At 56.4% G+C, this 69,239-nt stretch overlaps 7 protein-coding genes across 7 annotated transcripts in view; 5 read left to right on the forward strand and 2 right to left on the reverse strand.

Moving 5' to 3' along the window:
- Positions 1-411: 411 nt before the first annotated feature.
- Positions 412-9,229, forward strand: VOLCADRAFT_104636 (uncharacterized protein; the record flags this gene model as incomplete). The annotated part of the gene is made up of 7 exons (XM_002950211.1): positions 412-804; positions 5,123-5,159; positions 5,276-5,588; positions 5,773-5,865; positions 6,228-6,423; positions 6,987-7,121; positions 8,896-9,229. The coding sequence occupies 7 exons, from the start codon at positions 412-414 to the stop codon at positions 8,953-8,955; spliced, it is 1,227 nt and encodes a 408-aa protein (XP_002950257.1). The 3' UTR covers positions 8,956-9,229.
- A 1,151-nt stretch (positions 9,230-10,380) lies between these two features.
- VOLCADRAFT_109754 (uncharacterized protein) lies at positions 10,381-11,721 on the forward strand. Its single transcript, XM_002950212.1, has 6 exons — positions 10,381-10,546; positions 10,616-10,678; positions 10,787-10,977; positions 11,065-11,127; positions 11,198-11,300; positions 11,501-11,721. The coding sequence occupies exons 1-6, from the start codon at positions 10,433-10,435 to the stop codon at positions 11,567-11,569; spliced, it is 603 nt and encodes a 200-aa protein (XP_002950258.1). The 5' UTR covers positions 10,381-10,432; the 3' UTR covers positions 11,570-11,721.
- A 1,280-nt stretch (positions 11,722-13,001) lies between these two features.
- On the reverse strand, positions 13,002-20,963 carry VOLCADRAFT_117504 (uncharacterized protein; the record flags this gene model as incomplete). Its single annotated transcript, XM_002950331.1, has 10 exons — positions 13,002-13,111; positions 13,599-13,842; positions 14,179-15,783; positions 16,017-16,718; positions 17,056-17,065; positions 18,098-18,258; positions 18,542-18,589; positions 18,845-19,017; positions 19,561-19,797; positions 20,315-20,963. 10 exons carry the CDS (start codon positions 20,961-20,963, stop codon positions 13,002-13,004), a joined length of 3,939 nt encoding a protein of 1,312 aa, XP_002950377.1.
- A 1,766-nt stretch (positions 20,964-22,729) lies between these two features.
- VOLCADRAFT_60309 (uncharacterized protein) lies at positions 22,730-24,327 on the forward strand (the record flags this gene model as incomplete). The annotated part of the gene is made up of 4 exons (XM_002950213.1): positions 22,730-22,813; positions 23,283-23,327; positions 23,703-23,804; positions 24,223-24,327. The coding sequence occupies 4 exons, from the start codon at positions 22,730-22,732 to the stop codon at positions 24,325-24,327; spliced, it is 336 nt and encodes a 111-aa protein (XP_002950259.1).
- A 1,376-nt stretch (positions 24,328-25,703) lies between these two features.
- Positions 25,704-35,119, forward strand: VOLCADRAFT_104639 (uncharacterized protein; the record flags this gene model as incomplete). Its single annotated transcript, XM_002950214.1, has 10 exons — positions 25,704-25,719; positions 26,049-26,965; positions 27,289-27,547; positions 28,681-28,717; positions 30,245-30,379; positions 31,323-31,810; positions 32,427-32,606; positions 33,064-33,136; positions 33,179-33,454; positions 34,098-35,119. The coding sequence occupies exons 6-10, from the start codon at positions 31,547-31,549 to the stop codon at positions 35,117-35,119; spliced, it is 1,815 nt and encodes a 604-aa protein (XP_002950260.1). The 5' UTR covers positions 25,704-25,719; positions 26,049-26,965; positions 27,289-27,547; positions 28,681-28,717; positions 30,245-30,379; positions 31,323-31,546.
- Positions 35,120-61,872: 26,753 nt separating this feature from the next.
- On the reverse strand, positions 61,873-63,560 carry VOLCADRAFT_117506 (uncharacterized protein; the record flags this gene model as incomplete). The annotated part of the gene is made up of 5 exons (XM_002950332.1): positions 61,873-62,048; positions 62,469-62,565; positions 62,815-62,925; positions 63,350-63,443; positions 63,490-63,560. Coding segments are annotated over 5 exons (549 nt in total), but the record flags the coding sequence as incomplete, so codon positions are not given.
- A 244-nt stretch (positions 63,561-63,804) lies between these two features.
- The window catches only part of VOLCADRAFT_104641 (uncharacterized protein), a gene marked incomplete at its 3' end in the record, with an annotated part of 28,342 nt that continues 22,907 nt past the window's right edge, over positions 63,805-69,239 (forward strand). Inside the window, exons 1-9 of the mRNA XM_002950215.1 lie at positions 63,805-64,108; positions 64,175-64,234; positions 64,317-64,458; positions 64,554-64,598; positions 64,685-64,797; positions 64,882-64,939; positions 65,224-65,541; positions 65,776-67,383; positions 67,627-68,324. Coding sequence (XP_002950261.1) covers positions 63,996-64,108; positions 64,175-64,234; positions 64,317-64,458; positions 64,554-64,598; positions 64,685-64,797; positions 64,882-64,939; positions 65,224-65,541; positions 65,776-67,383; positions 67,627-68,324 — 3,155 coding nt within the window. The 5' untranslated portion in view covers positions 63,805-63,995. The remainder of the gene's footprint in view (positions 64,109-64,174; positions 64,235-64,316; positions 64,459-64,553; positions 64,599-64,684; positions 64,798-64,881; positions 64,940-65,223; positions 65,542-65,775; positions 67,384-67,626; positions 68,325-69,239) is intronic.

A 69,239-nucleotide genomic window follows, 5' to 3' on the forward strand; every position in this document is an offset into this window, starting at 1 on the left:
GAAACATGTAGGTGCCTAGTGAAACGTTGGCAACCTTAATTTAATTGAAAACCACCAGCTAGCGTTCTCGATCGGCGAAGCAGGGCGCGCCCTGGACGTGCTGCACGCGCGCGCGTTTTTGGAAGGGCGGACTGTAGGAATCAGTGAGGATATGGCCCAGTTCAAAACCAGCCTGGAAGCCTCCGCTCTGGCAAACAAAAGAACCGAAGAAAGCCTAGAGCGTGTGCAGCAGCAGCAGGAGGACTTCACACGACGGCAGGAGGCCATTGCGAAACGGGACGTGGTGATCAAGGCACGAATTGATAGTCTCGAAGGGTATAATGCAACACTGCACTGTGCATCGAGTATGCTGTTACGGACATCGTGGATGACTTGGTGCAAGAGGAGCTCGGGTACTGCTTATTGGACCGAATGCAACGCATCCGATTGTACGACCAGCACGGCAATAACATCGGTGAGGTTGACGGGCTGCTGGTGTATTCTGTGACTGGAAGTGATGACAAGATATGTGTGGCGGTGGAGGCCAAGAGCAACATGACACCGCAAGAATTTAGCAAGGTCCACGCCAACATCCGGTACCTTAAGAGTGCCATCGCGACGGGCATGGATGCACGTGGAGCTTACAAGTACAAAAAGTTGTGTCACTCCCTCGTCACTCTGAAGGATGCCCAGCTGTTCGTGGCTGTGGGGGCACCAGTTGTGCCTGCCGAAATCGCATCTTCGGCTGCCGACCTTGGGTACCTGGTGGTGGAGGGTATTAGGGATGGGCATTATAAGGCTTTAGGGCCCTCACAGGAGCAATGGGTCAGTCGCGTGCGTGGTGAATGATGGGTGTCAACATCTGAAGGTCCTTTGGCAGTGTAGTAGCCGGCCGCTGAAAAGGCCTCTCGAAATGCTGGTGGAGCACTCAGTGTGTATTTGTAGTTGTTCATGGTGCCGAACAGTGTACTGGCTGCCCTAAACCCTAAACAGGCAGCCCGTTGCAACAGGCTGCCAAAGGACGAGCTGGCTGGGTGGGGGCGGCTGCTGAGTATTGAGGATGGCGACTTTGTGCCCAGTTGCTTGCCTTCTGTATTTTACCTGGACAGTGTGTAGGTGATTTATTCTGGAATCTAGGTGAACGGTATATAGGCTATTTAGCTCTCTACCTATTATCCAAGACTTAAACACTCGTTCCTAAAGAGGTGCTTGTGTACATTGTGGCCTAATACAGGACCTAGTATAGGCTTAGTATTATGAGTATTTTTTTACGTTGTAGCCTATAGCATAGGATGTTTAGGCTATGCGGTATTCATGTTCATGTATTTAATGCTGCAAGCAACATTAACTATGTAGGTGCATGTGCACATGATTGCCTATAGCGGGACCTGTACAAAGATCTCATAATAGGTGATGTTGTGTACATGACAACCTATACAATACCTTGTTTAGGCCATGAGCTATACATGTTATGTATAGCCGTACGTATACACTTTTTTTGCCTCGGTGAGGTGGTGTTGGCAGCCTTCGATAGGTGTACTTGCTAGTGGTAGTTACACAGCTGACCTTCAGGGACCAGTATGTGAGTGCTTGCTTTGTGTTTGTTTTCTTTGTACAACCGCGTATCGGCCTTTGTGGTGTAGCGACTCAGACCTGTGCTTCTCCGTGTATGTCTATGCCGGCTGTGTGGGTGCTCTTGACTAGGAGAGTCTTTGAGAGGCCATGTCTTGTGTGGGTAGGCCTGCCCTTGCCTCGTTTTTCTTAGTGTGTAGTGGAGCCCCCTGTGTAGAGTCTCTGCCCCCAGTAGCATTTTCTGTTTGTCTGTTTTGTTGGTCTAAAGGAGAGAGCTCGCGGCTAGGCAGGCCAGGGGCAGGTAGGGGCTGGGAGAGTGCCTCGGCGGGCGTGAGTGAGGGAGTGAGGTGTGTGTGGAGGAACAGACAGTTGGAGCTGTGTTTCGGCTGTTCAGTGAGCCATCCACAGTGTAACATCCCACCAACTTGACGTTGCTTACGGTACACTGAATGTTGGTGCAAGTGTACGTTATTGCCTATTACAAGACCTGCACATGTCATATGCATTCGATCTTATAATGCATGCCGAAGCTTTTTGAGATGTTCTGTGTTTTACAAAACTTTAACACACCCTGTATTCAGGGTCGCGCGAGCTCAATTCTGCATTAAGCACTTTTAAAAATCATTTAGGTATAATCAAATTGTGATAACATCGATGCTTTACTCAGTTTGTTTCGTTCGGTGCACGGTGAACTTGCCACCTGAGAGACCTGAGGTGGTAAGTTCGCAATCTAGTTATCTATTTAACAATTCAGGATAATAGCCCTTTAGCAAATAATGCGTTTGCCGCTTTACGTATCTGCGAAAATGCAACGCTTGCAGAGAATTGTATTCATATCGGATTCTTGTATTGCGAGCTTGCGATAAGTAAGCTGGGTTAGTTGGGGAGTAAGGCCCAGTGCGTAACTGTTAGACTAACCGTTTCTCAACGGCCCGTGTCCTCAGGGCCGTCATGTATTGCGCGCTGATAAGCTGATAAGCGCTGATAAGCTGTTGTTCAGCGAGCGCTGATCAACGAAACGGATCCCGCGCCAGAGAAGCTGGAGGAGAAGCGTGCCTCTGTTACGAAACCGCTGTGCCTTCGGCTCTTCAGCGAGAGCTAACGGGTAGAGTGCAGTAAGGTCTAATTACTAGCACCAGGAAAGTAGTAATTTCAATGGAACGAGGTCACGATGGCGGCAATATTTCCAGTTGCTCTGGGGATGATGCCGCCGGCGGACCCGGGTACCATCTACACTACACAGCTGATGGGAGTGTCGCATCCTGGGCTTCCTCCCGGTCATTCTGCCCCGCAATACTTCAGCGCCGGTACGGGTCAACAACTCCCAACCACCACCCCGGACCCGACGGCGTTCCTTGTTCAAATGGCAACAGCAGATAACTTCTTTGACGGCACAGCTTAACCACGCTACGCTCCAAGGTGGGAACGGCCGGACTCGGGGGAATATGCCACCCTGACTCAAATTTATGCGAATCCGAGAATGCAGCGCTCGCCCGTCGATTCGTGTTTTCCGTTTCCTCCGTGGATTTTGAGTCGGCTGCCGGAGGTCATGGATGTAGAACACCTGTTGTTGCATGACTTCCGCGCCATGCCCGAATGGCGGGAATTAGAGCAATCGCAGTGCAGCCACCTGGATCATGCCGGTCCGCTCCTTTATGAGTTTGGCATTATCGTTACGGTGTTGGCTATTTCTGAGTTGGTCTGTGTAGGAATGGAAGCGTTGGCGAAGGCGTTGCTGTACGGCGGCATGCAAGATACTTGGTCACGTGCCAAAATGCGCTCGCTACGCTATGCAGTGGCAATCATCTATCTTGTCGGCGCATCTGAATTGCTTGACGACTTTCCCTAAGGCTGATCCCGTTACGAAGGAATTTGATGAGGAGCTGGCCCAAGCAAAACAGAAAGTGTCGGTTAAGCAGCTCACGGAGCGAGAGTTTAGAAGTCGCAATGCTCCAGTGGGGCCTTTCCAGCAGAATAACTTCTGCCCGCACCGTGGACACGTTGGTGTTTCCATTGGCGCTTCATCGCGCCCCCTTCCGTGCTGCGGCAGGATCTTCCATCCGGGGCGCGGCCTCCCCGGGGCAGCGTGAATAGTCCGCCATGTCTAGCACCGCCATTCCCCGGCATGCTAGGGCATCGATGTGGCTGGCCGCCTGGGAGGCAATTGGAGCAGATGTGTGCATGTTGCAGTCTTGAAGCATGGTGTGCCAGCTGAATTTTGAGGTGGCTGCCCACTGCCTGTGTTTGGCCTGCCGAGTTTTCCTGCCACAGACGAACAGAGCCGTTGGTGGACCCTTCCCGTGCGTTGATCAAGTGGTCAATGTGTTTTGTGTCCCTAAGCCCGACAGTGGTCCATGGTATTTGGTAGTCAATCTAAAGCAGATGAATATCGCCCAGAAGGCATATAGGTTTCGGTACGAAACCCGCCGCACCCTGCGGTGTATGTGCCTCGAGGGCTCTTGGATGGTGAACCCTAACCAAAGGACCCTAACTGGCTAATGTAAGCCGTAACATAGCGGCCGTCTTGAATGCATTCTATCATTTACTCAACTTCTCTCCACTTGGGGCAGGGGGGCCATATGTACGTTTCTGGGTTGGTCACGCTAAATAATCAAGGCTTGACGTAAAACCCTGTGATCGTTACTACATCTTACGGCACCAAGAGGCTGCTGCCAACTTCGGTACACATTTACAATGTTACAGAATCCCTTAACCATTCCCGCTCTCCTTGGGTTAATTTGGCTGCAGACAAATGATCTTCCAACGTGCATGATTTACAGTTCCTGCAAAAATCGTTAGAACGGTTAAAGGTCAACTACTCCGCCAGATTGACTGGTTTTATGACTTCTGCATTGGAAGGGTGTTTCCTACTGAGCATATGTATTTCTGGTTATAAATGTGAAGCTCCGGCTCATACACGAGGGAAGCTGTCGGTAGCTCAAAGCTATGGTTGCACACATTCTGTATATAACGCACGTCCTGGCTCTGTACATTTATGACCGCATTAGATCATAAGGTTTGTGCCTATCTTCATGGCAAACCTTTTTCACGGACCGCGATTTCGGCGCAGGGCCCACGAGCTGATTTCGAAAGCTACGCGCAAACTCATCTGCCCTACACGGTTCCAAGATGTAACTTGCCAGATGAGCATGAAGTTATTTCCCTTGTGCAAACATATACACCGCTCCCGAGAAATCCACCATACCACTGACCTCCTCCAGAGAGGTGTTCAGGATAATTGATGCTTGTTAGAGTCGCCCATACTTCATATCTTTTACATTCTCTTCTACCACAGAAGCATCCTAAGCTCTGGTACGCGTTTCAGGGGCAAATACTTAAGGGAAACTGGCAAGAAAAAATGCACCGAGTCGGCAAATTCGCACCTCTTGTGTTTCTATCCATGCAAATGTACTGTAAGGAAATCTCAGGGGAAATTATACGCTGATGGCATGCGTAAAAGGCTCGGGGCCATTCTGCAGGTTGTAGCGGTTGGCCATGCAACTTGTTCCGCTTTGTCCCACACGGCTCATGCCATGTGTGGCTCTCGTCTGCTTCCTTCCGAAACCCTCAGGCAAGTGAAATGGAGGCAACTGTCATCCAATTGACAGGTGCATGCATGACGTTTCCGTTTGGCGCCGGCCATCCCTTCCTCGATTGAGCTGGGCATCTCCCGCACGATGCACATGCACCGACCAGATGCTTCAACGATTGGATTCTCTTACAGGGAAATTTCAACACCGCACCCGGGTGCCACGCGCGTTGCGCTCTGGCTTTGCGCGAGCAACCGCTGTTCACCATGGCTTTCTTGGCCACGGGCTGGTGCACGGGGCCTCCGACCGTCGCGCTTACCAGCATTCCGAAACAGAACGCAACGCGCCGATGTCGATACAACATCAGCTTCCCCAAAGCCAGTACTCCAGCAGCTCCGATCCCTCCATCCACAGCTTCGGTTTCAACCCGCCTGCTCACATGCCGAACGAGTGGATGAGCGACTCGCACACACGCCCCGCGAACAGTAGCCTGGCCGCACATGGCTGGTAAGTAACCAAGCGATACTAAGGTATTTTACAAAATCTGGGTCAGAACGGTAAAGTATCTTACCACCAGCATATAATACCCAGCGTCGTATGATTATGGCCCACTCATCAATCTATCACGAACGTTGCCTTTTGACTTTGGATCCCATCTGGCTTGCTTCCCGCCCTGTACACTACATTGAAGCTACCGGGTAGTGGGCCCTGCCCGCATCAGCAAGCGAGGCGACACGCTGGTGGCCCACCTATTTCGAGGCTCCCGAGTGGAACTGCTTGACAGGTGGGATGCCCAGATGCAGCTCAACGCTCTGCGTTCCCATGAAGCCTTGAAGGTTAATAACTTCGCCACTTCTGCCTGGCGTAGGCATATCCTGGTTGAGCTGTCTTTCGAATACCTATGCTCGCCTTGCCTTTGCGGTCCTAACAGCATAATAGACCGCTAGAAAAGTATTACACAGCAGTTATGGACATGGCCTATCCCCATTCGTTGCATTGTAACCTTCACGCGCTCTGAGGCCTAGAACGCGCTGCGGTGTGGGGGCGCCCTTGCCAGTCTATCCGTGTCCGTTGCCGTAGCTGCGGCCGCTGTCCTCCTTATGCGCCGTTATGGAGGCGGACATGTATACTTCTCTGTGCACACAGACACGGCAACCCCACGTCTTACGGGTCCTTGGAGTCCCTGAGTGAAGACGCTGACGTGGCAGCAACTTCAAGTGGGGAGAGCTTCTCTGGCGGCAGCGCCCTCGGAAGTCAAGCGGACAAGGAGGCCTGCGTGGCGGAGTGTGTGCTGGTGGGCGCTCACGTGGAGCTGTGTGGGAGCGCCTGCAGTGTCGACCTGGTGGGTGCGGGGGAGGATATCTCTTTGGTGTATTGACTGTTAACAGATTCGGGAACAGCCTGCTGCAGTGAAGTTTAATGGACTTTCGAGCCGCGAGATGGAGGACTGCTGACGATGGCACACTGGGGCAATTCTACCGAAGAAAGCAGGGTCAAGTCCAGGGCAAGATAGAAGTGGCAGCAATGGGTTTCGGCGCACACATGGCTGATCGACGCATACACGGCGCCCCTCCAGTGTTCCAAAGCGGATTTCGTGGCTGGTTTTAGCAATAAAATGTAAAACCCCAATGGCGCCCATTGGTGCTTGGCGAAGTTTTCGAATTTGATGTGGGTCGGGTCAAGGGCTGCCTCCCAGGTCGTTCTTGCGTGACTCAGCTTCATATGGGACCCGTGAGTCATTTGGTGCCATAGGGCCCACGGAAACTGGCCTCCGCAACATAAGGGTTTGCGGGACGTTCTTTCCCCCACCGATCAGGCGCCACTGGGATCTGAGCATGGATGAGTGCAACTCTGTAGGGCCGTGCCATGCTGAGCCAATGTTTTGCTCCTGCCGTCCCTGCCCAGGTTGACCTGTCCGTGCAACCTGCCGTACACCACCGCAACGGCCATACGTACCTCTCAGTGCGCCACCTGCCGCCAGAGGCGGTCATTGAGCTGGATGCGGATTCAGACCTGCGACACCCGATCAACATTACCCCGGTAACGCTGCTGCAGAGGGAACCGAACCGGGGTGCTAGTCCCACACGGGGGTAGCACATCTTAAGACCGAACCTGCTTCTGACTACAATACCCTTACTACGGAGATGTGCTTCGTGCGATGCAACGGCCCGCAGCCCCCATGCTTTAAGACCGCTTACCTGCACTGCCCTGCCGGCTCGGCTTCTCGGGCAGTGTGTGGAAGGGAGCGTGCGGTCTGACTTGGGAGTGAGCCACGTGCGGCGGGCAGGCGCGTGTGCTTGGCTGTTTTCATGCCCAGATGCACTCAGATTGCCATGCCTCGCGTGTTGGGAGCATCGCTGCGGTTTGTGCAACGTATGTCGTATATGCATATGCATGGCATGGTGGACGAGCTGCCGGCTGTGATCAAAATCAAGCCATCTGATGACTGTGGTCACTCTTAAGGTATGCATCCGCAATGTCTCCGTCGGTTCTTCAGTTCACACGAGTAAGAACATGTAGGGGCGTGATCGAGAAGTTTTAGTTTCGGCTTTCCCAGGTGGCTTTTCTCGGGGTACACCTAAACGTGAAAATTTCGTCTGGCGCGTTTCAGGTGCTTGTGTGGTGTCAATCTGTTTAGAGATGAAAAAATTACGCACACTGGAGCAACCTTGTGCTCCCTGCTCGTCCATTTGCTCGTGCATTTGCTTACCTTTGTCGAACATTTGCAAAAGGAAAGCATAAAACTTATAAATTCAAGTCGAAGAGTTCTTTTTCGGATGTTGTTGGTTAGCTGGTTGGTTGTTGTTGGCCAACAAGTTGATGTTGCCGTTGGGGTCGGCATCCCGCTACCCCCATTCCGTTCCCCGCCAGCAACTGCGTATGACACGTTTGGCTGGGCAAGTGCCTCGCTTCAGCCGTCCAGGGGCTACAGAGACAACCTTTTCTTCAGACAGACAGATGTATTGCTTGCATCGGCTCCCGTGCAATATCTCGTTAGCTATGATGCTATGAGATATGCTATGATGCTGCAGGTCGATGTAGGGGTACTTCGTTGCCCGCATTCGTTTTTTGCATCTCTCGTCTAGGCATGGCAGTTTTGAGCGGAGTTCGAACAATATTTCGGACTGCTGTTTGCAGTTGGCAATTATCTCTATTTGGTCCACACTAAGATTGCATGCAGCTTGCTGCATGGCAAATGAATAATAGTCCCGTACATGGTTCTGACGAGCAGATTCGTTTGTTGGAAGATTGTTCATCAATGCGTTTTTGCATGTCTGTGATCGAAATCCACTCATGAACATGTGCGTCCGAAACACCGGTGCAGAAGGGCTGTTGTTTGTTTCTGTACTTTTCCAGCTGTTGCTGCATCTCTGGTGCTTCTGTACGATTACTCCGTGGGGGGTTTAAAGATGACCGCCGAGTTATCTTTGTCTCTCGGAGTATTCGGAGGAAACATCGCTGTGTCTTTCCTCGACGATTTCCTAGTTGCAGGAGTGCGAATGCCCTGGGTGTGCATGCTTTCGTGCTCGGTACTTGCCATTGCACTTTCTTTTTCCAGGCATGGTCAGGCATGGTCAACCAATGGCGGCTTTCTTTTCTCGCTCTCACGGAGTTGTTGTTGTCGTTACAGGGTGGTAAAGCTTCACAGTTGTTGCTTATCTTGCAATGTGATAAGACTTTGTATGCCTGGAAAAAACTGATAAAGATCCTCTTACGGGGTTGCGTTAGCATCGGCACCCGACGGCCCCAGTGTACTTTGCGGTTAAGGCCATCCCTTGCCAAATGCATAGCCGCTCGATGCGGCTGCGCACAGGTGCTTATTGAGGTGCAGCAGCAGCACCACCACTACCGCATGACCACAAACCCGCTGTGAGGTACGATGTGGGCTTCCAGTTTTTTTCATTTACGTTTATGACGCCTCCCTCCGTGCACCGTTCACGAGGCGTTTGACGGAGTGAAGGAGGCAAATATGATTGATGCCTCCTTGACACTGCCTTCGTTGCTTGCATGTCGCGCGTGACGTGTCTCCGTTTCAGGCGCACTTTGCAAAATCGACATCAATCTTGGCCTTTCGGCTACAAGAGCGTGATAGTCCCCGATGCGCTTTTATGAGAGCTATCTACCTGGCAGCGCCACACCCTAGGTACCCTCATCCTGCAGGGATGACGGCTGGATGCGGCACGACCGCCCATGGAACTCGGCCCGGTCGGTGTGTGGTGTCTGACCTGGCCAGTGTCCCACGCCAGTGTGGGCACCATGGTGATGTGCACAGTAGATCGGCACGTCGATATAGGCCAGCGGGCCGTTTAAGGTTGGGAGGTGACGGCAGGTCTGCGCCGGGGACAAAGGGCTAGGACTCTGGGCCTTTGTAGTGGTGATCGTGAAGGAAGGCGTGTAAGGAAAGCGCTTAACCATGACGTTTCGGGGCAAAGCCATCCAAGGCACCCGAAAGTCCTTAGGGTAACGTTGGGCTAGAGAACGAATTGCGCGGCCTCTAGACATCCTCCTTGTTTACGAGGAGGTCGTTGAGGACTTGGGCGGGCTGTCAATTGGTTATGGGTCCTTATAACGGCTTGTTTTGCGTAAATGTATGTGTTACCCAGCGCCAGAGTCCGTGCCAGTTGTAGTCTCGGGATTTTGTGTGCGATGACAGCGAACGAGGTAAAACAATCCTGCACCTGTTTTTTACCGTGTGTGGGCCACAACAGCTCAACGGCGAAAGTCGAAGCGTGAAATCTGCAACACTGTAACAAAATTCCATTCCTCGGGCATCCGATTACCATGACGTTCTTGTACGCGTACGAACCGCCGTAGCACCTGTGCGAATACAAGTTAATCTGTCAGGCACTTACCTAAATGAAGTTTTGAAGTTATGCGGATGCATGAATAGCAGTTGCTGTTGTTGTGACGCTTCTCATGGCATGTAGCGGCATGGCTAAGTCATGGGTTTCGGTTGCCTCGGGTAACCTGAGAAGCACCCGTTCACGAACTTCACAGAGTTTATAAGCTATAGCTGCAGGCCCACCTAGCTGATGCATTATGGGATAGCCCTCTGGGTCCTTCTCCTGTACTCAAGCGTGCAGGCATGGTTCATGAGCGCAGCACGTTTCGCCTCAAGGCAACAAAAGTGTTCACCTGAAATTGAGTGATAAAATTACTTCGTGCATGGCATGCGTATGGTGGAAAGGGGTAGCTTCTCTGCTTTTCGTTTATTCGTTACAACGCGGTGTACGGCATGTTTGAAGTTAATCAATGACATGTATTCCACATACCATCGATATAGGAACACCTTGAAAGCGCTGGGACACGTATTTCACATTTAGTCATATTTTGCTTGTAAACTTTCCATCATGGCCCAGCCAGGCGTTGCCTCGCCTGCGAGTGTGGGCTCCCCTGTGCCAACGGCAATGCATATGGTTATAGTGACACGACTTAAAGATTATGTCTCAAGTATTGTAAAGCAGGTTAGCAGAGGCTTGAGAAGGCGAGGGAAGGTGCAGAAGTGTTCGCTGACAGCTCCTTAATACCTGTAGAGGAAACCCTGGAACGAGGTTGTGGACAGGACGGCTTTCTCGAAGCCAGGCAGCGTGGCCGAGGTACTGACCTGCTTGCAATTGGTCGAGTCGCTGTTGCTCCATGTAGACGGGCCGTGGACCGTTGGACCTTGCTTGCGAATGCTTTCATGATGGTCATTTGCATTGCAGGCCACGTCACGGTTGCGCAAGAATGCGGCCTATTTTAAGGTCAACTACTTGATCGTCATGGTGCTTACCACGGCTGCAACCTTCATCATGCATCCTGGCTCCCTATTAGTGCTGGGATTCATAGCGGCGGCCTGGGTGTACCTGTTTATGATCCGGACAGCACCGCTGCAGTTGGGCGGACGGACGATCAGGCAAGAAAAGTTGTTATGTCGCCAATTCTTCTGATGCACCTCGTAAAGATGACGTTCTCTGTGAAATTTGTTTAACTTGGTTTGCAGCGACCGAGAGAAGCTCATCGGTATGTCTGCCCTGACCTTCATTACTATTTTCTTCCTGACGAGGTGTGTTATGCACGGCTATTGATGTTTAAGCTTGCGGGCATCTTGACTGACTTCTCTGGGCCTTGCGCAGCGTGGGGACTGTCTTCTTCTCTGCACTCAGTCTTAGCCTGGCAGTCATCGCAGCTCACGGCGCGTTCCGTGAGCCGGATAACTTGTTCATTGATGACGGCGAGGTGAGGCGAAAGGGAACTGGGGAATCCACGTGGGAGCCCTGTCTCTTGCTTGCCCGTGCAGCCCTATTTGTGACCTAGGCCGAGTGACCATGGTAGATTACGGGAACATGCGGTGCTCACAAGGCGTGGCTAGCTTTCAGCGACATCGCCTATGGCAAAAGCAGCAATGTCCTCCCCCGCCCCTTGACCGTTTGCTGCAGACCCAGCAAGGCCTCTTCAACATGTTTACTGCACCAGCCGTGCCGACGACACTAGCAACGACGGTATAGAGCAATTCAGCCAATGGGTGCACGTGGGGGGGTGCGTGCAGCAGGATCCTTGACAGCAGCTAGAGGAAATTTCACGCTGCGTCATAGGTTAATCTTGGGAAAAGCTGCTGTGCAAGGGCTGGATACCCGCCTGCCTGCTCTGGACAGTGGGTCAGGCAGCTGCTGGTCCAGCCATGTGCGTCGGGTTAGCGCAGCGGTGGCCCTTTGTGGTGATGCATGAATGCGTGGCATTGCCGTCATTTTGATGGATTGGCGCCACCAGGGCGGCGGTTGCCCTCGAACTGTACTTGGGACATGGCGTATGGAGACTGTCCGCGGGCGCCATAGTGAGGAATTATCATTGCTGGCAGTCTACAAAATGCCTGCTCCCAGGGAAGCCTCCATTCCGCACGTTCAGCGCTTTGCGATATGCGTGGCGCCACTTGCGCCGTCCCAGGATGGCCATGCACGCACGGGGTAGCACGACGGGGGCAGCATGCCGGCAGGCGTCTACAGGGGAGCAGGTGTTTTGTCTGACATCATGCTCGGGGACAGAAGGCTAATTACATAATGCACTGGAGCTAAGTTAGGGATAGTAAAAATGGATCAGGCAAGGTACGAGGGCCCTAGGGCGCCGTTTTTTTGGATCGACGGCGGTGTGGTCTCGAGCAGAGTGCATCTTAGTGGCGCTCAGCTTAAACGGGGCGTTAGGACGTTTGTGTTGCAATTCGCCATTCCTGAACTGAATTGTGACTCTTTTAGTTTGGACAGTGCGCCGGTTCACGAACACCTTAATGCCTTCTTGGTAATGTCGTTAGTATGCAGACTTAGTGGCTGTCGGGCGATGTCTGATAGTGGACGCGTGATTTCCTATTCTGGAAGGTTTTGCCTGACGTATTCCCCGCGAATGACCTGACTTATTTGATCTTGACGGCCATTGATGTTCACTTACCTTGGGTTCTGTGTGACGGCCAAGTTTGGTAGGTCCGCAAAGCGTTAGCCTTCCGAATGAAGGGGGGTCGGGTCATGGCCGTGATAAGGCAACATGATACTGGAAGCCCCAGCGGGAGTGATGAGCGGGTTGTCCATCGTTGAAGGGACAAAGGCGTTGGGGGGAGTAGGTTTGCCCTTTAAAATTTATTGTCTATAGTGTGTTTGCCGACATGCTGCAAAAAGACTTATGAGCGAGTTTCGTGCACGTGCTATCCGAGAGCATGAGCAGGTTTGAGAGGTTTTGGGAAGGGGCTGGTGCCCCGCTGTTGCATACTTCGCGTTTTTATTACATAGCCTCCCTGTCCAGGTCGCCAGGTTAGGCAAGCACGAGGTTGCACAGTTTCAAGGTCTCAGCCTTGCCACATTGCGCCTGTGTTGGCATGAGACGTCCTTCGCGACCTATACGACGATATGCCCTCCATCCCATGCAAGGTTTTAGCCATGACGCCAAGGCTGCCAGTTACTCGTCGGGATGCGCCTTTGCGGCCAGCTGGAGATGCTGAGCCAAACTGCCCCACTCGTCGTCTGGCAGCTGTAGCACCGTTGCAAAGCTGACAGCGCCTTCCAAGCCTGGACCACGCGGGAAGGTGGAGGGAGGCCAAGAACACAAAAGGAAGCGCCCCAGAAGCGCAGTCAAATGTCAGGCTTTCACATGTTCGGATTCGGACAGGCTTGCATGCCAGACCGAAGAGACAGCACTGATGGTAAGGAGGGAAAGTACAGTAGCGCTTTTCGACGGGCGGCAGAGCTGCAAAGAAAGACGGAAGTCCGCCCGCACTGCCATTGACAGATGCCCAGCGATTTTGAAGCTTTCGTTCTTAAGTGATGCAGAAGAATGGTGGCGAGCTCATGCGAGCTCATCACGAGGAGCTACGGAAGCAGCACACACGAGCGCTACCTGGCGGTGCTCCAACAGCGTACTGCAGACGCCGCGAAAGTGGCCTTCCGTGCTCAATTAGTCCTTATTCCCATCGACCCCGGGGCCCAGCACGTGTGCACACCGACACCCTGACAAAGTGGCCAAACGGGACAACAACAACGTAAACCCCACACGGACCAACAGCTGCCACTCCCCAACCTGCCGCCACCAGAGCCTCAAGTCGCGACGCCCGCCGCCACTCCCTTAGCAAGCATAGCAACTCCCAAGCGGACGCGCTGACGGCCTTCAAGCTTTCATTGCCGCCCTGTTGCGCTTGCTCACTGATGCCTAAGGCGCCGCTGCCGTACGACGAGGTGTTGCCGTACAGGTAGCGCCGCAGCTCCCGCCGCCAAGCGTCCCCGCGGCGGACAGCTGATATCACCTGTGTGACCACAAGGGTGCCGCATGACAAGACAGAGCTCACTAGTCGATGTGGGTTTCTACCGCAATGAATCTTCGGAGGCCCCCAGACAGCGCGTCTTAAAAGATTAGCGCTGTAGCCGCGTGCTTGCCGTCTCCGCACCAGGCGCCATGGTCTCATGCAGTGCTTGCCGTCTCCGCACCAGGCGCCATGGTCTCATGCAGTGCTAAGTTATTGATGCACCCAATCGAGGCATTCACACACTCCCCCAGACCAGGATTGGAAGCCCTACCTTATCCGCATCCAACATCCTATCTCGGGCCCATGCATATGGCCGTGGTGACAGGGCCCACCTACCCTTTTCACGCTTGCAATCGCTGTGGACGACAGTCCCTCCACCAGCAGCGCTGCTGACCCCTGGGTCGCGAGCACCAGCGCCGCAGCCGCCAGCCGTCCCACGCCTAGCAGCTCGCTGATCCCCCTCACCGCTTGATACAATCGCGAGCCCCTCCGGCCCTTTCCATGAACAAGAGTGCCACCGCTGCTCTCGCGACCTACGGCGAAATGAGCGGAATCCCCGCCGCCAACTTCTTGTGCTGCTCCGCAACAAGGCCCATCGTTGAGCTCCGGCGCTGCCAGGGCTTCGACAGCTACATCAGCAGCCGGAGCCGTGTCCGCAGTATCAGCCGTGGGCGTTGCATCAAGTAACAGCTGTAGCACACCGCCGCTAAGGAGCTCCGAGGGGAACTGTAACAGCAAGGCAGCCGCAGCTGCCGGCATGGGCGGCGGCGGGATGGTGGGGTCTTGAGCCTGCCTGCCTTCGGCAGCTCCCGAGCCTAGGTCAGCACCGACCCACGGGTCTGCCTCATCCGAAGGAGGTGAGACGAGCACCCAGGCCGGCAGCCCGAACCCAGTGATTTCAAAGGCAGCAGCAGCCGGCGCCTGGACCACCATGTCGCCAGGCATGCTAGTGTCCGCATCCCCATCCCCGCTGCCGCCAGCATCCGTAATCCCATCGCATTCGTCGACTAGTGCGTGTAGAACGCGCGCGCACGTGTGCATCGCCACACTGTCGTACATAAGGCTCGGCAAGGCGCGCAGGACCTCGGCGACGTCGGCGGCGGTCGCGGCGGCAGCTCCACCCAGCCAGTCCCACACCAGGTAGCCGGCCCGCTGGAGGGTGTCCTGCCGCCGTGTCAGCAACGCGGCATGGCTACGCCGCGATCGCAAAGGCCCATGAGGGGATGCAAACTTTGCTGCCTCCGTCCCAGTCGCTATCACTGCCACCGCTTCTGAGGTTGAGGCAGGGGACGCGCCGCGGCCCCGCGGCTCCAGCTGCCGTACGGATGCCGTGGGCCCCAGTATGGAAGGGCCGCATGGAAACAAATAGTACGACAGTGCGTCCAGCGGCACCGCCAGCCACGCGCAAAGCGTTGTCGTCGTTGCGGCCAGTTGCGCCGGCGGCAGTAGCAGCAACCCTGGCTCGGCCGCAATCACTTCGCGCCACAGCCAACTGCGAGCGACGTCGAGGTTCCATCCAGAACCTTCGACAGCTAGCGACGTGCCATACGGCCTGTCGTATGGCGCGGCGCCGCTGGCTTGCAGAGCCGGAGGTTCTTGTCCCAAGGGCATGAGGAGCCCGGGGAGTATGATGCGCAGCAGCTCAGCCTCGCGCAAGCCGAGATCAACGGGAATTGTGCCGACCCCAGCTACAGCGGCCGCCGCCAGCAGCGCCGCCTCACCGCCGGCAGTAGCAGCAGCGTTGCCGCCAACAACTTCGGGTCTTGGAGCTCCCAACTCGTCGTCCAAGACCGACACGCTCGCAAGGCCCCCGTCGGCCGGCGCGACCGTCCCGGCGTCGTACTCGTACGGGAGACGGACGAGGGGCCGCGGCCAGTCGGCGCTGTCCAATGCCAGGGACGCCGCGTCGACACGTCGCTTCCGGTGCGCCTCCTCTATCGCCTGTACGGCATCAAAAAAGGCTCTGCTCAGGTCCTTTGGGTTCCCCGCCCGTGTCGCCCTCAGCCTAGCCTCGTGTGTGCGCAGAGAGGAGGGCCCCTCCAGTCCTCCAGGAAACTTTCCACATCTCCAGCCTCCCGTCGCAAATGCTGTACGGCTCAACCCCGTGCCGTACATACGCACCGAGGGTGAGACCCCCTATCGCCACCCCGGTTCCTAATCGCCCCTTTGCGCACCTTGACCAGGGATAGAATGGTGATCCTTCGATCACGAACCATCACACCGCTGCCGTCCTCGCGACCGCCATCATCGCTTTGGCGAATTGGTGGGATCAGTTGGCACAGCAGCAGCCGCGGCTCAACTCGCACCAGCTCCGCCGCCCGATCGCTACCTGGCACCGTCGCCGCCACCGCCGCCGCTGCTGTCTCGGCTGCCGCGTCCCGCAAAATGCGTGCTAGCACCCCCAGGGCTGATGCTGCCCGACTTGGTTCCAACAGCAGTATGTCGGGATACCGCTGGACCAGCAGCTGCACATGCAGCGGTGGAAGCTGCTGCTGCTGCTGCTGCGAAGGCGGAGGTTGAGGCGGCGGTATCGACAACAGCCGCCGTTGCTTACCCCCCGGCCGGCCCTGGCCCTGGCTCAGCCCATCCGGCGGCCGATGCTGATCGGCAGCGGCGGCGGCAGTAGCACCTACTCTTCTAGCTGTAACAGCCGTAGCAGGAGAACTAACAGCAGCAGAAAAGGTCATCGGCGGCGGCACGAGCCCAGGGCTGTGTGCGCCTGTGGGTGGCGGCACGTTGGCGGCTAAAAAGTCCACCGCCGCCGCTAGCTCTGCCGGTGGCAGTAGCGCCAGGGCCGGCTGCACGATCACCATCGCGGCGGCCGCGGGCGGCGACAAACCCAGCAGACGCTGTAGCAGCGTTACACTAGAGGCCAGCTGCGGCGGCAGGGGAGCAATCTGTTGGCAGTTGACCGGTTGGTTATTCCGTTGGTCACACGCATGGCTTGTGTGGGGAATTAGGAAGCGGAAAAAGGATCTCTGAGGGTGGATGCGGAGTGCTGCTTGGTGGCCCCTCCCCCCGGGGGACTAGGGAGGTTAGGGAGCTCCCCTAACCCCCAAAGCTGTTCCTCCCGGAACCTTCCTCACTGCCTTCATTGCTTCCCAACCATCCCGCGTCCCAACCCGCTTCCTCAAACACTTCACAATACACGTTTCAAAAGAAGACCCCGGGGGTCCTCTCTCCCTTCTGGGCTCTGTAGTAGAGAGTCTCTACCTGGGCCCCACTGCACAGGAGCAAGGAGGGGGGTGGAGGTGGGGGGGGAGCTGCTGATGGCGGAGGTTGCCACGGGGCCTCCCTGACGTGGGTTGCGGCGGGTGATGTGGTGGTGTCCGACGGCAGCGGCTCCGGCCCTCGATTTCCATGGGCCGTCGCTCGGCCGGCGGCCAGCTTCATCAGCCGCCGCGCGGATGCAACGCGCGTCGGAATGACCCGTGGGTCGAGCGCCATGAGCCGAGGCTGGCGTACGAGGTATTGCAGCGCTGCGATCCGGGACAGCCCCAATGCCTCACACAGCGCCTGGCACCTGCGGGGCCGATGCCGATTACTGGGTTAGGTCCCATCGCGCGACATTATGCGAGATTGTGGGTGGGGCGTGACGGAGCCAGAGGGAGACGGTGAGATGGCGGGAGAGAGTGAACACTTAGCGGGACTCCGGGGCCTACGGGGGCGTAAGTGGAAACAACAACAACTGAGATACGGGAGGAGGGGAGAGAGAGGCACTGCGACAGAGAGAAAACGCAGCAGAGGGAGCTGCGCACACGTGTTCTCCTCGGGAAGGAGCTTGTGTGGTCCTCCCCCCCAGCCCCAAGAGGAATTCGGAACCCTGGTGCTCAGGTGTGCCAAGAATTCCGCTGGATCGTGTGTTGTGTGCGTAAGTATGTATGTGCGTCCATTATGTCGGCGCCAACATTACCCCTTGGGCCAGGAAAAGGCCCTAGCGCCGGCCCCGGCAATGCTGGCCTCTAAAACGAAGGGCCAGCCGAAACATGTGTCATAAAGACACATCATGAAGACTATTTTCCTAATTAACATAACTGTCCTAATCTGGATTTACCTGACAAGCACTTGTTTGCACGGTAAGGAACAAGTTCCCGACAGGGGCACTTGGGGCCACAGGACTATCACAGCATGGCGAGGTCCCAAAACAGGGAGCCGCACGCCGCACGCCGCACACACACACACACGGACTAGGTGAGTTCAATGTTCCCGCACTCCGCACGTGTCCATACATACCATGCCGTACACCATGCCGTACCTGGAAATGAGCGCCATGGATCCCTCCGCTGCCAGGGAGGGCTCCTGTGCGAGCCGCTGCATCGCCAAGCTGAGCGGCAGTACACCGCCGCCGCCGCCGTCACCACCACCACCACCACCAGGGCTCCAGCCCACCCAGGTGGATATCTCCGCGGCGGTTGCCTGCGGTGTCGCGGGTGGATCAGGGCTGAGGGCGACCCGAGGGGGTGGACATGGTGGTGGTGATGGTGGTGGTGGTGAGATGTGAGATAACGCGAAGTTCATGTGGATTCGAACACAGTTGGTGGATCCGTACGAATACAGGTGGTAGAATGTGCACGTTTCTCCGAATAACTCTTAAGTGCTAGTAGCGGTGTGCAGGACAGCGGCCCCCCCCCACGCACACAGGCCCCCGGTTCCGGTCCGCCTGCCCGCCGCATCTGCCCCCTCCCCTTGCATTCTGCACCTCTAGTTGGTCCACTCGCAGCTGCGCCAGCAGGGGCCGGGAGGCGATCTGTGTACAGCAGCAGGAAGAGGAGGAAGAGGAGGAGGGAGACACGGTGGATAGGAGGGTGCTAAGGAGGGGACAACGGGATGTTGAGGGGGTGGTTTCGCGGTTAAGTGAGATTTTAAGAGAAGCGCCAGAGCTGGGGGAGGGGAGTTCGCAATCACCATCAGGAGGTAGCCGCGCTAAGCAGTAGTGGGGCAAAGGTATGGAGGCCGGGACCGGAACTAGCCACCCGGTCAGCCTGGGTCAGTCCGGACCCACCGCCGCCGCCGCCCCCTCCACGGAGCAGCCCAGACGAGCCGCCAGGGCCCGCAACCGCGCCGCCACGCCGTACGATATGTCGCACAACAGCCCCGGTGCCGCCACGTACATTCTCCTGGCGACCTGAGGCTGCAAGCCCACCTCCCGCTGCAATTCAGAGGCCCTCTCATCCACTAGTTGGGGGCGGGTGGCGAAGGGGGAAGGGACGGCCCCCGGGGAAGGGGGTGGGGGTGGTAAATGTAGGAGCATATTACGGAGACCGCGGGAAGCCGGGGTCGGTACGTTTGTGTATATATGACGAAGGCTCGGGCGGGTCGGTGATATCGACCGTCATAAGAGGAGCCATCCGAGCGGTACTGTGCGTGTGTGCGTGTGTGTGTGTGTGCACCCGGAAGAGCCGGTCGCAAACGAGGCCCCAAGTGTACATGCGGCTATGCACCGCTATGCACCGCTGGGGGCCACACAAGTGTTTCTGGATGCGGTTTGGTGGTAAAGGGCTGCAGCAGCAGCAGCAGGGCTCGAAATGGAACCGGCGCAAGGACCTCAGCAAGGGGCCCGGGGACGTCCAGCTGGGGACACGGCGGGACCCACGGGTAGTGAGAGCTGCTGGCGCCCTCAAGGCACCCTCCTGGGGGCGGGCCTGCGGGGAGGGGTTCACCCCACTCCCTCCCCCCCTACCCCCCCCCAATCCAACCGCCAGGGCTGGGGGCACCCACGTATGCTCCGCTGTGTTGCCGGCGGGAGCTTGTGCCAGGTGGAAGCCCGGGGCAGGGAGTCGTTGGGCGCGAAACGGCCCCGCCGCCGCAACTTCCCCGCCGCCGCCAGGTGCCGCCGCAGCGCCAGCAGCCGTACGTCAGCGTCGCGATGGCGCGGGCCGTACACCACCTCCCGCTCTGCCGCCCGCCTATCTAGCCACCTCTGGCGGCTGCGGTAGCTCGACCTGGTGCGATCGGCTGCGGGAGAGGACCCACAGATAAGGCCCATCAGCCAGGTTGCCGTGAAGGAATGTTAGGGGACCGGGTATCGCGAATGGCCGTCAGTTACAGCTACTGAGTTACAGCTACAGGATGGACTCCCAGAATGCGGGTGCCAGAACACACAACCCCCGGTGCGGAGGGAAAGCGGGAGGGGAGGGGATTGCGGGGAGTTGTATGTCAACGTCAGCGTCAAAGTGAAGATAGATCTGCCAGCGAAAGAAAGGTCGGCAACTGTCAATGTCTGTCTGTCTGTCCAGTCGGGAGGCCGGAGGGACGGCATGATGGGCACGGAGATGTTGGGGATTGGGATGGGGATAGGGGTGGGGATGGGAATGGGGATGGGGAGAAGGGAGGTAGTGGCCAGGTACGGGACGCCGCTCGGGAGGGCGGCGGGGGCACCACCACTGCAGGCAGTGCAGTGGCTCCACCCCCTGGTGTAGAAGAGCCGTGTGGAAGCGCCACGTGGCTCTCTGGCAACGACCCCAGCACCCACCGGCTCCGTACATCCGCTCCAGCTCTTGAAGCTCCTCCGCTAGGCTGCCCTGCAAAGGACCATCACCACCATCACCTCCACCGCCGCCGCTGCCGTCAACACTGCTATCGCCATTGCCGTCGACGTGGGTGTCGTACGTGTTGTACATATTGTCGACAAGATCGCCGTCAGCCCCATCGTCGCTGCGACTACGCACCGCATTCGCCCCGCCGTCGCCCCTGCCGCGGCTGTTGCTGCGTCGTCGCGAGTCGGTGCGGTCCTGACGGCGGGGTGTAACGAGTCGTTCGTACCCGGGCCGTACAGCTGCAGCGTCACCGCTACCAGGACGACCGCAGACGCCACCGTCGCTTTGGAACTCTCCGCTGCCGCTGCTGCGGTTGCCGTCGGCGCCAGGCCCGCTGGGGCCTCGCCTTCGCCTGGCGGCTTGTGCAGCCTGCTGTACAGAATTATTGAGCTGGCGATGCGGTCGAGGTGGAAGTTGAGACTGGGCTTGGTGCTGAGAACGAGGTAGCGCCGATGGAGGGGTTTGGTAGGGCCTCTTGGGCGGCATGGATTGACCGAGGGCAGGGAAGGGTAGGAACAACGCTTGCGACTTCGCGGATGGCAGCCAGCTGCCGCCAACCAGATCGGAGATGAAAGCGCGCGACATGGAAGTCGTAACTTTGGTATTTGGCTGGTATTTGGATTCACAGAGCAACACAAGGCATGAGGGTCGTTGCCGTCGTCAGGAAACGACCGTTAGCTGCTGCCCGGAATCGACCCCCCACTCCTCGACGCCGGAATTGAGGCATGCTGTTGGCCTGGTGTACGGAAAGTGTGGCATCCCGCGGGAATGGCCTGTGGGTTCGCGGGGTGGGAAGGGGTCACCCAGGGGTTTCAGATGTCATGGTGCTTTTCGGCTTGTTTGCCCTCGCAGGTGCTGCTGCATAAATGCACCTGTCATTACAGGACTGGTTGCTGAGCAGCCATATTTATCCCGTATACCCATGCGTACCTAGTCATCGGTTGAAACATGACTAAGTTCAACCTTTTAATGTAACACGGCGATTGCGTATAACGTGAAAAAACTGATTTGCCATACGTGATAGCATTTGCTCCAGGAATACACCGCGCATGTCGCGTAAGCTGCTGCTTTCTTGGTCATTATGCAGTCCTTGCTTATCGTACAGCATATGTTGGAACTATGGTCAAAGCTTGACATGTTAAACTGCCGATGTAGCTGATGCGGCGTATCACTTGCTCCTGATCTGGGGCTGCGTGCTTTGGTGCTGACCATTGGCAAGCTAGTTCTCGTGTATTTACGATCAAGGCCGCGATAAAATCATCGGATTATAGAGATCGCAAGATTGCTTAACGAATAATGCGTCTCGGCAGCTGTCAGATGCGGGTGAGCGTGGATGTTTCTCATGCACTTGCCAAATCATTGCGAATCCCGAATAGGCTCGTAGGAATCAGCTAAACAATATACATCAGTACTTGCTAAAATCCTAAGCTCTTACATTTCAACCGCTTTATGCAACCTCGCATCGCTTCGCACGCCCTGCCTTCGCCCGTCTGGACCCCTTTGAGCTTTTCCTTCTACGGCGTCCCTCAGGCCTGCAGTACCATAGGTCGCTCGTCTAGGCATCTCCTCCAGCCGCCCTCCCTGCTACCGCACAAAAGCACGGCCGGGGCCGCAACCGCCGGCCCCCCCACCATCTCCGGCACAAGCCGAGCCCTACCACGGGACTCACGCCGGGCGCCGCTTCTCCGCGCCCCTGCGGTGGCGTCAGGCACGGGCTCACTGGACTCCTCCCCCTCCTCTTCTTCCCTGGAGTCGACTGATTTCAGCACCGCCACTGGTGCGACTGACTGACATGCCGACCTTTCACACATACACACGCACACACACACACACACACACACACACACACAGCAGCAGCAGCAGCACACAACCGTTGGCACTGAGAGACCCGGCATGCGATGCATTGTGTTGTGTTGTGCTGCCCAGGTTTCCGTTGCTTGCTAACGTGATGGACTGAAATCAGGCAGCACAGCACGTGATGCTGCCCTCCGATTGCCAGTGCTAATGGCGTCACCTGTCTGGGGCTCCCATGTCCCGCTTTCCCTTCGTGCTGCCAAGGAGATCTGTGCAGCCGCCGGCAGCCCCCTTTCTTGTTGCCTTCTCTGCCCCTTTCCCAGGGGCCCCGCCTCCCTGTGTCCACCTTTCGCTTCCTCACCCACTCACTGTCTGCTCCTCTAGACGGCCTTCCTCTCCGGACTGGCCCTGCCACCGCCCCTGTCACTGCACAGCCATCACCGGCCCGAGACACCGTCCCTGCACTGCACCGCTCACCGGGCCCCCCACCCCGCCGCCGCTGCCCTCCCGCCCTCCCCGCCCGGCTAGGGCCCCTAGGCGAGGCGGCTATGCGCCGCATGGCCGCCAGTCTTCGTATCGACCGGCCGGGGCGGCACCTCTTCCTGTGCTCAGACCAAACAGTGCCCAAGTGCTGCAGCAAGGTGCGGGAATATGGGTGAGGGGCTGAGGAGGGGGCGATGTTGAGGCTGGGGAGTGATGAGGAGGCTGGGGGGTGATGAGGGGCAGTTGAGAAGTGGGTTACAGGGGGCCGGGGCGGGGCGCAGGCAGGGGAAGTGGCCAGTGATAGGGACGGGGTTGCAGACAGGCAGGGTAGGCGGTATGGTAGGGGAGGAACACCGCCGCTCTGCCCCATACCACGTTATCACGTTTTTGAGGCAGGCAAGCAGACAGACATGTATGCACTATTTACATATGTACAGAGAGAGACCACAAATTTGTGTGTCTCGCCTATTCTATATTTCCTCCTCCGCCTCCGGTCCATTTCCCCCCTCGTCCATCTTCCTCTTTTCTCCTCGGTATGGGCTCCTCTTGAAGTCCTCAACGCCTCGCCTCGCGAGCTGCTTCGATTGTCACTTTCCATCCATCCATCCCGCCTGCCCGCCCTCACAGGAGGAAGGTATCCGCAGCTGGAATTACCTGAAGAAGAGGTGCAAGGTGCGCGCGGGGCCCTCTGTGTTTGTATTGGGGGAGAGAAGGTGAACGGCGTCATGCAACCGTGCTGCCCAGCCACCAGTCCCCAACACGTGCCGCGCCACAACCCCCCCCTCACACACACACATCCTTACATTGTCCTCCGGGACAGCAAAGCAACTCGAGCTGTGGCGGCCGCCTAAGAGGGCGCCGGGGACTATGGCAAATTGTTGGTTGTGTGTCGGCGGGGAAAGAAGAGCGCTGCCTAAGGGGACAAACGACATCCGCACTCCTGGCATACGCACAGCCGCAGGCGACACAGCCATTTGGGCCTCTTTCCGAGGGTAATCAATGCCTTACTGAGTTCGTCGGGACGCTTCTCTCCACCCCGTCGCGCAGGAATTGGGGCTTGAGACGGCGGAGCTGCCGCTGTGGCGAACCAAGGCCAACTGCTTGCGGATCTGTGCTATGGGGCCCGTGGCGCTGGTGTATCCGGATCAGGTGGGTCGGTGGGCGGGTCAGATGATGGGCCGTTAGCGTGTGTCCGGTTCGCAGTGCCTTGGGTGTCTTGAGATACCTGTTGCCAGTTTGCTAAGCTTCTGCTCGAGATGACATGTTTTTGATCGGATACTCGTGAGGCACTGTTCTACGGGATTCTAACGTTGTACAGGGGGGGAGGGGGCAGAACCGTGTATAGTGGTATTCTGGTGCGTCTCTCCGGGTGGGAGGTTGGGTCGGCGGGTAAGACGCCGGTCAATGAGCAGGATGAGGCATTGCTGTAATGCGCGGTGTCAGGCTGCCAGGAAAGAAGACATGGCATGGCCGGGGGCACGCAGAGCTAACCTGTGCTTTCTAGCACGGGGGGAAGCGGACCGATGAGTTGTTTATGTGACCAAACGCGAATCCCCCCTCGCCCCAGGTGTACTACCACAGCTGTAGCCCGGAAGTCCTCGAGCGGATATTACAAGAGCATATCATCTGCGGAAGGACGGTGGAAGAATACCGTATTACTGTGCCGAAGTGAGCTCAGAGACCTGTGTACTGCGTCGGTGCCTACCGTACTGCCTAAAACGAATCGATGCTCCAAAATTTCGAGGCACCCCTGAAAAGTGTCCTGGCATTTTTTCATGATTTTTAAATACGGGTCCGGCAGGCAACAATTTGCAAGTATGGTACAAAAGTTCGGACCTGGTGTGATCCGGTCCGTCCGCCCGCCCGCTTCTGTGATTTACTTCACTCCGTCAAACTCTAAACACCTATGAACCTGGAATGGACTGCGGCCTGTCCGCGCTTCGCTATCTGTTCCGCCTGCTCACATGACGACGTTGTTCCTCTATTTCAGTCGCACGCCCGCGGCTCAGAACATGGCCTGGGGCCTTCAACTCCGGCCCGTTTTCGCCAGGCTGAAGTAACCGAGGGGCCGACCTCCCATGAGTAGATATTGTATAATTAAAAGAAGATGATGCAACCCTAATGTGTTCCTGCCTTCAATATGGCATTAGGAGGTCGCGACAATTGTCGTGGAGTGGTCTCGGAGCGCACATGAATTCGGGGTCGCCGCTCACTCGGCAAGCCTGTAATTATGCCAGAATATAGGGCTACCTCCCGAATTTATGGAACGCGATCCTTTTCTGATAGTACGGTAGCATTTCTCGTCCATAAGCTTGGCATACCCAAATGGTTTTGTTGTAGGCTAGGAGATTGGAAAGCTTAGGTCAGTGACGGATTAAGTGTTTTCGATGACTCCTGCGTGTGTTGGGTGAGGTCCAGCACTATTGGACTATTGCAATATTTGTGCAGGATGTTCGTTAGCGATTGATATTGAGCGTTGGACAATATTGTGGTCTTTGCCTCAACACATATCAATAAGCATCATCATCTTTTGAAACCACACCGAAACCAGGCGGAGCTTCTGGAGCCGGGGAGCTTCTTACCACCGTTTTGCCAGCGTCGAAGCTATGTGATAGCATTTAATAAAGCTAGGAATTTTTCTTTTGTTTTACTCTTTCCAAGGATGAATTTTCGCTTTCTTCCATTTGAAGACTAGGGTCTTGGCCATGAAGCCGTTTTGCAGAGTGATTGTCAGATTGGTCATTAGCTTTGCATGCCTTCCCTACAGCATAGTGGCAAGGGCCTTTTTGACACGATCAATCTTGCGTCATCGTGGAGTGTGTTATATTGCTCTGAATCGGCAGCATTCCCGTAAGCAAAGTTCAAAACCAGGCGCACCGGCAACAGAGCGCATATGGGCTCAGCTACACCCAGAACTTGCGGAGCTTATAGTTAGCTTCCTTCCTAGGAACGAGCTCGCGACCGTGCGCCTAGTCAACAAGGCTGCAGCGGTCCAATTCTCTAGACCTCAGCACAAAATTATTAGGCTATCACAACAGGTTCCAAGACATGTGTTCGTGCATCGGTGGGGTGTTGACAATGCGACCCGTCAGCTGACACTTGAGGAGCGCATCAAGCTGTTGTGTCTCACAGCCACGAGCGGCAGCTTGGAAAACCTTAAACTCTTGTATTCACGCCAGGAGTTTGCTGTGTGCACCACAGAAGTTTTTGCAGCCGCGGCCGAGGCCGGACGGTTGTGCATCTGCCGATGGCTCCGACGGGTTGACTGCCCCTGGGGAGAGGACGTCGCCGAGGCCGCCGCACGTGGGGGTCATCTCGCGGTTTGCAAATGGCTAATTAAGCAAGGCTGCCCGCACCAGCATCGACGGCTGCTGACTGTTGCCGCGGGCTCAGGTCATCACGACCTCTGCATGTGGCTGCAAGACGCAGGCGCACCCCTCGGCGGCCGTGGCCCTCGTGCAGCCGCGCGTGCCGGCCACACGACACTTATGGAACACCTTTTGAGGCCCCTTACCCGCGAGCAGGTCGGCGTGCCCAAGCTGCTCGCCGCCGTGGCGGAAGGCTGCGACCTAGCGACACTGCAGCGCGTGTACCGAACCTTTGTTGAGTCCGGCAGGGGTGAGGTTGTTGTTGGTATCGGGCGCCTGGGAGAGGCCGCAGCTGCACGGGTTATCGCGGCGGCCGCTGGAAGCCCCACGCCGGACTGGCAGGCCAAGGTGGAGTGGCTCCGGAGCCGCGGCTACCCCCGCGAGGCGAGCGCCTGCGAAAGCGCTTTAGAGGTGCGTCCTCCGGCCGCAGGCCCCGCGGGCAACGCAGACCTGCAGCTCGAGTCGCCATCCGATATGGGTCTTAAACGATTGATCTGGTTGCATCATCATCAAGGCTTTCCGGTGGGCCCATGGGTAGCCTGTGCAGCAGCACGGCGTGGTGACGTCGGTGCGTTGCGCCTGGTGCTAGACGCGGGCATTGAGCTGCAGGACGGACGCGCTGCCTATGCCGCGGCGGAGCGCGGACACGTGGCCGTGTTGCAGACGCTGCACGAATGCGGGTGTGCATTGGCTGCCAATGAGTTGTCTGAAGCGGCGGCGCGGGGGGCTCACGTGGACACGGTTGCATGGCTTGTGGACGTGCTGGCAGCGCCTCTGACGGGGCGGCTGTTCAGCGCCGCGGCGCAGAGTGGTAGCATGGAAATGATGGCATGGCTGCAGCGACGAGACTGCCCTGCGGAACCGAGCACGCTTGCGTGGTCGGCATGGGTGGGCTGCTCCGATCAGATCGAGTGGCTGGCAGCGAACGGCTGTCCCATGGGGGTAAGTGCGTGCTGGCACCACACCACACGACACGACACCACGAATCCTTCTCCTGTGCTGTGCTGTTTGGTTTGTTGTGCGCTGCCCGCTTGGATGGGATGGAATACAGACGTTCGTACTAGGTGGTCAAACCAATTTGCGCCTTGTGAGGCATTGCAATGCATATTCATGTATGCCGAGATTGCGGCTGCAATGTGCAGCGGGCTCCACCTCATCGCACAGAGACGCTATAATGCATGCATGAGCAACCGAACGGGCGCTCGCCGCTCCGTGCAACCCGTTGACCCACCACCCGCTCTCCTCCGCCATCGGTCCACTCACAGGACGACGGGGAGCCGTACCTGTGGGCGGGCTACAATGGCGATTACCCTGTGCTCGAGTGCCTGCGTCGCCTGAGTTGTCCTTGGAGCCCAGACGGCGCCACCTTTACACGCGCCGTCTGCCTGGCAGGTGATGAGGAGCCAGGCCACAGCGGCGACGTGGGGTGGTGCTGCAGCCTAGATGTGTTGCAGTGGCTGGTCGAACATGGCTGCCCCGTGGACTGGCCCGCGGCTGAGAAGGTTGCACGGATGCGCCGCGAAGGTGAGGACGAGCTGCTGGAGTGGATCTCGGAGCAACGCCGGAAGTGGGAGGCTGCGCGGGACGCGGGCACGAGTGCGACTGGTGGAGGGCGGCTGGCTGCAAGGGATCCGTCCGAAGAGGGAACCCCGGAGCCGGTGGCGGCTGCGGGAACCCAACCTCCGGCGTAAGAGCGTGGGTGGTCCGTGGGCAACGGATAAATCCCTGACGGGGATCAGGGGCCGCACTGTTGCAGCAATGTGTAGGGAAATGCGATGGATGTCGGTTTGGTGTGCGAGATCACCAGGTAAATGGACGACACTGGTTGGACGACGACGACGACCCTGTTCAGCTCGTGTGGTAGAACGAGCGCCTGTGTGTAGGTAGTGCTATATGCGCGACATGCATGTGTTAGTGAACCGTCATGTGTGTGTGTGTGTGCGCGTATTCCCGAACGGAAGATTCCGCAAGTGTCTGTGTAGTGAATGACAGAGGAGAGGGACTGAGCATTGGAGCCGTGTAGAGGGCTTGCAAGGCGAAAGGTGTCATGCAGGTAGCGTTGGGAGAAAGGCTATGCGCCGCCGCCGTGCAGCCGCGTCTTTTGCATTGCTGTGTTAAGTTGGAGGAGAGGAATGAACAACAGCAGGCGTAGCAGCATTTTTCATGTGCCCGCCGGGGATGCGGATCTGGAGCGCTGTGGAAGCTGGAGATGCGGACTTTTGAGGTGTGCCAAGGTACATGTAGGATGAAGCGGCACTGAGTGGCTATTATTTTTTCTATCTGCAGTGTCTGTGTTGTGGTTTTGTGCGACATCTTTGATTCAATTGGGGGAGACCCGTCCGGACGTCAAAACGTGAGTCGTCCCGGCGGCCTGGACGATTGGATCTGTGGCTTAGGATTCATAAGACATCGGGCATGCTGCGAGACGGAGTCCCGTCGACGTGTTTTCTGTTGTGTTTTTAGTTGCCTTCATCAAGGACAACAAGCTAGGCGAGTACAAATGGAACTGGAAAAACGGACCTAAGTATGCAGAGTTGTGGTTCGGCAGTGTTGTTGCGCTCAAGTTGTGTTTGGTCACGACGTTTTGTGTGTGCATGTGTGTGTGTGTGTGTGTGGCATGTGTGCGAAGTATCCGTCCCCTCGGCCCCTCCGCACAGGCAGCTCTGCTGGCGCGCGGGGCTGCGGCAGCGCCCCGTGTGTGCCGCGGCTGCGCCTGTGGAGGGGCGTTTTTGAACGGCGGACACAGTCCCCTCTGTATATTGACTGAGAGTTCCTGTAGCATATACTTCATCGGGAAAAGAGATAAGGCAGGCCGCAAGGCGGCACGCGTTCGTCGTCATGTGCCGACAAGCAGGAAAATACTTTAGGATTATGTCGCCATCCCTTGGCGTGTGCACATTGTTATAGCGATACTATTTTCTTGGTGTTGCACGATACTGTGTGTCGTCTTCTTGACGCGTTTGGGCCGATCGTGGCAACATGCTTTACACAAAACATGTGAGGGGTCAATCTCTTTATGTAGTTTAACCCTTCATGTTTTTTGCCAAATGGAGCATGAAGCGCCATGGCATAGCTCTGGTATGGTATGCCAACATGGTATTCCTTGTTTATGAAATGCAGTGGCGCCTGTGCCCCACTGTATATGCAGGCAGGCGTACGCAGCTGCATCATAACCCAGTCGGCGTTTGCTTTATCGAATGAACGACAGCGACCGGACTGTCGTGTGCATGCGTGTTGGTATTCAGGGCTGTTGCCGCAGAGTTCGCTGTGTTTCAAGTCGAATCGCTCCCTGGCGTGAGTGATGATTACCAAGAAAGCTAAGGTAGCGGCCAAAGGAAAGGGACTTAGAGCGGATTCCCAATTCACAATTTCAGGGAGCTGCCTGTTAGGAGAGGCGGCCCAAGAGCTGCAGTACCGTACAGGCCTAGCGAAGCGGTTTTGTTGGGCTTCGCGGGAAAATGAGGTTGAGGAAAGGAAGTGCCAAGTGGCACTTGACAGAGCTTTTTACACGAGCGTTCCAGCAGTGAAGGCATTGGTGAAGATTTACTTTTCCTGCGGTTTACGTGCTGCAGCTCCAAAAACCGTAAGACATGGATACCTTGAATATGCTTAGCGAAGATTTGGATGAGATCCGTCCGAGGAAATGGTCGCGTACTTCCTGGTGGTTGTCCTGTGAGATAACAGATTGTGCTTCTCTTGTACCGTGCAGGCAAGCGCAGGTCCCACTGGGGAGCAACCGTCGTAACTCATTTGGTGCGTGATAATCTCCCCTTCCCCCCCTCCCAACGTCGCGCCGGGGCCGGCCGCCGGCTTACGGTGCCACTTCCGTTGAGTCGAGTTGGGTCCATTTCAACGTCCAAATCGGCGACATTCCTTCATCTTCTTGAACGCTGATCGTTTGCGATCTAGGTGTCAGTTGGAAAGGGCCAGGGCAGGCTGACTGGCTGGCTGTTAGGGTTCGCGTACTCGTATCATGCTCGTAAGCGATTTGGAAAATTGTGTTTATAACGCAGGTAAGCCTCCGGGAAAGGCGTTAGCCTGGAAAAGGTGTCATGCTCAGCGAAGCGAAGGGTCCGAGTCGTTTTGTATGTGAGGTGGATGTCGGTCCTGGATGGAAAACAAAACATCACCCGAGGTCCAAGGCATAACCAGACAGAACATCTGTCTCCCTTGCCGCCACAGCCGCTGCTGCCTATCTGCACCTTTATTATCCGCCTGCAGGCCTGCTCAAGCAGCTGCCAAGGAGCAGCTGCCAGCGTTTACACGCAACACTGTGAAGGCCGACGATGCTGTAGAAAGCTGCCCGGTTGCGTTTGGATCCTGGATCCTTATCACGTGCTGCTATGTGCTGCGATGGTGGGCTCATACGTGTAAGTACGTTAGATGGCCCGTTTCGTCTTCCTGTCTCCCGTTCTTTTGCTGTAGTTTCTTTGCAACAAACTCATATTCATGGATCGATTTGGTAAATTTCTCTCGCTGGTAATATGTTCGTGCATTTGCCGTTGGGTTCAAGAATGTCCAGGTAGGAACTGAGGTAAGAATTTGATATGACCCTGACAGTCGTCCATGGCGAGCTCGGCCAGTGAAGCTAATGCAACAGCAAGCTTGCAACAACGGGGTAACCATGCGCGCACAGCATGCAGCGTGCATCCGTATTGGCGGCTGGAAGCATCGCTGCATCCACTAGCTGTCCAATGGACCTCGGCAGCAACCTTTATGGCAAGCGCCATGCAACAACAACAATCACGTGCACACAAATCCGCACAATGGACGCTAAACACAAGATGAAATACCGAAAAAAAATCTGTCCAAGCCTTACACGATAATTTGCAGTCATTTCAATGATGCCTCCTAGTCTTCCATTAAGTGTGCGGCAGCACCGTAGGTGGACGGAAGCGGCAGTAATTCCGTACAACCGCTACGTGGGGTCGCGCCCTCGACTTTTGCGCCATAGCGGTTTGAGCGCTAGGAATTCATACATACGAATTTATGCATTGTAGTTCGAGGCTTAGTACTGAGATGAACTTGCTTGAATATTTCTCGTACATTTTGCTCTCTGCCACCGTAGCAGTTGAGCGCGCGTCAAAAAGGTGTCCTGCCACAAAAAAACGGCTGTAATCCTTACATTGATTTCATTTAAATATTATCCTATCACACTTACAGTAACTGATATCACAAGTGTCGCAGTTTGGCCAATTCACAATACTACTTTCGCCTGCCTGCAGCACAGCCTTTACCTTGACAGGGCCAGGAGTCGATACTGTAGCGTATCCACATTATGTTAACACTCCTATCGCAGCGATAACCGGACTGCCCTCATGTTGGACGACACCTTACGTTTGCTCAGCATTCCAGTGAGGACACAGCTTCCAAGGAAATGCTGGCTGAAGTAGGTCCACCAAATCGATACAAACGTTATCGCTTATAAGGACTCAACAGGTGCAAGGTAGGGGACGCGCTGGACAGCTTGAAGATAGGGCTTCGACGTTTCCCCTGCGTTGGTTTCGAACGACGGCGGAAGCCATGACTCTTCCGAGCGACTCACGAGAGTTATCCTCAGCATCTGAATTAGAGGAAGCCAGCAAGGTGCCTTCGGTGCATGGCGACGGGTCTATTTCTCTCACGGACGATGAAGGCTGGCCTACATGCTCCTCAAGGAGCCGCTGCCGTCGCCCAAAGTGGACAAGAGAAGAAGAAATGGTTCTTGTGGAAGCTCACTGCACTTTGGGAAATGCTTGGGTCGCTATTGCAGAATGCCTTCCTGGCAGGACGCCTTCGGAGGTGAAGGTAAGTCAGTTGAGCGCTGGCCAGCAGCACAAGCCGACCGGTGAAACGACTATGACGTGGGCATCATATGCTCTGGGGTTATATATTTAGGCTCCTCGTTTTAAAACCATCGAATGCCGAATGCTATTCTGCCGCGTCAGCGGCAGCGAGCGAAGTCTTTTCGACCGGGCAGACTTCAGGCAACGGACTCGCAAGGAGCACAGAACTGTGCAATTCATTGTTATGCCGGGCGCGGTGGGGCACCCAGTGGCTTTTAGCCTCTTAAATTCGTTCAGGAGCAGCAAGTATTTTCCGAACTTTCACGAGACGCTGCTTCACACAACAGACCGTTCCTAGCTGCGTGTGTTGTGATCTTGTCGGCCAGTAGCCGTCAATGAAAGCAACGTGACACCCTGACAAGCAAAGCTGTCGACACATAATGCCCTCCTGCACACCTCCAGATCTGCCCTGCGTAAGGCTGTTTTTGGACAACAGAAATCAACTTACATCACGGTTGCAGACAATTTAGAAGATGTACTTTTCCTATGGCCGGGGTCAATGGCTTCATGTCTTGCTTGCTTAACTTGGCTATATCTGTGGGATGGGGATCCCGATCTACGCCTCCTTTCCAATGCAGAACATTTGGCACAGCACGCTGCGCGCACGCAAGCTGGAAACTCGCTCTATGCTTCGAGCCTATGTAACGGCACTCAAGGACAGGGCCGACAAGCCGGCAGCTCGGCAGCAGGCCATGCGAGCTGCACAAACGTGTTTGAGTGAGACCGCCGGCGGCGACGTCTTCCCTCCGGGCAAACGGGTAAGCTAGCAGTCCAGGGCACCCTGCTCCCAAGAGCATCCTTATTCCTACGTGAGTTGCCTAACTTGGCTTAGGAACATGGACATGTCGCCGGGTATGCCTGGCGGCAGGTGCTTGACGTAGATGTTATACTGCATGTATGGATGCTGGCTTCGCCATGTGCGCGGCTTGCCATAGGGCCTGATACGCACACACACATACACACATATACACATACACACACATACATACAGACAGCGGGAGGGAGGGAGAGGAGCAAAAGAAGACAGGAACGTCCGCCTCACGGACACGCAGCCCAGCCTTAGCAATGTCCGGCAGGGCCTTACCTCCCCCCGGCGGGCAACCTGCCACCCCACAGGACCCCACAGGATAATCCTCCGGGTGTACCGAGATTCACTTCCATCACCCGGCCCCACCGGCACGTTGGCTCGCCGCGCTATTTTTCCTTTTCTCGCAGACGCACAAGCGGTCAGCTGCACAACAACAGCAGCAGCACCAGCCGTCGCAAGTGCGGACGCGTGACACGTGCGGTCCGCCCCCTCCTGCCACCGCATCCACATCCGCACCTGCAGCGGGAGCTGGTGCGGGAGCTGGAGCTGGCCCCAAGCCAACTGAACAGGACGACGCTGGTGCGGCAGGGACCCAGGCGCTCCGTAGACCCAGCGCCGGCGCCGGCGCTGACGCAGCCGCCTTCACCTCCGTGGCGGCGTTCACCCTCTCAGCGGGGGCCACTCCCACAGCTGACACCAGGGCGGCCGCTGCTGCTGCTGCCGGAGCGGCTGCTGCTGCGGCACCCACTTCCGGTCACAGGTCCAGCCTTGGCAGCGAGTGGAGTACCGTTTCGTCCGGTGAGGCGGGTTCGTGTATATTATGTTGGGAGATGCCTGGGCGATATACGTGCGACAGCTTGCTATGACTCCTGCGTGGCGACCGTGTCACACTCGGCGACTCTTCGGGCGTTTCCTGGGCCATATGTCAACGTTTCTAAGGCGCGACTATTTCGGTCTCATCGATATAGCGTCTGTCTGGTGAATCCTGCCGCTGTGTAACATGGGGCACGTGTGTGGGTGGCCGGAACGAGCCGCGGTCGGTGTTACTGCGGTGTTACGCGGATGGGGGATGTCCTCGGGGGGGAAAGTCAGTCGAGGAGCGCGCCGCAAAAGCTGGCTTGCAGCTAGCCAGACGGCTCGTGCGGCCATTCCATCGCGGTGATACGCCGCTGTGCAGCTCTGATTACGGTAAATTGATACCCCCCGTGTTCCCAAGTTATCGCTGTCCACGCTCTCACGAAGCCCTCGAAAGGCCCAACAACTCCCGAAGGAGCGAGATGGCCCCCATGAACCCAATCCCGGTCTCACGTGCCCCGCTGCTGCCTTGGTTTCCTTCTCATCCTTCTTCTTGTTTCTCCATAGCCCGCGTCGCAGCAATTGTCTCCCCCCCCCCTTGTGGATTCCTCGCCCCAATCACCTCCTTAAACCTCGGCAAACACAGGAGCTCAGGAGCCGTGTCATCCATCTGCGGGAGGTCATTCCGCCACCGCCACCGCCACCGTGCATCTGCCATCCGGCCCCAGCAGCGGCGACTTCACGACAGCTACAGCGACCCCACCGCAGGTCCTGTCCTTCAGCCCCACCGTGAGCCCCGCGAGCTCCATCTACGCCCTCCAGCTGCCAGTACCGTCACCCGCTGCTGCGGCCGCCAACCCCAGCGGGCACCGAGCCAGCGCCGGGGCTCTGGTAACCCTGAGCACCACCGGCGGCCGCGTCGGCTCTCCAGCGGTGCAGCACTCGCACTCTCCAGCGGCGGCTGCGTCGGCCGCAGCCAATTTCAAGGCAACCCTGCCGCACAGCCTTGCCGCTATCACCAGCGGCAGCGGCTCCGCTGCCGCTGTTTCTACTGCCACTTGCGGTGGCGGCAGCGGCGGCGGCGAGGCTGCCAGTTCCCCCGGTTGGCTCGTACCTTACGTGACATCAACCCTGGCGGATGCGACGGACTCACAGCTGGTAATGAGGCAACAGCAGGCGACAGCACCGCATGGCTGGGGGCAAGGACACGGGCTCGCGTGTTCATCAGCGACGCAAATGACCTGGGAACCGGGTAGCGTTACACCGGCAACACCGCCGGGCGTTGCGGCCCACGCGGCCGACAGCTGCAGCGGTAGCGGCGGCGACACGCGCAGTCTCTGGGCCGGTGTTAGCGGGCGGGCGTTGATGAGCCCAACCGGGGCACATCCTGGCACGCAGGCGGCTCCCTTGGCGGTGGCCTCGTCCGGCGCCACCATTGCGGCGAGCGGCTGCCCTGCGGCGTCGAAGCAGCCCTTCGCTGTGTCCACGGAACACACAACCGCGATGAGCGGCTCGCAGTTCCGGGGAGCCGTACCGATCCCCTTTAGCGGGCTCGGCAACGGCCCCGCAGCCACCAACAGCGGCAGCGACGGCGCCGGTATCGGAATTGTTACGATGGGACTGTACGGCATCATGGACGAGGAGTTGCTGGCTTGCATAGGGGCGTGAGACCTTGGACGAGGGCGGGAAAGAGGGCGAGAAAAAGAGAGAGGGAGAGAGAGAGAGAGAGCACGTCAAGAGGATGAGAGAGTGAGTGATTGTTTTCAAGTGAGTGCGGGTGCGTGGGAACACGCGGGTGTCGAGCAGGGAGGCTCAGCTCGGATGCTCCGACCGTCGAAGATTGAAGAGCTGTGCATTGGGGATGGAGGAGGAGGGGAGGCGGTTTCGCAGGAAATGGAAGACAGGAGGCGCCGGGACCAGCCCGGCGTCCACGGACTTGGGACTGCGGGGGCCTGAGGAAGCGGTGGGTGCAGCGGGGCAGCACAACCGCTCGAGAAGGGAGGAAAGTATGTGTTGCTTCTTTGCGGTCATTGCATTTGCGGCGTTTCATGAGCATTTTGAACTGCCTAACGTCTTGAGGATGTCAGCGAAAAGGAACGTGCGATATATATAGCTGGCGATTTTTGGAATTGCAGGATGGTGGCCTGGCGCGCCGAGTGTGCGCTGCGACGCCTACACCGAACTGGGGTGGTGGCCTGGGACGTATATAACTATGTATGTGGGATGCGTGTGTGTATGTATGTATGTATGTATGTGCGCAATTGCGCTTTGTGAAGGATGTAGGTTGTATAGGGTGTGGTAGGATGGCGGCGGTATCGTGGCGGTATGGTAGCGGAACGGCACGGCAGGAGGAAAATAGCGGCCCGAAATTTGGGACCGTGTGAAGAAAGCCCGCCCCGTGAGCACCATGGGATTTCTGGCTCAAGGAGGGCGTAAATATGAGGACTGGCCTATACAGCGGAACCGGTACCGACAGCGCTCAGCTCGCTCTGTTTCATAGCAGTAGGTGCTGTGATATTCATACACGCAGGGCTGGGGTACTTTGCGCCACTTTCCGAGGCTGATAGGCGTGCTCACATGCGCGCGAGTTTTCGGTTCTGTGGGCTTGCATGCATGCATAAATGTATATATGTATGTATGCAAGTGTTTTATGTGTTCGCTGGTGCTGGCAAAGTCGCTTCCAAGGAATCAAACAGCCGACGAGCGCATTTTGCGAGCGCAGCAGCGGGCGCATCCGCATGTCGGCTACACCGCTGCCATCACCTAACTGCCTGGAAGCAGAAATAGCGATTTGTTCCAGTCTGTGGCCTGGCCCCGCAGGAGTCGCTCAGGCTCGGGAACAGGTTGCAGGTAAATGGCTGCGCTGGGGCGATTCAGTTGCAGTTTCTTGTCGATTAATCTTCTGTGTAGTACCGTTTCAAGCGTTTTAATGGTTATTAGCCGAGCATCTAGCAAGGAGTTGAGAGTGCGAGCCGGTGCTTTTAATTAAGGGCAAAGCAGCGCGGCATGAGAGCTATGGTGCATGTGTCTTCGCGGAATGCAGTAATGGTTCAGGAGGAAGCACCAGGCGGGTTGTCGCATGGGCGGGGAGCGTGATGAAGGCGAAACGGCACGCGGTGTGAGTGCGGCCTGCGGGCGCCGATTAGCGCTTGCTTAGATGAAAACATAGGATTGCCACTAGAGGACCTAAAAGTAGGTGTCGGCCCAATTGTCGCGGCTTGGCGTTTTGGCTAATGTTTGTAGCCGCGGATGAAAGCCTTAGTCATTCACAATGATAGGGCCATCCGCTTGCTGCCACTTAGGCCCTTGGAATATGTAGGGCACAACGCATGCTTAGTTCCCATGTAGGGCCGATCCTCTGCGCTAACCTCGGGATCGTCTGAGATAAGCCCAAGTTTCGCGGTAAGTTCGCGCCTCGAGGCTTTGTCCTCCGCTTATACATTAGTTTTTAGAGCATAATGCTTTCTATCGAGGTTCTGCTTTCTAAGAAACTAGAAAGGCCGCCGTTGCGCGAGGTGGGGGCGCTATGCAGGGACGAATTGGCCGTCCCGGCGATTAGAAAGATGGAAAATAACGGAATTTGAAACGCTTTATCTAGTTCGGGTTCGCCATCATCCACTCCTGCCTCGTGCCTTATTGTGGCCGAGCTTATTCCTGTCGCTTTCGCGCTTTATCCCTCCTTAGGTGCGCGTCTACCTAGAATTTGCTTAGTCCATCCAAGCTTTAAGGATTGTATTTTTGCATTACCGTGTCCGAATGGCGCCTGTCCCTTCGTGGCTGGCATGTCCCCGTTTTCCCTGAAGGGGCGAGAAGGGGCGGCAGGGGGCGGTTATTGACGGCTAAGCAGGCACTCAATTGTACAGGTTTTGTACAGTGGCATTGAATCTGTATCTATTCACTTGAAGACTGCCTTTTCGGAGTTCTTGCGGTCGCTGTTGCTGCTACTACCTGCTGCACATGCAGTTTCGGGCGCATTTCACCGAGGCAATTGCCTGGTAAGGACGGAGCTCAGTTTTTTTTAAGAGTGACACTGGTCCTGACAAGTGAGCCAAGCTGAGCTGTGTGCCTTGTATAGTTGGTATCGTGCAGGATGATGAATTGTACAATATGTAAAATGAACGCCAGTAGATGAAAGGTAGTGCCGAGTACGTTCCCCAGACAGGCCTCAGCCCGCCAATTTTCCGTCTCCTCTAAGAAGCCCAGATGAGCACCGATAAACACGTTTACCTAATGCACAAAATTTTGCGTACGCACCGTTTCCCAAAACGCAATTTCGGGCTGGTCAAGAGAAGTAGGTCGGAGTCGCAGATGTGACCCTGGCTACCATTATCGACGTGGCCCGTTTAAACACGATTTCACAGCTTTGTGTATATCTCTCATTTCTGGAAGTGTGACATGGGCAACCTAAAGCCTTGGCGATGGGCCTGCTGTGGCCGAGCAATGCTAACGATGAGGCTCAGGACCCTTATGTATATTTAGATCATATTTCGTTTTATTCTTGGAGTCATATCGGTACTTAGGACCAACGGCCTTTCCTACGGGCGCACGACTGTTCGACTTCTCGTTCGGACGCTCAAACCGACTGCCAAAGGCATGTTTTAACACATTCGCCTGCTCGGTATAACCGCAAGCATTAACCGCTCGGGTTGCGAAAGCCTGTCGACCAAGTGAACCAACTGGCAACTCTTATAACGCAGCTCGATCGCGCTGACATACCACACCAACAGGTTACCAACAAAGAAATATTGATATTGACTTATTTTTCGAGAGCACAGGTGAAGCGTGACTCATGGCAAAAAGAAAAGAAAAGAAACCCTTCCAATCCGTTACTGTAACGAGTAGAAGGACGAGATACGAGTATTAATAAAGCGGAAACGATCATAACAGATTGTATCGGCTAGTTGGTTCTTGACAACTAAATGTCCGCCTAGACGGAACTAACCGGTGGAAGGATATACCCCTGGATAAGTACGGCTGTACGATAGTACGGCAGGAATTGTTCCGCCTATGCGTTACAAGTAATAGCAATGAGGATATGCTAGTCATTACCGTAATTAACGGAATGCTCATAACAGTTACGGGGTCCCAGCAGAACGATTAGGGTGACAGCTTCCTCAGTTAAAGCTGGAAGCTGGCATAGGCCCCCTTTTGCAGCCACTGCAATCTGCACCACTTCGACTCGCACCGCTGTTTTGCCATATTGCGGAGCCACGCCACATTGCAGTCGTGTGGGAGGATTGGACAATCAAATGCATCACGCGTTACTGCTATCCCGCGACCGTGCCATCTAGCCATCTAGCTAGGGTAATGGCTGGTTGTTAACCTGCATGCCTCCATTCTAACCCTTAATGCGCTGAACATCTTGGCCTCATGACCCTCTTGGTCGTTTACACACATACATACATACACACATACACACATACACACATACACACATACACACATACACACATACACACATACACACATACACACATACACACATACACACATACACACATACACACATACACACATACACACATACACACATACACACATACACACATACACACATACACACATACACACATACACACATACACACATACACACATACACACATACACACATACACACATACACACATACACACATACACACATACACACATACACACATACACACATACACACATACACACACAATGAATGTATGAATGAAATGAGAACCGAGGACGGTAACCAGGCGTGTAGGGTTCCTGCCACTTCCTGGCCCATGTACAGAATCAAAACCAACACAGTAGTTACAGAGTTCCATAAAGTTTCGTAAGTTCCTTCAACTCCCGCGATTCTGAATGCGTGCCTGAGAGTTTTGGGGCAGACCCTGCAATTGGTCTAAATTGCTCGGTAGAAGGGTTGAAATTGGCACGGGGTCTACACCTGGGACAAGTTGAATTGCCGGGACAGGCCCTTGAATTGGCCTGACAGGGATACGAATTGGCCTGGCGGGGACATTCCGACAGTCAGAATTAGCCTGACAGGGACACGAATTGTCCTAGCAGGGACATTTGGACAGTCAGAATTGGCCTGTTCAGGGTGTCAATTTAGGAAAGCACGGGAATTGTGCGACCGGGGCAGTCAAAAGAATTGCTCTCCCCGACCGTGTGCCCTACCCTCTAGTCGCCACAGCGAAGGGGACGTCGTGCGCGCGGTCGTGCCACATCGTCCCAGACTTTGCCTTCAGCACAACAGTATGGATCCCGAAATTATAAAAATGCAACGCGAAGATGCAATACAGCTGACAAAACTCAATCTTTACGGAAGGGTAAGAGACACACATATAAGGGGAGGAGAGGAAATGAAAAAAGAAACGAAAGAAAAAGAAACAAGCAATAATTCAGCCACATATTTCGCTCGATTTTCCGACGTTCTGCTGTTGTAAATAATTCTCGAGCAGGCGCGATCCGCACGCGCGACCGCGGAATCTCTCGCCCTCGGGGGCATACGAACGGATTTCTCTAGACTCTTCTCACAATCACCACATCAATCAAAAACAAGCGTCAAATTACGGAACCAACGTCATAAGGAAGCGTTGTCAGAACTTTCCAAACCCCTCTTGGGCCATAACCGCCCCTAAGAGCTCAGTAAGCACTTAACAAGTCTCCCTACATGCACGGCCTTCAACTTTACTACGTTGTGCGGGCAAACGCTACACAGATAATAACAGAGTGGCCGATACTAAAAAGGCGACAAATTGGCCGATAGATACACCAACAGAAGCCTCCCATTCCATAGCTGCTCTACTCGTAAGACCATAACCGCTCTCCAATGCCCAAGTCCAAGACACACTCCCGAAATTAGCTCATGGCGCCGATCACCCAGGAGGATCTTAGACCTGCATGCAAGGATGCAGGCCTGCCTTGTGCAGCTCCATTCAATTCCATACATCCAAACATGCCATCACTTCCACGCGACACGACCTGTTAGGACGGCGGCCCTTTGCACCACCTTGCGCGCGAACAGTGCTTGGCACACTCCGCGAAACCAACTAAAACCGAATTAAGTTCTGGGCAAATGGCCAGTAATGGCAACTTCGACCTTCAAACCCATTTGTCAATGTACGGTGCCAGCGCTGCATACAACAGACCATGTCGTGTCATCCTTTGCGCCCGTGTGCATTGGCGGCACGTGACCTGAACCCAAACCTATTTATAACGTCGAACTACAGCCCCACGGCATCAGAGCACCTCCGCTGTAGCAGCCGCCTGTGGGGGATCCGAAATGGAGTTCAAGAGCGATTCCTCCTCCGACATCAGAGCGTTCCCGCTGGCGCCGCCGCCAACCCTACCGCTGCCGACGCCGCTGTCTGCAGCACCAGTGTGTTTTCGGGACATAGCTCCAGCTGCGGCCGACGGCGTGGCGGGCGTGGATGACGTCACCGCCGTCATCATGCCACTTCCGCGGCAGCGGCAGTGGCAGCTGCAGCTGCAGATGCGATGATCGCATCTAGGGCAGATTCGTCTTCCCTCCCTAGGACGGATGCGAATGGGCAGCCTGCCACCGCTGCTGCTGTGCCAGGCGGGTAGATCAGGCTCTTGCCGGGTACGAGGCTCGACCGTACCTCAGCGATGACGTCATCGGGGGCTCCCTGCAAGGAAAAAGGCCAATCGAGGGTGAACGATGAGGCCGAGAGAGACGGTCTGTGGTTTGTGCGCGAAGACATCGGACTGCATCGCATAAATTCCTCCGTTTCTAACAGGGAAAGCGCCAGTGCAAGGAATCCGCGCCCAACGAATAGGAGACTGAATCGGCTGGTCTTCGGCAGCTTCTAGGCTGTAAGAGATTCGGCCAGGCGAGCTATACGAAGTACTACGGCGTGGTACGGCACACTTCACGGCGCAGGACAGCAAGACATCGCGCGTTACATGCTAAAGTCAATGCGTCCCTGGCTACACCCTTTTTAAGGGTCTCCCACCCCCAGCCCCGGCATCCCGCGTCTAGCACTACTCCCTCACCTGCCCTATCAAGCATTCATCCCAGGCCTCAGATATGGCCACAAACTGCGCGGCGGAAAGGGACTTGTCACGTGCAAGGTGTGCGTGTGCAATGCCGAGCGTCATGCCGCCGCCGCCGCTGATGGCGGCGGAGGCGGTGCTGCCCGGCCGCGATGAACTGCCACCGCCACCGCCACCGCCACCGCCACCGCCACCGCCACCGCCACCGCCGCTGCCGCTGCCGCTGCCGCTGCCGCTGCCGCTGCCGCTGCCGCTGCCGCTGCCGCTGCCGCTGCCGCTGCCGCTGCCGCTGCCGCTGCCGCTGCCGCTGCCGCTGCCGCTGCCGCTGCCGCTGCCGCTGCCGCTGCCGCTGCCGCTGCCGCTGCCGCTGGCCCACACGGAGCGCAGAAAGGCCAGCTGGCGGCGCCTCTGGACCGCCATGTCGACACCGTCGTAGATGTGCGCCAAATCGGGCGTCGCCTGGAGCCTCGAGTGCAACACGTCCACAAGGCGACCCACGCCGTCGTCGCCGCCCAGCCGATCGTACAGGCTGCCGTCCCCGCCGCCGCCGCCGCCGCCGCTGCCCACGACGGAGCCTGTGGCCCCGGCAATAGCATCGCGGGCGGCGCCGCTGCCCAATATGGCCTCTCTGGCGACGTCTACATTGCGCATGATTTCCGAAACTACATCTTCCGCCAGTCCCATCTCCGTCGCAACGGTGGTGACGTGCGACACGGCCCGGTTGAACTTGGCAGCGTCTAGCCCGTGCTCTGCCGCCATGGTGGAGTGCACGCAGCGCAGATCACCTTGATAGGTTCCCGGTCCGCCGATCAGGTAGCGCATGAACTTGAACTGCGAACACGTACGTAGTGTTTAAAAGTGTGCCAGTCGCAGTCGCACGCACAGCAAGAGAGCGCGGGTGGGATACACAACAAGCGGGAATGGCGAAGGAGAGACGACTCGTATGCCAATTGTCGGTTGTTATTGGTCAGCAATACATGTCTTGCGATGATGAAGCTAAGCGTCTTCCTCGTCAGAGTGAAAGTATTGATATTCTGCTTGGCTCAAACGCACGCTTGACTCCTAGGATCATGCACGCCCAGCTGCAATACACACCAGCAGCGTCTTGGTTCGTTGTGGGGTTAGCAATGTCCCCACCGGACACCAGAGGACCTACCTGCTTACTGCGCAACCTCTCAGCCGTCAACGTAAAGAAATACTTAAGCTCCGGGTCGTGGAACAGAAGCGCATAAAAGCGGCTGATGAAGTCGTACACCACCTGCGGGCCTCCCAGCCGCGTCACCAGCCCACCCTCCAAGCTTGCAGCCTCCGCGACCATCTCCTCACGCGTCATGAGTTCATCAGCACCTGGCGTGAAGATTGCCTCGCGTGCCGCCTCCACATTTTTCAGTACGCCGGAGATGACATCCTGCGTGGCCGCCATACGAATGCAGTTGTGCGGTACTTTGTTTGATAGCGTATAGGAATGTCCCATGCACACGCCGGAGCGTAGATGTTGAAGGTATGTGTGTTGGCTTTGAGTACAAACAGCTGCCCGGATGCTCACACCACCCGGCTGCTCTCTCTCCACACACACCACGGGCCGCGGTACTCCCCTGACACCTGGTCGTTCCCCCACCGCCCCCCCCTTAGCGTACCTCCGGTGCATCCTCCTCTGCTAAAGTCTGCACTCCAAGGTAGGCCAGACGTCCGCCCGCGGGAATGGAAGGGAGAACGCCATGCGGGGGTGGGCGGTAAAGCGTGCCTTGGAGGAGTTTGGAAGTGTCGCTTGACGCGTCCCACATGTCAGTATCTCGGGCTGGGCAGGCTCAGCTGCTTCAGAGCCGTTATCCGCTCCGTTGCGGTGTATCTGCCCGGAGGCTTTAGGGTGCTTGCATGGCGTCTAAAATGGCATGATTTCCCCTCGCACATCATCCAAGCTCAATAGGCCTAGCCTTCCATTTCCCCATTTCCCGGGGGTCACAGTAATCCCTGTTCGACCAAGGTGGATAGCACGGTTGCTGAAGCCGTTCAGCTTGGGGGCCGGGCCCTTCCCATCTGCAGGGATTTAAGCTTGTAAACTTGTACTGCACTTCCGCTGAGCTCACTTTGCCCGTCATGATCAAGTGTCCAACTTGACCGCCCGCTTCCATCTGACCCACCCACGCCTCCCATAACGGCAGTGGATGGCAGAGGGGTTCCCGTGGGGAAACCCCCCTGCCTGGTGTTCCCTCGCCCTTCCCCCCACACGCAAACGTACTTCGACCATCATATTGGCTACGCGGTTGAACTTGGGGAATGACGGTAGCCACGACGGCGTGTTTGCACGGGGCGGGAGGCCATTGTAGCGAGGCAGTGGAACATCGGGGGCGGGGATAGGAGTTGGATTTGGTGGGGAGATGTGCAGGAGCTGTGGTGGTGGTTAGACGACACAGACACCCTTTGCAAGACGAAGCCTCGGGTCGTCCCCGTGATGTTAAATTCAGTGACAGACGGACATACAGCTCGGTTCCGCTGGCGGGAACGAAGCAGCATGCACGCACGGGAAACCCCTGGTATTAACGTAGCAGTATAAATGTGTTTTGCAGGGCGTCTTTCAAAGGGTGAATAGAATGGGAGTTGAAGTTAAATGTGTCCGTGATGGCGTGTATGTCGTGAGTACGTATTATGTGCGGCTGGTTGGTAACGAATTGCGGCGATTTTCCTCGTACCCTCGCCTCACCTTCTCCAAATCGAGTCCGTTCTCTTTCACCATGCGAGCGTGGACACATCTCAGATTGCTACCCGGGCTGGCAGCAGCGTAAGCTTCAGGGCCACCGAAGAGGTAGATCATCAGCTTGAACTGCGACAGCAGAGACGAACAGGCGAAAATGGAGGGAGTGAGCGAGGTTGAACAAAATGCTTGCCTGAACACACATATGCAACGAGGTAGCCAGTACGTACATATCCTGGAATATATGGTACCTACGACATATGTAGTATACAGTACGGGAAACGTACGTTCGTACTTCAAAAGCGATCGATTTAGGCAGATGGGTTTATAGGCAAGCTGTTCGCTGTAAGTCGGTATGTATGTAGCTACGCCGGTGGTGGGAAACCGCCACGGACACCGTAGGGTTACGTTCACCTTTTGAGAGCTGAGCAGCTATCCGTATGCAAGAACTGGTACCCAAGGTAGGACGTACCTAAGAACTATACCTCTGCCCTCCCGGGCCCCGTAAACACGGATACAGATGAACTTAACCCTCCGCCGCCATAATGCTGCTGCGCCTGCAGTACATTGATGGTACCGCCATAATGCTGCTGCGCCTGTTTGCTGTTTCCCTGCAGTACCTAGCCCTCGGAACACAACGGCCGACACCGCTGCGGGCCCCCCGCCAGCTCCATCTACCACCCCCTCTAAACTGCGTACCTGCTTCTTGCGCAGCTTCTCCGCTGACAGCGATGCGAAAAAGTACTTGAGTTCCTCGTCGTGGAAGATCTTGGCGTAAAAGGACGATACCACATTATACACGTGCCCGGGGCCGCCTAAGGCTGCCACCAATTTCGAGTCAAGCGCCTCTGCAGAAACCAAGCCACGTGGAAACGCACGTGAAGGCCGTCATGTACATGGTGTACAGCTAAGTCTATCCGTGGGTCGCCTGTTATGCGGCCACCGAGCGCCATCAGTGGCCCACAAAGCATACAGGTTCAGCAAGCAACCTATCCTGCTGCTGTGGGCCACAGCGTGATATGAGCGGCGGGGTGGCTGGGGGCTGGCCGACATGCGTAAAGTGTGGACTCCAGGAATGCTTAGGAGCCCCAATTAGGTTTACTAACAACAACGATCCTAAACGCCTAAAAGCCTGAAAACCCACCTGCCGCCGCCACAAGCTCCTCCCTCGTAACGAGCTCTTCCGGTCCCGGCGTAAAGATGGCGTCCTTGGCTGTTGCCACGTTCCTGAAGATCTCCTCCTCCACATCCTAACAGCACGGGACGCAGCGGGCGGGGTGAGGGTGCAGTCGGGCCCCTGCTGGACACCCAAACCACGCGCACCCACAGCGGGCATGGTCGCATGAAGCCCGACCCTGCTTACCGTGCCTCTAAAGTCTGACTATTTTCGCCCCCCCACACACACGCACACCTGGCTCCAGGACCTCCCGAGTCTCGACACGTCAAAGGACTCTAGCCAAACTCCTGTAAAACACATACATGCCGTTCCGCCGGCCCCAGGTTTGCTCTATCTGCTCTTCAGGTCTGCTGTGCGCTCTCTTTGCCCTCGAGCTGCCTGTGTACCTTTGACACGTTCCCCATCTCCGCAAGGACACTTCGCAGCATGCCCACCGCCCGATCGAACATGTCGGTGTCTAGGCCCTTGTCGCGAATTAAGGGGAGGTGACGGCAGCGCAGGTTGCCGCCCAGGGCCGCGTACGAGGCGGGGCCGGCCAGCAAGTAACGCATGAAGCGGAACTGCAAGCGGGATAAGGAAGTGAGGGTACGGGAGGTGTTACAAAAGGAAAAACTGAAGTGTGGGAGTCCCGGGGGTCCCGGAAAAGTGATGGAATGCCGGGCGCATCGCCCGTTGCCAGAACCACATACAACAGAGAGGAAACCGTAGCCCGGAAGAATCCCCCCCCAAATCCCCAGAGCAAAACCCTTGACCCCGCTATCAGTAATTTGCCCCACATGGGCGCCCCTCGCAAAGCCTGCTTGCAATCGCGCCGTACCTGCTTTGTGCGCAGCTTTTCTGCCGACAGCAGGAAAAAGTACTTGAGCTGTTGGTCGTTGAAAAGCTTGGCGTAGAAGCGGCTGATGAAGTCGTACACCGCCTGCGGGCCCCCCAGCCTCGTCACCATGTCCCCTTCCAGGCTTTCCGCTTCCGCAACGAGCTCTTCCTCCGTAACTAGCTCATCAGGACCTGGCGTGAATATCGCCTCTCGGGCCGCCTCCACATTATTCAATATCTCCCGCACGTTTTTCTGTAGGTTGCGGAACAAGGGGTGTGTGAAGACGGCAGCAACGACGACCCAGCCATTCCGGGTTTGACACAGGAACCAGGACGGGGGTAATGCTAGTGTGGTGGCTTTGTAAATTGATTCCCCCCCAGGCGAGTTGCGCGTGGCAATTAAAGTGAAGCTGGACTGGCCCCCCGATCCCTCGTGGGTTACAGCAGCTGTGTACGTCTAAAACGTCTATTTTTGGATTGTCTATAGAGATTGCACCCTGGTATGGCAGGATGGACGGTCCCTATCTCAATACCTGGGAACGATTTAAAAACTTCTGCGTACGTGCCATACAATTAGCTTTCTCACCAACTGCAGCAACAGCAACGCAGGCAGCACGGTCTTGCCCCACCTTAGCGACCATTTGGTCCTTGAGCACGCTAACCAGCATGTCCACGACCAAGTTGAACTGCAGGTGGTGGTTGGGTGATTCAATTGTTGGTTGGTTGGTTGGAGCGCAAGCTCATGAACCTAACCTACATAATTCACGGCAGTGCGCGCCTGGCTTCCGTCCCGCATTGCCACCTAGACCCTAGCCCCACGCAGCCAACACCCCTCAACCGTATCAACCTCCCTCACACACCCCGTATCCCCTCAACCGCGCCTTCAGGACATCTGGTGGGTTTCAAGCCGACCCCGTTCCCAGTTACACAGACACACCCAGCTCCGTTCCCCTTTAGCTGGACCCGAAACGAAACTAAATGACCAAACCCTGAAAGCCGCGCAGGGGCCCTCCGCATCCCCTTTTCACTTGCGCGCGAGCGAGCACTCTTCATGATAAGCTCCGTCTCACCTTATCCAGGTCCAACCCGTTTTCCTTGACCATGCGGGCGTGGATGCACCTGCAGTGGGCCGGGATGGAGGGGCGGACCCGGGGTCGCACGAGGGGTGGAGAAGAAGACGACAAGGATTCCGACTGCGCCGGGAATACACGGCTCCAGGGGTGAGGTTGCAGCTGGTTGCCCTAGTCAGCATGAGTTGGTTGGTGCTTACTTCGCCGGTTGATTACACCTTTTTTGTTTTGGAACATCCCCACCCCACCCCACCGCACCGCACATATCTCCCGACCACTCATCGCCCAAGTGACCTGTCGGGAACGTCTGCACTTGGCGCTTTGGAGACAGCGGTATCCTGCCGTATCCCTGCGTTCCTATTCTGGCTACCTCGAGTCACGGTATGTCCTGATCAAGACTCCCCGGACACATGCTGCGGTCTGACAGCGGAGGCCGCAGATGTGCGATGAGTCCCTTGGCTGTACTGGTGATGATATGGAACGCCCGCAGCACTTCAGGCTTGCGTCGAATGCAAGGAGGTGCGTTCAAAAACCAAACATGTCCCGCAACAGGATGAAAGGAGATATGGCCCTAATTATGCAGCTTTATTGGGGATTGGAAGGTTATGGGAAAGAATACATAGCAGGCACGCGGACGGGGTGCGGAAGAGGTGGCGCACAGCACACAGCTAACCGGACGGAAAGGGTCGCCAGCACGGGGCGCCGGACCTCATGTTGCCGCCAGTTAGAGCGTACGACGAAGCTCCGCAGAACAGGTAGCGCATGAACTTGAACTACGGATCGGGAAGCCGAAAAAGAGAGCAGTAAACGATAGTGTGTCACCACGAGGAAAAGAAATACAGCAGCAGCAATGGCCCATAGTGGCGGTAGCAGCAGCGCTCGGCTACTGATAGCTGCTTTGCAATGCAATCAACACAGCCAGATGCCCAGTCAACGTGCCATCCAGCCACCTGGCAGCCCTCCCAAACAGTACCATCGATCTCTGTCGGCCGTACACAAATGCTGCATCACCTACCTTGTGTTTTCATCCACCCAGTCACGGTCTGGTTAGCTCCATTATCTACCAAACCACGCGGCTCCTAACTTCCTCACCCGACACGCTTCCGCCGACCCCCCCCAGCCGAACCCCAACTAACAGCCAATCAACCACTTACCTGCATGTTCCTAAGCCGCTCTGCACTCAGCGACACGAAGAAGTACTTGAGTTCCTCGCTAGAAAAGAGCTTCTTGTAGAAGGCCTGGACGATTGACTGTTGTGTTGCATGCACCGGGGTTAGGGAAGAAACGTGCGGAGGGACGGAAGTTCACTCATGCATCGCACACGATTATTGGACACCACTTGCTTTAACATCGAGAAGGCAACAACACACACACAATCAAAAGGAACAGCATGGACACCAGAACGCCCGCTCCCTCGCGCTGTACCCGCAAAATCCAGTGACACACCACCAGTCTGCAACGCGCAAGCGCTATCGAGTGCAGGATCATCGATGCCCTCCGTAGGAACACACTTGGCTCGTGATCGTCACAATGTCCATGTCAACTCATTTGTGCCACTCAGCAGCCAAATTCCAGCATGGGCGCATGTTTCCGTGCTTGGATCCTGTACTACGCTGCAACTTCTCACACGTTCCCCGCAAACCATAAGCCTTGATCTCAACCTCGCTAGGTTGTCGGTACCGCTCACGGCTATCCCCCAAAAGTCTTCCCTCCTCCTACAAATGTGACATCATCAGCGGGATTCCCCTGGTTTGATCCCCCTCTGCCCGATTAATCGTCTTAATGCATCCGTTTCACACCGTCCCTAGCCCCGCACCTTCTAGCGTTAGTTACTTACGATGACCCAAATCGTCGCTTCGCTAAGCAAATCCCAGATCCTACCTCACTAAGAGGCCGCCGACCCTGACGCACCTGCACTGCCTGCGGTCCTCCAAGCCGGGTGATGAGCGGGTTCAGTAGCTCCGCGCTCGCCGCCACCATCTCCTCCGGCGTCACCAGCTCGTCTGCGTTGGGCGTGAAGATGGCGGCCTTGGCGTGCTCCACATTGATGATAATGTCGTCGACCACGTCCTGGCGGCGGAGCGACAGGAAGTTGGTTGATATGAACGAAGAGGTTGGAAAGGGCCAAAACGAATTTGCTAAGGAGCGCGCGGGTCGGTAATAAAGGAACGGGTAAAGGAGGGGATGAAGAGCTGTATGTTACTGATATGCATCGCTACATATCGCCCATGGGTTCCCTCCGGGCTTTGACGGAGCCCCCCCATCCGTGCGGAACTTGTAACTTGTAACTTGTAACTTGTATCGCTACATGTCACGTCTGATGGACGCCAGACCCTGGACAAGTAAAAAGCGATCGCCCTCCAGGTGGGAACTTATACTGTTAGCTGCCTCTTCAATACTACATCCTATCTAGAGCCCTCTCCTGCCATACATGACATGCCTCTATGGAGCATCCCTCCAACACCCCACGACGCTTCGCTGATTTACCGCATTCTCCAAAGTCCCAACACACGACCGTCGCACTTTGCCCTTGCGCCTTTCCCTCAGTGCTCTGTATGCCCGCCTCTGAAACCCATGCATGCTGACCCCTGCTTCCTGCGGCCCCCCCTCCCCCGCCTGCTCGGCACCTTGGGCGCTTCCAACTCTGTGAGTGTTTCCAGTAACAGATTCCGCACGATCTGAAACTTGTCCAAGTCGAGTCCGCGCTCCTGCACCAGGTACAGGTGCTTGCAGCGCAGATTGCCCTGGTAGGTGCTCGGTCCACCCATGATGTAGCGCATGAGCTTCATCTGCTCACAGGACAGGGTCCAGGACGTATGAAAGGGGGACTGGTTCGCCTCGGCGACATGGCAAGTTCTTCACGCAGGCCGAGGTCTTATTATTGTACAGCACGCAACCAAGCTTTCTTAAGCAGTTTACGATGCCATCAGTGACTCCAGCGCGCAGTGATCAACTCCGACAGGCTTCGATGCACCAGAGAGCCAGAAACGCAACGAAACAACACGCGTTACGCCGCTGTGATTCACGGGGCGTGTTAGGGGCATAACGAAACCCCTACCCGGCAGGGATATGCCGGTAGGTGTACGCATGACAGTTGCTTACCTGCTTGGCGCGCATACGGTCGCTCGATAGGTTCTCGAAGAAATGCCGTACCTCGGCGTCCTGGAAGAGCTTTCGGTAGAACAACTGCGGTCATTACAGCGCCACAGCACAACGCAGGTAAATGAACGCAGCCAAGCACAGCACAGCACAGGACAGCACAGCACGACACACGCGCGCAGCACCGCACAGCATAGTATTACACTATACGCTCAGCATCAGCATGCATAAGCGCATCAACAGTTTCATATATCCATTCCACCTTGGCGTCATCCGGTGGCACGCATATCGGCGGTCCGTCGTGGGTCATAGCTGGCAGGTGGCCAGGACTGGCACAACCAGCACGGCTAATCCAATGCACAGCATGGCATGAGATTCCCAAATTCTTTACCAAAAATTACCTTACAATTCATCCACCCCAAAAGAGGCTTTAAGATTCGCCTGGCAGCCTGGCCACCCGCTTTCCCCAGCAATCATCCACCACCAGCACCACCTCAGACCCTACACACCCACCTGGATAACATCGTGCACCCGATCCGGGCCTCCCAGACGGTCCACAATCCCGCCTTTATTATTAAGTTCATTAGCTGCCTTCTTAAAGCTGTCCTTACGCACCGTCCGCAAAGCCTGTAGTAACCGGAAGGGGAACGGGCATTTGCGGCACCAGCAATCACATACATTAACAGTAGAAAATATTTTGTTCTTGTTTTGTGAGGTAGAAGATTTAGAGGTTTCCCCAGCGTACGTAATGTTGTCAACGCAGCTCGCCGGTGCCTGCCTAAAGTTCGTTCTGACTTTAGCCTGTGAACATAAACTGGATTAATTTGTGCTGTAATTAATCGTCGTAAGCACTGCTTTAGGTTTGTCTTCATGCCAACCTTTTCCCTGCTCTCCCTCATTGACCTCAACCACCGGGAACGTTCACATAACGCTTCGTGCTCAGAACTAAAACCAGAACATAATAATCATTTTTAATTTGTCAGAAAATGTGGTTTTTGGTTGGGTTCTATCTACGCGGTGCCGGCTAGCGGCAGGTTGTGTCGAACGCACGACTGCGCACGTCACCTGGTTCGCTCGCTGCCCCGCCCTCTGCGTATCCTCCCAGTCCTGGATGGACTTGATCGCCGCCTGGATTTCCTTATCCGACACAATGTCGACAAGATTGCCGGTGCAAGAAGCTGCCGCACCCATTGAAAGAACGTCAAAGAACTGTAGATTACCCTGAAGGACAATCCCTTATGACGTAGAAATAACGGATGGGGGTATGGGGCCCTTGCGTGAAAGCTTCATACCACGGCTATTCCTTCTCCAGGTTCCGAATCAATATTGACATGCGCACAATTGTTATTAAACACAGTTATCGACCGTCCAAGCTGGACTGTCATGAAGTCCTTCAAGCCGGTCAATTTCCAATATTCAGCTGTTTGTACGATGGGGCAATGTCGAAGGGAACCTGAAAAGACCCGTGTCCCCAAGTAGACGCGACGCATAGCATAAATTCCTGCTGCGCATAGCGTAAATTTAAAGCAAGTTCCATTCAGCAATTCGTAAGCTTTTGCCTTAGGAGGATGAATGGTGACCCGTCCGCTACCAAGGGCGCCCGCTGGGCGCCTGCCCGCGAGTACTCTGTTGCATGATACAGCGGGAGTCCCCTTGTTATCCTGACACACACCGCCATTCAGCACTTTGTATGCGATGGCTGGGCTGACGCTGCACGTGCGAGGTAATTACCAAATTACCGAATATTGTTTGACCGACTTCATCCTAACAACTTCGGTCCGCATCGCTCTCAGGTTCCCGCTGCCCCATGCACCCTTTCAGCGATCCAACCTTCGGTCCGAGCATTGGCATTGCTCCTTCCCTACCCAGCCAGTGATGCCCATTTACTTGAAGCACAACCAGAAGGTCAGGATCCACACCTGAAGCAAGCGACCTGCGCATTGCCCCTTCCTGTCCTGAGCAACCAGACCTGTGTATGCTGCACGTTTACCCGGGCACGCAATTACTTGGAAAGAGACAAATCTGTCTTTCTTAGCGCAGTGCTTTAAAAGTACCTACAAAAGCACCTTTCGGTCTAGAACCCTGGAGCAAGTGGAGACGGGTGGATCGCCCGCCTTAACAGCTCCGGACGGTATTAGTCAGCCTATGCTGCTGTTGCAAGCGAAATTTGCATGCGCTGAAAGGTTTTCCCCAAACACCGTACGGTCCTTCATATCACGCTGAAATAAGGACCGCCTCCGAGCAAGTTTACAGCCATGTCCCCTGAACGGGAATTCCCACAGAAGGGGTTAAATCAGTTAACTCAGCGCTGCACACCAAACACTAAAGCTAAACCAAATGCTGTAAGCACTTCGACAAGCATCATGGTACTAGAGATAAGGCTTTACCTTCGCAACCCCAAGCCAATTCTCTCACTTCCCTCCACTACAATGAAAACACAACAAAAAAACACATGCCTCACACCTCATAACCCCCACGTCTATTCTACGCTAAATCCCCATTCCATGCCCACCTGAGTACTTCACAAACGACTCCAGAATATTCAGCTGTGAGCTACCTACTGCGGCACAGGCTCATCCCCCAAATTCCTCACCCGCTAACGCCCTGCCAACGGATTCATTAGGATACCCGTGCTGGGCGGCATTCGCTGCCCCGGCGCCAACCCGACCTGCGGCACCAGCGGACTTGGCGTGTGCATGCCGGTGAACGGTGGCGGTGGCGCCCCATGGGACCAACCGTCACCGTGGGCGATTGGGTATGGCGTCGACTGGAAATTGGGTGACGGCTGCGGCGGTGCTGGCCTCGCGCTAACCGCCTGCTGCTGCACTGCCGCCACCTTGAGCCCCAGCGCCCGCGAGAAGAACTGCTTGCGGCACAGCGACCGGACCTGCATGGCATTGCAGTGATTTTGCAGTAGCACATAGCATGAAACCTCTGGGATTGTGTGGGGCATACCAACTCAAAGAGCGGCTTGCTTTTCCGGCCTGCCACACCTCAACTCAGTGCAAAATGGAGCGTAAGCACAGCTCCGTAACGTGCTGAACGCGCACTTGGACGAAACAGGCATTGGCGAATTATCGCCTGATGCTCACAAACAGCGAGGCGCCATCGTTGCTAAAAGTGCGTAAAACTTCGCGCCGGTCGATAAAATTCGCACAGGCTTATGGGGGTAAGACGAGCCACTAGCGAATGAAGCAGATACCAGAGATAGACGGGGAGGCTTATGGGGTTCCAACACGCGCAACTGCTCATCCTGATGCCAGCCATGGCCTTCCGAGCGCGCCAGACTACCCTTCTCAGCAGCTAAGCCCTCGGCATCGCGATCTCGTCCTTACTCACGCCTCACCTGCTTCAAGTAAGCTTCTAGAGGTACCTGGCCCGTCTGCAGTAATTTATCCAGAGCCAAGATTGCATCCTCCAACGCCAGATCACGCGCCTGCGCCCAGCAAGTGCAGTGGCCGAACAGGCAACTGATAAATAACAAAAGGCCAGAAGAACAAGCGCAATTGGGAGCCGGCCGGGTGAGAAGACGACGCCCGCGCCGTAAGGTACTGAATTTGAAAAACTAGGCGGAGCCTAGATGTGCATGCTCGCAGGTCCCGGTTTTTGGCTGCCCCATCCCTTTCCCCGCCCCTAACCTGCGTCTCCATGCCCTGTCGGCACATATCATCTGCGGGCAGCAGGTAGTTGCTGACCGGGCTGGAGTCCGGATCGAACTTGTTGGCGATGGGCTCGTTGCGAGACAGCCAGTCCTGTACGCAGACGGCAGCAACAACAGCACATCAATTACTTCTGGACGGTTCTGCAGCAAATCAACATTCCCCGTGTCCTCTGTTTGGAGTCCAACGTGCAGTGCCCGCACACGGCCCCCCCAAATCGCGAAGAGATCCTGGGCTGCAGCGCCGCGATAACCCATGTCACTGCAGCGGAGCCGCCAGTGTCTAAGAACCAACGACCTTTTTGCATTGACATAGCCCGGGCAACCCGTCGTGGTGGAAGACTTTCCAGAAACACATAGAAATGGAATTAGTGCGGTGAAGCGCCACGCAGCACGAGAAGGCGAATTCCCAGTCCCTTAGAGCAAGCAGCGCTGCATTCAGCACCATCACGCGCCCACAACAGCAGTATTACGGTGACACCTAACCTCCAGCGTGCACGACTAGCATAAGACGATGTACCGTCAGCGCAGCACCTCCAACGGGCACGCGAGCCCGCCACAGAAGCATGCTCACCTGTAGTGCCTTGGTCTTGTTATCCAGCTCGGCCACGAGATGCTCAGTGCTCATGCGCTCCTTAGTAAGCGATTCATACTGTGTCAAGCAGCAAGCGAAACCCACGCAAGGTCAAGCAAATGTCTGTAAACGAGCACCGCTGATCTATGGGCCCGCCGCTAACCTAGCGGCTGCCGAACATGGGGTTGAAGGGACGGTGCCTATGATCAACAACCCCGTTGCCCATAGCTGGACAAAAACAGTCCCAAGCCCGCAACGTCATTAATGGCATCCGCCAAAGGACCCCTGCTCGGCACTGCGACATGCATGCCAAGAAAATATTCCCATGGCAAGCAACATCCCGACATTCTTTACACGTTTGTGGGCTTGTCGCCTGTAGCAATTGACACCTGCAGCTTTGCAAGCCAAGACAGAGTAACGGAACCTGCTGTCAAACAGGACAGCAAAATATTGCTGCAAACTGTTAGCCCAAGCCACTTGCTCCTTGCTGTCTACTTAGCTTGCGGCCAAGCCAAGGACAAAGTCCCAGGCCCTGCAAGGGGCAGCCCGTGTCCACAAACCCACATGACCTACTCACCACTGCCTGGAGCTGTGCCTTTCGCTCACTAAGCTGGTTCTGCACTTCCAATGCTTGGACAGTTTCGTCATGCGCGTACTCGTTGAATCCGCGTTGTAGAGTCCGCAGCTGCGACGATAGGGCCTCAATAGCAAGGTGTCGAAAGTGCACATCCAGCTCCTCGCGAGACACCGTCGGTCGCTTCGGCTCTGGGGGCGGCGGTGGCGGCGTGGGCTGCGGCAGTGAGCTTTGCGCGGAAAACTGGCTTGTGGAGGGCCCCGGCGGATGTGACGGCGGTGGCGGTGGTGTGGGCTGCGGTTGCTGCTGTCCATTGCCAAACAGGCCGCCAAAAAAGATGCTCCCCAGACCGAAATTATGGGGTGGCGGCGGTGGCGGTGGCGGCTGCATTGCACCCGAAGTCGATGGGTACGCCGGAGATGGTGCAACAAGTGGAGCGGGAGGGCCCCAGTTAGACCCCGAGGACCCTGAAAACGTTGCCCCCGCGCCGGGTGTGGAGTTGGGAGTGTTCCCCACGGACGGCGTCGCGTATGGCGTCAGGGTGCCGGCAGTAGCACCCTGAATGCCTGGGTATTGGACAGCCGGGTAGGTGCTGCTGGCAGCTCCGGCGGTGGCCACAGAAGCAGGGCTAGGGTTGGGTGAAGGACCCACATGCGTCTGCGGGTAGTTTGGCGGCGGCTGGGCAACAGGGGGCCCGTGGAACGTTGGCGGCGCCGTATAGCCGGCAGGGCGCGTGTACAGCGGCGACTCCTCGCCGAAGCGCTGGGACATCTCCAGAACAACGTCTACCAAATTGCTGCTTGGGAATATCCATGACCGAATCAACGGAGTCAATACCTGGCCGCTGGGGTCTACCAGGTTGCTGGCCCGGACGATCATGTTTGAGGTGGGGACCACGTACACTTGGGGGGCAACATATGGGTACTGCTCCGTGAGCCACATCAGGATGGGGATGTTGTATTTTGAACCCTGCGTGTTTATCACCCAGCATTCAGTCGCATGGATAGTGTACTCCGAAAGCAACCCAATAGGAAAACCACAGGGATGCATCGGCAGCAGCAACGAATCAGAAAACAGCAGACGAAGGATTCACCCAGTTTCACCTGATAATGGATAGGCATCGTCCCCTCCACTTTGAGCACGTGTAGCAGCCTACCGCACAGGCAAAGTGCGTCAATTATGAGTCAAGTGGCCTTTGGGACACGGCACGGGGACGGATGGCAGCCTTTCATCACCTGCCATCGTTGCTATGATATTCACTCAGCTTAGACGTCAGCGTTGGAAAGACCTGCCCAAATCCAGAGAGGGGTCAGCCTCCAAAGGCAGCTTCCTTGACCGCACGTTATCTCTACCCTCATAGCACCTGCCTTCTGGAGCTCTGATACATGATCCCTGATATTCCATTTAACGTTCTCGCTGTAAGGCACAGCGTTAGGTCCACGTTGTGACAGCACATTGGTCAGGTATTCAAGGACCGAAGAAGACATGTTGGAAAAGGGCAGAACGCCCTCAACCTTTTATGCTTAATGACTAGAAATGCAAACGCAGCTATCGAAAGGAAGGGCGGTGACCCATGATGACATCTTCAGTTCTTGAGACTAGGGCTACTTTACAACATTACGATATTTTTCCTATGCAATGCTTCGACACTTAGATGAATTGGTAGTTATAGGTTCCTCTACCTCATGCTTGGTCATGTTGCGTCTGACTTGCATGCTGCCCATCGTACACATCGCGTGTGTGCACGGCAGTGTGCATGGCAGGATCTGGCAAGTGCACAAGGACTGGAGTTAACCATCTGGAATTCAAAGGTAACAGCTAACAGCATGGGACTTAGGTGCAGCAGATTCCTGCAACTACACACGCCCGTTGACACAGTTCGCATTCCATGTGTGTTCAACGGTATGGTATGAAACCCACGACAGCACGTTGTAAATACACATCGGCCACCCCTTCAAGCCTGCCTATACATACACCAACAACAGGCTTTCACCAGCGGCCAATACGCTAAGTAAACATGTGACGCTAATATACGTGTAAATGTCATCCCCTGCCACTTCAAGCCCGCAAGGCAATCGAGTAACCTTACCACGTAATGGAACGCACTTTGGGTCGGATATCGAAAGGAATCGAAAGGATGTTGAACACCATGGTAACAGGCATGGGTCAGAGCACATAAGGAAAATGCAAGGTGAAGCAAGGCAACTGAATTTCCCCTCCACGCATCAACGTTCGGAGATGGCTTTCTGCCTTTCATCACCGCACCAGAACCTCTACACTGGCACCAGACAAGTGATTTCTGCGCATTGAACACATTCACCTGCAAACGTCGAGCCGACACCCCAGTTCAAGGCGTCCCGATTATTCAGCTCATATATAGTCGACCGCCAAAACAAGCCCCGCTCATGGCAAGTCGTAGCCAGACGGTAAGCTACACGACCGTATTTCTCGACGCATTTTACCTGCACATCAACGCAAGCTTATGCACCACATTAACTCAAAGCTTTACCCAACTACAGTGACATCGTCATCAGTTTCGGAATCACCAATACTGAATCCGAGCAATCCCGATGGCCTGCCGCCCCCTGGCATTGGCACTCGGCTCCTCTGCTGCTGTTGGCCGCTGCCGCCGTCACTGTGTGGGTCCCCATCGCCCACACCCGCACACAAACCGAGCCCGGGTCCGTCATATGGCGGCTCATGACGCACCTCCAGCACGCTGTCGGACCCACCCTCGTCACAACCCGCTCCAGCACTTCCCTCTCTCCGCGCGACCGCCGCCGGGCTCTTGCATCGCTGCCGCACCGGCAACGGAGACACCGACCAACCTCCCGACGCCGCGCCGCCGTGCACTACACCGTACCTCTGAGCGGACTCTCCCTCACGCCCGCTGACTGCGCATGCTGGCGCAACACGTGTGTCCCAAGATGCAGCTTCAATACTTGGTGACGGCGCACTAACTACGTTGCCTTGCTGACCGAGGAGTTGACCACGCGCGTCGCCAGTACAGTCGCCGCTGCCACAAGCTCCAAGCTGGCATGGACCAGGCAGCAGCTTGGGGCTGCGCATACGCTTGCTCGCTGCATGTTCTGCCTGACCTATAGCCTGTTCTGGCCCCGCGCGCCCAGCGTCCACGACGACCACCTTTGCTGCCCGGTTGTCTAGCCTCCTTCGCAGGGGCAGCGGGGTGCACAAGTCCATCACTTCACGCGTCGTGAGCTGCTGGTCCCGTGGATGATGCAGCCCCGGCCTTGCCCCATAGCAGTTTTCGTCCTCACTCTCGCCTCCGCGCGCATGATTTTGGTCTCCGGCAACAGCTTCCGCCCGACAGGGTTTTACTTCAAGTTGCTGCTGTCCTTGCCGTGCGCAGCGAACAGCAGGCGGTTCAGTCTGACCGCCATCTTCATCCGTCGGTGGCGAAAGGAGCAGCCCGGATGCGGCTCGCTCGGTGTCCGCAGGCATGGATGCGGATGCCTTAGCGCCGCTAGGGCATGGGCTGCCACCGGCCTCTGGCCGTTGTCTTAGCTGTGGAGAGGTGAAAGGGCAACATTGTGGCTGTGACAGCAGTCCCGCTGGGCTGCTGCCGGAAATGTGCCCCGCCTCGGCCTGAGGACGCCCCGGCGCGTCCTGCGCAGGACCTCCGCTGCCTGGCTCGTTCAGGACTGGGCTGCCAAAGGCAGGGCTGAAGTAGGCACCGCTTAGGCCAGATTCATTCTCACCGAACGTGGGAGCTATCAGCACAGCCAGCCCGGCGCTGCTCTGACACTGCAGCGACGCGTCCACGTTCATGGGAGATGGCGGGTGGTGCGCCACTGGGTCAGCACGCGGGGGCCTTGCGTTGCGTGGTGTAGCCTGGGATGTAGCCCAGGCCTGTCCGCGACGGTGAGGAGACTGAGAGCACGCAGCGCGCGGGCTGCACGACACGTCCAGGTCTTCCGAATCAGTGCATTCGCTAGTGGTACCCAGGATAACCAAATCTGGCAGAGGCTGATCGGGCATGGGCAAAGAGCTGGGAGGGTAATTTGTCCGGGACGATACCCGTCCTTGCCCCGGTGATGGCGGCTGTTGATCCAGCTGCGTCCGGCTGGCCGGTAGTTCATTACCTCGCCGCCCGTCCTGATGGTCCGCATCGTAAAGCGCTGTCCCAGGAGCATCACTGCAACTGCCAGGTCTCGAACCCGCACCGCCGCGTGAACATGCTCCCGACACTGCCCCTGCGTGGAAGTGCCCCATCTTCAGCACTGCGCCGCCGTCCTGCTGTCTCTCGTCCTCCCACCAGCTGGGTTCTCCTTCTATGATGCCGTGGTCGTCCTCCCCTGCGCTCGCGGTGCCTTCGGAGTCGCTTGTAAGAACAACGACCCGATGCGGGCCTAGCAATGCGGCTGAACACGAGACGCCAGTTGCCTTGGCTGCGCCAGCCGCCCCAAGCCCCGAACCGCAGGTGGTGCCCGTGGCAGCAGCAGCGGCCGGGGCCGCTGCTGCGCCAGCTCGGGCCTGCAGCCGCAGCCAAAGCGGCACGGGAGATAATTCCCTGAGCTCTGCATTGTGGCCGGGTTCGCAATATCCCTCGCCAGCTTGCGCACTGGGCAAGGAGCCGAAGCTCGGCGGCGGAGGCTGGTCTGTTTCCTTCTTATGCAGCGCGCCTTCTGGGGAAAGCTCGCGCACCCGCCGCTGTCGCTTGGGCGGTGATCCCCCGGGCTGCCCGGCCAAGATGATCCGTTGGACCTGTGCGGAGCAGGGAGATTTGAGTGTTGCAAGCAGCCATGGAAACGGTGGTGCCGAGGTGTTTCGGCAGATGACAGTCCCGTGATACCCAGGATACTACACGAGGTTCTGAAAATTAAGGTAAGAGGGAAGCTGACCAACAACGGACACCACGCCGCAGAAATGGGAACTGTTTCCGCGGAAAGGGTAGGCAAGTTGCGGCAATCTGGTTGTTGCAGTATACAATGCTCCTAGACGTTACGGCGTGGTGACAAGGCTCTAAGAAGGAAATTACACGTGCTTCGGCAGCCAGTTTGCACCTGGACATCAAATGCGGCCCGGACAGGGCGTGTCCGTGTGCTCACGCAGTGAACCTGCGCACACGGAGAGGCGGGACCTAGGGTAGGACGCCCCCAAAGCCTGCGTACCGCGGTCGCACCTCGTCCGCACCATCCAAAGGCATAGCGTCGGCACCTGTCAGCGGTACAGTCGCCCCAGCTGGTTTCGCCCCTTGCGCGACCGGCTTCTTCCTGCTACGCGGCTTAGGCACTTGACCGTCTTGCCGAACGGTCACGCCTGCCGCATTGCACGGTCCCTGACTACCGCCCTGCGCTGACCCAGACCCTGGTACGGGTTCCCCGACTCCACCATACACGTCGCAACTGCCGGCTGTCGCATCCTCCGACCCGGGAGCGCCCTTCCGACGCCTGGCGGTGCGGCCAGCTGTACCGCTTCGAGGCTTACTGCGTTGCATAGCTGCGAGACCAGGTACCTGTTGCTTGGGCTCAGCCAGCTCGCAAGCGCCGGTGCCATGGGTTTCGTTCGTGGCACAGTTGTTGATAATGGGGGCTCCGGACCCAGTCAAAATATCCGCCGTGTTGCTTGCTTCCTGAAGCTCAGACTCGTTGTGTCCTGCCTTGGCCTTGGCCGCGCGCTTGCGTGGTTTGGCCACGGGTATCGTCGGCTCACCTGCCGCCACATCGGGCGCTGTGATTTTGCCCTTTCGACAACGTGAGCCTGCTGGGGCGCCTTCTGCTGCAGCCAAGGCAGCAGTCTTGGCCTTCCTCCTGCACAGGAAGTCACAGGATTGATGTAAGCCGTAGAGCCAGGTGCAACTGACAGTGAAGTAAAGGCCTTGAAGTAAAGGCCTCACGGCGCCTGCGCCCTTGGGTAGTGGAGCAACTCACTAAAGGTTGGCGTCACGCCGTTGCAAGGTGGTGTACATGATAAGCGCATGCCGTAACCAGTGCCTTAGAACTTGTGCAGAAGCTTATCTGCCCAGATTCGGAATATGATAACTCACAACAGCATGCCCAAGGCATGACGCCGACGCCACCCCAACCAACGGCGTCCGCTTGTCTGCGTACCCGCGTCTCCCGCGGGTCTTGTTGCCCCAGCCGATCGTCTGCATGCCTCGCAGCATCGCCATCCAAGTGTGGAGAGTACCGCACGCGGGGCAGTGTCCTTGCTCAGGCACGCCCCCAAAGCGGTCCCCAGCGGCGACGCCCTCGGTGGCCGACCAGCGGGCCGCCAGGCAGTCCAGATGAAATGCAACGCCACAGGCACCGCAGACCAGGATGTGCCGTTGGATAACCACCTGGCAGATTTGGCATGGCAGGCGGGCGTTGCCGCTGCTGGTGCCTTCGGCACGGGCGCCTGCAGGTGCCGCTGATATGGCGGCATCGGTCTTGTTAAGCCCCAACCGAGCCTCGCGCAGAGGCACACCGAGGTGGTATCCTCGTGAGACCTGTAACCTCGCGCATGGGGTACGACACGAGATCCATGGGTGAGCTGCTTTCGTAAAGGCCAAACGTGCAAACGCTGAATCAACAAGAACTTCTCCCAGAACGACTTCCATCCCTCCAAACCAACCTGTTACTAGCCTGCACGACTGGTATCACCGGCCATGCGATACAGTGGATTTAATGCCATCTAGCCCAGTGCACACCTGCTCACCTCTTGTCCAGCGCTGTCCTCGCCGTCGCTGGTGCCCGCAGTATCATCACTGTTGCAGCTGCAATCCCCGTCGGGTATGCCCTTTCGGACGCCACTGTAGCCCACGTTCCGCTCCCTGCCGCTAACGCCGCCCTCCCCAAGCTCCTCTTGCTCATCCTGCTCCTCATTAGAATCCGGATCATCCTCATCCTCATCGTCGTCCAAGTCGTCTAGCGCTCGTGGGAGGTCTTCCAACGGGGCCGTGAAGACGCGCACATGGCAGGGCGCGCTCACAACGGTCTCTACGATTGCAACCAACAGAAGGCCGTGTCCACGTCAGGGCAAGTTTCTCTGTTAGTACCTGAGGATCCTCCCAGTATTGGGTGTATCGCAACATAGGAAAACCCTAGGCTGCCGTAGGTTGTGCAGCTCAGACATGGCGGAGTTAAGCCAATGTTGCGTCAAAATCTCAGCGACATCGCTCTTGTGGCTTGCTTGTGTCAGAGCCTTGCTATCCAAAACGTGTTTTATTTTCTGCCGTTGTCCTCAGCAGCAGACAACGGCCTATTGCTTGCCTCTTTTTCCTAAGATGCTGGGCCCAAAGCTGGTGCTTAGCAGTGCTTCGGCAACTTAGTGACTTACCATGCGACAACCCATGCAGACTACGACTTACAGGCAATACACTACAGCCAGCTGTATCAGTCGCGACGGTTCGCACGTACCCTTGATCATGGCCTCGTACTTAGGGTTAAGGTACTGCAGTGTCAGCGGAAAATGCCGCCACGGAGACTCGTGCAGCATGCTGAGCATGAGGAGGATCTGCGGCAAAAATCGGACGGCAATGGAAGGTGTCAGGCGAATACCCATCGCTGGCTGTGGAGCTTCCGCCGTCCAAGCCTCCAGCTCCTCCAGGCCGCAGCGTACGGCCAACCATGCTGTAACGTGTGATAGTATCCGGGTGTACGCTATTATAGCAAAATTCCAAACTCTCCTACCAAGCACCAAGGCAGTTTGCAAGCAACCATGCTGTAACGGTAGTTTACAAGGACTCCAGCAGGCTTGCCGTACCTTCCCGCGAACGCCCTGGAGCTTTTTAGAACCCAAAGCTTGCGCGATGGGCCTTACGATGACGCTTCGCAGAGGGTGCTGCCACGCCCATTCGAACTGTAGCGCTTGGATCTGTTTTACACACCAAACATGCAGGAGAGTATTGTCCTTTGTGTAGAATCTGAAGCAGCTTCGGATCAGGCAGCACGCCATGTGCGCTTGTATGGTATTGCATGCTTCATTTCCGATCGGAAGGGAAGGTAATCTTACGCCGGTACTACATGGCGCGCGGCCAGCTGCGACGTCGCCTACCTTCGTTGGGAAGCCATACAGCACCAACGTCATCTCCCAAGGCCTGCCCCTGGAATCAATGAAATGTTTGGCCGTCCAAATGCATAGGGAACTTTTAACTTACAGGCCTTGATTATTCGGTGCCGATCGTGAGAAAGCAGTAGTAGGGAGGGCCCCGGCATAGTCGGGGTTTACAGGAAAACGGCACAACACGGGTTTCACATCTTGTTCACGGCTTAGCTGCACCAGGGCAGCGTTCCCCTACCTTGAGGTCTTCCATGCCCCAGCCTTTATCAACCCGTTGTGCTGTCGGATGCGCCGTCGGGGGTTGACCGTGAACCTTCAGTCCGTAAGTCCAGCTGTCAGTATGCCCGAGACAAAGCGGCGATGACAGAGCATCCTCACCCGATGTACGTCCTCCCCTTCCCTTCAGGTGCCAGGCTGAATAGTAGGTAGCACCCGAAGAAGTCGCGCATTCCTAGGGCGTCTCAAAGATACATATGCGTTTCCTATGCCACACCATCAGCAAGTTAATCAGCTCTAATCGCTCAGCCTTTCATAATCCTCAAATCGTTCTGCAATTAGGAGGCCGAAAGTGAGGCTTGTACACCGAAACCGAAGGTTACACAATGACGCAGTCGAATGCAAGCATGGATTTACATATTTTACTAAAAACGATTGAATAGAAGTATGCCACTTAAACCATTTGATTCCGCGTATAAATCATGAACGACAGCTCCATCGCCCTCCAAGAGGGATACCCCTGCTATACAGTACACGGTGAATATTGTTCATGCTATCACTAGAAGTAGATTCCGTTACATGTAAAGCACTTTCTCTGCTGAAATAGATAGTTACGTTCTTTAGATGGTCATCGGTTGACAGATAGCTTCCGTCGTTATCAGGAAGGGATGGACTGGGAACTGACAAAAGAGAACTGCGTCCCAGTTCGTCAGGGCCGTAGTAAAGCTGCCCTGCAGGAGCTGGCGGACCCAAGACTTGAGGGGCTTGAGGCAAAGCGGAGGTAACAACGCGTACTTGCGTTGCAAGATCGCCACAACCTTTCACAGCCAACATGTCTTGCTTACAGGGAGCTTTGGGCGGAGGTTACTGATTATAGGGGAGACGACCCGCTGGAGCCTTGGCAAAGGTGACCCATCCTTTCAGTCTCGGATCCTGGGCATATATACATCTTGGCCAAAATGGCTTAACCCAATGGTCACCTTTTGCAGGTATATTAAATGGATGCAAGAGTATGGTGTGGGCGGTGGAAAGGCTGACCTCACTAAGGTGCTAGAGGCTTGCACCAAGGAGCTGCAGAAGTATCCGCGCTACACGAATGATATACGCTGTCTTCGTATATGGATTCAATACGTAAGTCCCTCCGTGGCATGGTCAAGAGGGCATGACGTGCAAAACAGAACTCACTATCCGGGTTCGGTGCGTAACTAAACCCTTCGACACTACAGGCAGATTGCTTGGCGGATCCGGACGACGTCTTTTTGTTTCTCAAGGTTCGCTGCAGCGCTTAGAGTAGTTCTATTACATGTAACGCAAGGACCATCTGGGCATGCTTAGCTTCACACTACCCATCGTACAGGAAAAGGGTATTGGCCGTGACTTCGCTTTGTACTACGAAGCTTATGGTACTTATTTTGAGCTGAAGGGCAACTTTCAAGCTGCTGATGCTGTGTACATGGACGGCATCCAACGGTGGGTAGAAAATGGTTCACAAGGAAGCGTGCCAAACCCACTTTTTGTTCCCCCTGACTTTTAAGTGCCCGTGGACTGCTGCAGTGGCGTCAAGCAGTTAGAGCGTCTGAAACAAAAGCACATGGCCTTCCAACAGCGTATGGTGAGTCGTCTATGCTTCATCCTCGTAGCCACCGCGATGCCCTAGCAGCCCATGGGCTTAATACAGTTGCAGAGCTCCGAACATAACCTCGCGTGGCCTCGCACAAGCATGCTGATTGCACTCCGCGTATAAGCGCTCTCTTCTTTGCTTGAGTAGTGGACTTGCGTTGATGCCTCGGCCAGCAATGTCCCCCAGTCGATGTTCGCATGCTAACAAACACGACACTTCGTTGCCGCCACACAGCTAGTCGTACACGACGGCTCCCGTTATATCCACCCCCTCAGGCGCAGCGCGTACAGCGCCGGATTCAGGATGAACAGGTCATGGGGCCTCCGCCCCAAGAGCCCCTGCGCGTTAACTTGGGTACGATAGGGACGAGGGCCGCTGCGCGAGGTCAACTGGGGCAGCAGCAGCAAAGTGCGGCCGGTATCTTCAGTGTTGCCGCCGTGCCGCAACAGCCTTCCAGGCTGTTCGGACCTCGCCCAGGCGCTGTGCAGCAGGAGCGCGGGCAGCGGCCCTTCGTCGGGTTACATGAGGATGAGGAGTTTGTCATAGGCGACAATCCACGACCATCACTACCGGGATATAGCATGATGCCCCAGGTATGCACCAGAGCTGCGGAGGATGCAATGTTTGACTAGAACGGACCTAGCCTAGGCCATGAAGTCCGTTGACAGGTGGTTGCGTGCGCTATCCTGTATGCATCGTGTAAGCTTTGTGAAGGCTGCAGTTACCATGCATGGAAATCTGGGATCTTGGAATTATCCTTTCCATGATGTGTTTATGGTGAGGAGCAACACGCAATGCACGCCCTGTTCCACGTCTTCATCGGCGAGGTCATTGTGGATCCATGTCAAATCTATCTTGCGACGCAGTTGAACAATCTGGGGGAGCTGCAACCAGTTGGTATCAGGCGCAAGGAGAACTTGGACCGTGCCCTCGCATGGAACCAGGCAGCTCTGCTCCCAGGTACTGCTGCAAGTGCCGCCGCGCCGGCCAGTACCGCAAGCGGTATTCAGGTCTTCACCGACGAGGAGTTCCAGGACGGCGAAGCTAGGAGGGCTGGGTGTCTGGGGCAGCTGGAACATGGCGCGCCGGCGGCATTGGTGGGTCCATCGACCGGCCAGTCACTGCTACTGCCAGGGGCCAGCAGGTTGACTGCCGGCGCTGCTTCTGGAGATGTGGATGCACTCATGTTCAGTCTCGCTCCGCCGGTGACACTTCTACACGGCCTGCAACCAGGTCCCCCGCACTCAGTGTCCCAGTCGGTGGCTGCTCTCTCGATTTCGGGAAAGCCAACTGTGGCACAGCAGTCGAAGGCGCCCCTAGATGCTCAATTCGCGTGGGCAGCTGCAGCAGGCCCGCTTACCGACGGAGGTGCGCTCAGCCGGGGTGGCCATACCACCCTGCCTGGCGTGATGCCCGCTGGGGCGCAAGCCGAGGCTTCAGCACCATCAGTGACTGCCGCGGCAACGGACGGCAGCCATGAGGATGGAGGTGCTGAGGAAGAGATGTCCTATGAGGAGCTCAGGGCTGTGGCTTGGTTCCGGGGTAACCCGGCTCCCTCGCATGAAAACCGAACGGGAGTTGTCGTGTACACGCCTTCCGGACTGGGCAGCAGCTCAATGGCCCACGGTGCCGCGCAGCAGCCTGGCGCAGACCCGCAAAGGGCTATCCTGCCTTTGCTGCCCCCAGCGGTCCGTAATGGTGCCAACGGCGCGGAGAACGCTTCGGCAGCAGTTGTTGCCTGTGGCTCAGCCCGGGGAGAGGCAGCATCAGCAAGCGCCGCACCACGGCGTGCTCCATTCGGGCAAGTCATTTCAGCTGTGTTGGGGGGAACAGGAGCGCCGAAACAGTATATGCAGAGCGACAACTGCACGGCTGCGCTTGAGAATGGCTCGGCAATTAGTAATGGAGGTCAACAACGACGACCGCTAGCTGACGCCCCACCGGCCGCGCAGGCCCCTTCGGGCCATCCGCCCAATGGCTCCGTAGGTACCGTTTTCCCCACGACCCCACCATTCGGGCTCCAAGACGACCCACCGCCGCAGCTGCCAAAGCCCACTAACAACGTCAGCACCAAGGTATGTGACGATGATCCGCAACCTACGGTGACCATCTCCACCCGGGGTGCCTTCGATTTGATCAACTCGCTTTTCAGTGAGGACCTCCCGCTTCAAAATGAGCGCGCCGAACGAGGACAGCCGCGACCATGCAGCACCCTGGCAGATCCCCTGGCACCGCCCGCGGCAATACAGCCGCCGGCGGTGGTGGTGGAAGCCAGACCTCCATGGTTAGAGCCAAAAGCAGCGCATTCGACTTCGCTTCCAGCGCCGAAGCAGCCACTTGCAGCTGAGCCGACGGTGACGCTTCACACCAAGCTGGCTTTCGATGCATTGAACGACATGTTTTGCGACACGCTGCCACATGAGGAAGCTCGCAAGGTACGCCAAACGGTTCTGCTCCGGGATAGGAAGACGATAGGCTGGGGTTATTATGGGGAGTTCCTCCACGGAAGAGAGGCGCAGAAAGGGCCAGGAAGGCCGCAACCACGTCAAGAAACTCGGATGACCTTGCAATATCAGAAGCTCCCATTGCCCATGCAAATATGTCCATATTTGTACGCATATTTGGTACGCGGTTTGCTAACTTCTGGGTTACGGATCCTTGCCCGCTCCTACGTGCAGCTCTCGCGGCGCCTGGCGTCCGATGGTGGAAATGGGACGATGCCTATGAAGCCCATCAGTGCATCGGACGTGTGCCGCCTAGCCAACGCCGCGCGCAGCTCCAGGGCGGCAGCCCCGGTCATTGGCCGTAGGGAGCCGCTTTCCAGCAGCTGTGGCGGCTTTGGTGGGCCACATTGCGGCGGCCAGGAAATCAGCACGGTGACGGCGCATGGGTTTATAGCAACGGCATCGAGCTTGGCCATTCACGAGGATACCTTCTTCCTGGGGCCCGCCACCGCGGCTGTGTGCGGCGACGCGGTCCAGGGTCCTGGGGGGCCCGCCCTCCAGGCTGGCCCGCCTCTAAGCCACGTGCACAACTCAGTGCACCAGCCGGATATGCGCGCCATGTACGAGGACACAGAGTTCATCCCCCGCGGCGGCAACGCCGTTTCCGCCAGCGGATCTTTCATCCTCGAGGACACAGAGTTTGTAACCCGACACCATGGCCCTAGCATGGCAGGCCCCAGCTTGGGCGGTTACGAAAGGGCCACCAAGGCTCAAGGCGACAGCCGCACTGGTACGGTTCCGACTACAGCACCGAATGCACGGCCAGGACACAGGGATTTGTGCGCGGTCAGAGGTGGTACTCGCGCCGCAACGAATGGCTTCCATCAGCGTTCCGCTCCGAAAAAGTCGTTGCAGGTGTACGAGGATACGCAGTACGACCTGGGCGAATAAAGGGCTAAGCGGTTAAAAGGAGATGCATAGGAACGTACGGTCGGCTTCTGCCATGATATTGTGACGATTTGTGCTACACCTGGACAAAAATGCCATGTTGTTGTAACGAATATCGGTTTCTTGTAGCAACCTTGAGAAAACGGCACGAATAAGCCGGACGTACGAGCCTGAAGTTTATCACATGAATTTCTGCTTTTCTTGTCCTCATCGTTTTCCTTGTCATATTGGTTCCATGCGCCTTACTTATGGCAAGGAAGTAAGGGTCCTCAACCCAAAAGGTCACCGCAAAGGACCAGGAGTTTCGTTTAGGACGTAGAGAATAAGGATGGGGATTTGCATTAGCGTATGTCCTGTAGAGTCTCGACTACAGTCCGCAGTTTCGGAGGGGGGAAACTCGTCCGCCAAGGAACTAATCCCGGTGAAGGTCCAACAGACGGTTAAGGTAGGTCACAACGAGTAGAGGTAAATTTGCAATGAAGAAGTGGTATTATGTGCGCAACGCCATGCCCACGCTGTTTCGAGCCTCAGGGACGATGTTTGCGCAAGACGGCAATTGACAATTTGTTGCTTGCCAGTACAAGTTCCTGGAGGGAGAAGCTGAACTTATTGGCTGGAAAGCACTCTCTTGTCAGGTCGAACTTTAGCAAATTAGCGGTTGGTCGGGCGAACAGGGTACCTCTCTGAAACCTGAGGCCTTTAGCCTCATGTCATGAATTGCAAAAAATTCGTTACAGGGTATCTTAAGTGCCAGGGTAGGGTGGGATACACACACTAGTTCGGCAGGAACGTACCGTCGCTCCGCGGCAAGCTACATCTTTCTTTGTCTGAGATCGCATAGCTGCTTCCAACTATTTGAAATCGTGCCCATGATCCTCCTAAAATTGTCCTTGTCCCAT

Source organism: Volvox carteri (assembly GCF_000143455.1).
Source record: "Volvox carteri f. nagariensis unplaced genomic scaffold VOLCAscaffold_18, whole genome shotgun sequence".
Taxonomy (NCBI): domain Eukaryota; kingdom Viridiplantae; phylum Chlorophyta; class Chlorophyceae; order Chlamydomonadales; family Volvocaceae; genus Volvox; species Volvox carteri.

What these genes read in the sequence shown, in the direction of transcription:
- VOLCADRAFT_109754 (XM_002950212.1), top strand. Translation starts at nt 10,433, where the DNA reads ATGGCCCAGCCAGGCGTTGCCTCGCCTGCGAGTGTGGGCTCCCCTGTG. An exon ending in TCTCAAGTATTGTAAAGCAG is followed by an intron (nt 10,547 to 10,615) that starts GTTAGCAGAGGC and finishes TAATACCTGTAG; the next exon opens with AGGAAACCCTGGAACGAGGT. An exon ending in TTGGGCGGACGGACGATCAG is followed by an intron (nt 10,978 to 11,064) that starts GCAAGAAAAGTT and finishes CTTGGTTTGCAG; the next exon opens with CGACCGAGAGAAGCTCATCG.